We start from the raw sequence: 60,948 nt of genomic DNA, 5'->3' as shown, positions 1-60,948 counted from the left end.
TTGAGTTTTGAAAATCTCTTCTTGGAGTTAGAATATAAATGTCTGGGATAGAATCGATGATCTACCCCGAAAAATAGCTCATCAAAAGTTGAAACTAATTCCTACGACATTTACATAATTCACTTTTCTATAATTCACTTTTCTAGGGCCATAATTGAATCTAAACACAAATAGTAGGTATAATATTAAAATCGAACACATCCAAATAAGATCTAATTGAGAATGAATACATTCAAGTAAGAATAATTGAAAAATATAATATAATTTGTTAGTATAATTGATAAGAGGATAACATTGAATCATTTTTATAAATGTTAGAGATACAAATAGAACGATTTAAACGTTAGAGACGTAAATAAGACTTACCCCAAGAACAAAAACAATACTTTACTCTATATAATAACTAATTTTACTTGATTTTAATATGCAAATAACATTTTTTTTTTTTACAAAAAGATATATACGAAAAGCGGGGTTTGTGGGTATATATATACCCAAAACTAATGAGCATGATGCATTATTAGGAGGAATGTTATATATATATATAACATACAGAACATTCTTTACCGGGAATTAGCGTCTCGAAATTCATTAGTGATTATTCGAAACTGTTGCCATACATCCTAGGCAGTCCACAATTTAACGCTCTGAAACACTCTCCAGTCCTCTAATCAAGACCATCGATGAAATAAGGACTTTACAAAAGAAAAATTTTGCTTCAAGTAAAGCATAAATATAACGAGTATTTAACCACACACCAGACACATGTTTATTACAGCAAAGAGCCGCAAGACTCGAGAGTTGATGACAGCAAATGATTACATTCACCTATAGTTGCGATATACAGGACTATACATGCAGCTCTCAGCATACTTCACAAGATCCGCAGGGCGAGGAAGACGCGTAGCCAAGCCTGCATGCAACCAGAATTGGAGGAAATTATTGTTTTGAGTGTGAAACAAAATGCAAGAGGGACTAAAGAGTTAAGAGTTAAGACTAATGAGCACGCACCTAGTTCATATGCCTTAGCAGCAACATTTGCAGCTATGTTAGCAGAAATCTTTCTGATATCAGTGAATGGTGGGTAAATCAAGCCCTTATTGTAGTTCTCATCTGTCACTTGTTTAGCCAACGCTTCAGCTGCACAATACATCACAACAATGTAAACATTGTTGCTATAATATATATATGGAAGAGGCTAGAAACAATTTTTTCATTCACTTACAGGCTGCCAGAAGCATATCATCATGCACTCGAATTGTTCCTGAGATTACTAAACCCAAACCAAAGCCTGGGAAAATATAAGCATTGTTGGCCTGCCCAGGCACGTAAACTTTTCCCTTGTATTCTACAGGATCAAATGGACTCCCGCTAGCAAATATTGCACGACCCTTTGAGGGGTGAAAAAAAGGGTAGGAGTTTCAATCATCATTTTCATAACAAAAAGTAATGGAAAAAAAGATGCTTAATCAGGTTAAGAGAAGAGATATAGTTATGGTTTAGTATTTTACCTCACTCCACTGATAAGCCTCTTCAGCTGTACACTCAGACTGAGATGTTGGATTGGAAAGAGCCATAATGAGAGGTTTCTGCAGGTGATGACATGCCACAGATATAGTCCAAATATATTTACAATTGCAAATCTAAATACCCAAAATAAGACAATGTGAGATAAGATTTACTTCATTGTTTGCAGTCATAGCCTGAACTACTTCCTTTGTAAATGTTCTTCCCACTCCTGATGATCCAATCAAAACTGTTGGCTTGATTACCTGAAATTATAAGTTAAGTAACCATTAAAACTAATCTGAAGAGTGAAGACAACCTATTGCAAATCATAAATGGTCATATTTTCCCACCTTAACAGCATCTAGGAGATTGTTAAGAGGTTCATGGTCATGGGCCCAAGGTTTCTTGAAGTGTTGAAGCGAATTCTTACGTGAACTAACAATCAGACCCTGCATGAAAATAAACAAATACTTGAAGCCAAATAAATGAAAGCAACAAAACTAAATTTCAATGAGGACTTAAAAAAATACTACTTTTGAGTCTACAAGCCATATCTTCTTGCGGCTCTCCTCGATCGGTGCCTTCGTCTATAGCAGAAACAATTTAAAAAAGAAAAAAGAAAAACATCACCAACTGTAACTCAGAAATCAGAATGAACTCAAGCGAGCAAGGCTACTAATATCCAAAAAAATAGCTGAATCACCTGCTTCGACATCTCAAGAGCTATTAGCTCTGCTATACCAGTTCCGGCCTGATAGCATGATAGAGAAGAAATAACACAACCTAACTTGTTAAGTAATATTTGTGAAGTACATATGGAAAAATAAAAAGAACTCAAAATTTCCCAAACCAAAGTAATAAAAATTAGTGTAGATATTAAGTCAGAAAAACTGATGCTTTACTTCTCCAGCACCAAGGAAGAGGAATGTGTGATCAGCCAGAATGCCACCAACAAGCTTTAGAGCTGCTACAACTCCAGCCAGAACAACAGACGCAGTCCCCTAAGATAAGAAGATATTAGTTTTAAAAAAAAAAAAAGATTTTGTGGAATATATTACCTGAATATCATCATTGAATACTAGATGAGTTGTGCCGTATTTTGCAAGTAACTCGAAAGCATTGTGATTCGCAAAATCCTCAAACTGCAGAAGCCATTTGAAAGAATCAGACAAAATGATGGAGCAAATTAATATAGATTCACCTCATAAACCAGACATTAAATTTGTAAACACCTGTACAAGAACTTTTTCGCCGTAATTTTGCTTCACTGCACACATGAACTCGTGTAGAAGATCATAATATTCCTATGAGAAAACTTTAGCCTCAGAATCGGTTTGAGAGGTGCATAATGTCATATAAAATAATTAATCAAGTCATATATATTATACATACCTTCCCAGTTGCCCTCTTTTGCCTAAGTCCAATGTAGAACTCATCATTCAGTAATTTCTCATTATTGGTTCCCACATCAATTGTAACAGGTAAACACTAGCCACACAAAGAGGAAGAAAATTAGAAAAACAAGTAATTATAGGGCACATAATCTTGAAAATGAGAAAACCAATCATGGAAAAAATGCTTACAGCTGAAGGACGAACTCCGCCTAGAGCAGTGTACAAAGCCAATTTACCAACAGGAATTCCCATCCCCTGAACCACATTAAAAATTGTTAGTTATAGAAAGGCTATCTCTGTATATTGATTGTAAATAAATTAAAAATTTTGATTCCCCTGCAGAAATACCTGACATCCAAGATCTCCAAGTCCCAAAATTCGCTCGCCGTCCGTAACCACAATTACTTGAATACTCCTCTCGGGCCAGTTTTTCAAGACCTCAAGTATTTTCCCCCTGCAAAAGGCCAACCATTGCTATGTAATTTAGCCCAAAACTGCATGCAAACAGAGGAGGAGAAAAATGAAATACATACTTCTCTTTCAAACTGATGTAAAGACCCTGAGGACGCCTGAAGATACTCCCATATTTCTGGCAAGCCTCACCAACCGTAGGAGTGTATACAACCGGAAGCAATTCCTCAACATTGTCGATTAGAAGCTTGTAAAACAGCCTTTCATTTCTCTCCTGTACACCAAAACAGCCTTTCATATAAGACAAGGAATGTGCTAGTTTTGCACGAGTAGATTTTTCATGCCCTCAAAGAGTTCAAGACAAATGTGATGCTGTTTAAATATAAGTATGATGAGTTGAAATGCATGCCTGAAGGTCCATCATTGCCATGTACTTTTGCAAGGGAACCTGATACTCTCGGATGCTTTTCATCAGCTTCTTCTCCTGTGGACCACACAAGGAAATCATCAGGACCAAACAGAAAAATACAAATATATGAAAATAGTTTGAAAATGCCAAATAACCTGAAGTTGCTGAGTGATAACAGTGGGAGGGAGGAGGCCACACAAGTAATGCGCATCCCTCTCTTTCTCGGTGAAAGCAAGCCCTTTGTTGTACTGTGGATCCCTCAGCAAAGAGTACCCACTGCCACCATATCACAATTTTACACCATACCTATTAATGATCCCTTTCCCGAAAGTAGAAAAATTAATCTAGTATAAAATAAAAAGTTGGTTACTTCCACTTCTTAATGTGAACTATTAGATGATTCAGTCAAATATGTTAAATCATGTTCACAATACCATCTTAGAAAACCAATACAACTATACAAGACGAAGTTACGTAAGCGTTGAGTCAATTATTGTTAGAGAGAGTATGATGATGATGACCAAAATCAAAGATTAGCAGAACTAATTGAATGCATGAAGTGCATGTGAAGTGAAGCTGGTTTGTGAGTGGTTGACCTGGCAACAGAGAAAGTCCAGGGGGTGACAAGTTGGTCCTCGGTGGCGCGATCCTCGCCGTAGACGTCCTCGACGCCGCCGCTGACGGTGGATCTCGGGCTGAGGTCGAGGACGGACTCGCCATCTCTGAGGGGCTTGAGTATGCTCTCCATGTCTTCTTGTTCTTCTTGTTCTTGTTCTGCAGTTACTACTCTGTGTGACTGTAAAATCTTCCTCTTTGAGGTTCCAAAGAAGCCACAAATCCTGGATTTGATGGAGAAGCCCTGTCTCTGCTACAAAACAAAGCAAAGCAAAGCACGCAATTATTAATAAAGCCGCCAAAGTCAAAGGGAGAGACAGATTATTATGGATATTATTTTTCCAAAGTGGTGGGTGCATGCGTTTGTCGTTTTCTAATTCTAATATTTCTTTCAAAACAGAGTGAAGTGCTTCTCTTTCTGATCTCTCGTGTTATTGGACACGTCGATGAGGGCGTGCTGATTTTTGTAATCACAGCATTAAAATTATAAATAACAAAATATATTCCTATGAGGTGGTGTTAGGGAGAGATAAATACCGTTATGGGGGGGATGTTGAATGAAGTCATTAATTGAAATGAATTTGAAAATGATAAGAGAAACAAGTAGAAGTAGTTGATTGAAAAGACAGACTAGGAGATCAATTTGTCTGAGAGAAGAGGACAGCGTGGTGTTGTAGGTGGCGGTCTCTCCTTTCATTTCTCAGTTGGGGAACTTTTGTTGTCGCTTATTCCTTTCTTGTACCTGTAACGTGGTGGTCCATTAAGAAATATATATGCCATTTTTATTTGAATCTAATCAAATATTTGTATAATGTATATAATATATTATTTATTTAGTTTAATATAAATTAAAAAATAAATATTTAAAATAAAATATTACTAATTTCTTAAATACAATACATTTATATTATCTAAAATAACTATTCGAATATCAAAAATAATAAACATTTAATATCTTACTAAATTAAACATTTTTAAATTTGTATTATATACATTATATAAATACTCCATTATCTCTATACTTCTTCAGAAAATTGTGTGTCGCATGAGGTGTTATTGTTGAGTCGTCAAATTATTATTTGATTGATTTAAGAATTATAAAAAAATATTCCATTCTTGGCCGTTTCAATTGTTAGTCTAATAATATATTGAAGCATCTTGCCAACAATGAATAATAACATATCATTATTCAATGTAATCATTCAATTATATTATTAAAGAGCATCTATTATCATGCAACGACATGGATACAATGTATAAAGGAAAACTTTATTGTTTTAGCTTTTTTTTATTAAATTCTGTTTTTATATATCCGTAAAAAAATTATTAGTTTTAACATTTGAATTAAAAATCACTATCCCACTATTAATTTTACATTATTACAAGTACAATATAATTAATTATAAATGTTACAGTACTTATGATATTGTGCCTAATTTATTAAATAGAATAAATAAAAAATATTTAATAAATTTTAAATATTTTATTTTTATTTTATATATTTTATTTTTTATTTATAAAAGTAAATTAATTAATTTAAGCATCATAATAAAAAACACCATAAAATTTACCATAATTAATAACATGTGCATATTAATTTTCTATAACAATAAATATGATATAATTACAGAAATAAAATTGCACGGATTTTATCACAATCGAAAATGAGCTATAAATGACGCTAAAAAAATAGTCTCTTAACAAGTTTAATATATTCGAATATGAGATAATTAAAAAAGTTATAAATAATTTTAATAAAATTTATAAATTTTAAAATGAATAATTATATATTTTTAACAAAAATAAAATAAATAAATATAAATAAATTATGCATGTAAAATATAGAGCATATAACGTTTAAAAATACAATAAAGAATAGATATCTATTGTAGATCATTATTCTTAAATAGAATGACATATTCAAATATTTGTTTTTAAAAAATATTTAAAAAAAAAACAGAATAAAATTTATAATTCAGTGACTAAACAATACATTTATAATCCATATGAGACCATATAAACATTATCATTAAAAATAGTTTTATTTAAAAAATAATAATTTTATATGAATAAGTGAATTAATACGAGAGTTTTCATACAAAAATTAAATTAAAGATCCACACTTGGGCGGCTCCATCTCTGTGGGTAACCTTTTCTTCTTGTGTGTTCAAATAGAATAACAAATCTAATGTGTGATTTATACGTTAGGCTAACAATATTCCTGCTAGCTGAGGTCTGAGTCAGATGCATCTAAGTTAACGTCATAATCACCATTAACTACAATTTTCTAATACGAGCCTCCCAAACTAATTCAAAACATCTAATTTCAAATATAACAAATTTTTCGGTCTTTCAAACATATGAGGTATCAAATCAAATCAAATAATACTTTCTCATCTACATCCTTTTCAATCATATTTTATCAATCTTAAGGCATTTCAACCATATTTCATAATTTTAAAATAAATGAGTACTAACAAATAATTCAATACTACTTCAAAAATACATATTCGAATAAAATCAAATATTTTAAAATAATATAAAACTTTATCAAACATACATATATTTTCATAAAAATATATAGTCTTATGTGCATATTAAAATGAGCTTAAAAAGGATAAATATTTAATTCTAACAAATCGATTATTCAAGCCAATTTAAAATTCTTTGACAGTAACCTTTGTAAGTATAATTATAAGTTCAAAGCACCGTATATCAAAATAATTATAGATGCAAAGCCAAAAAATTATAAATATAAAGTCTACTCACAATTTGGTCCCAAGGGACCAAAAAAATCGAATCTGAAGTGCCAAGTTAAAGGGTGAAGAAGGTCGATGTATAATAAAATGAAAGGACACTTTTGGACCAAGACAGCAGAAAGTTGCGGCTGAACAACAGGAGTTTTATGCAGTGGCGTCGAAGCAATTATGCGGCATTTTGAAACGGCAAAGGCAGCGATTCTAGCAACCTCAACGGCAAGCTCCAGCGACAACGACGGTAGCAGCAGCGGCAGCACCCACCGCCATCGCTTCATTTCCCCTCTCTCTCTCTCTCTCTCTCTCTCTCTCTCTCTCTCTCTCTCTCTCTCTCTCTCTCTCTCTCTCTCTCTCTCTCTCTCTCTCTCTCTCTCTCTCTCTCTCTCTCTCTCTCTCTCTCTCTCTCTCTCTCTCTCTCTCTCTCTCTCTCTCTCTCTCTCTCTCTCTCTCTCTCTCTCTCTCTCTCTCTCTCTCTCTCTCTCTCTCTCTCTCTCTCTCTCTCTCTCTCTCTCTCTCTCTCTCTCTCTCTCTCTCTCTCTCCCCTTCTCTTCTTCTCCTTCTCCTTTAGCAACTCCCCTTTCTCTTTTTTTTTTTTTTTTCCCGTTCCTTCTCTCTCTTTTTCTGAAATATGTATGTCAGGAGGAGAGTGTGAGTTTAATTTGAGGATTAGGATTAAAATTTGGTAAAAAGAATAAGAATAGAATAGGTATTTTGATAAAAATAAAGGGTAAAATAATAATAATTTAAAATTAATTATATTTCATTAAAATTATTTTAAGAACACTGTTTATTCATAAATTCACTAATTAATTTTAAAATAAGTACTCTAATTTAAAATTAAAGATAATTTAATTAATTTTTCTTTTAGCTCATAAAAATTAATTTAAAGACTCCAATTTAAAATTAAATTGTATAATATTTTCATTGTTTTTGAACTCCTAAAATTTTAAATTTTAAATAAAAAATATCATAAAAGTTGATTTAATTACTACTAATAAAAAAATTTTTAAAAATAAAATCTTAAACAAAAATAATGATTCATAAATAAGTCATTATTTACTTTGCAAAAAAACTCGGATGTTATAGATTTTATCTATGTAAAAGTTCATATCTATTGTTTTTACCATTAATGAATGGTATCCTTTTTATTTTATTCTATTATCACATAAGTTTTTTTTGTCAAATTATAACTTTTACAAAATTTTAAATTTATTTTTATCTTTACTAGCATTATCTCCTAATTAGTAATAAATTCAATATCATTATTAGTTATTTTATAAGGAAAAAAATTGTCATGTTATTTATTTGTTATTAATTATATATATTAAAATATTATTCTATTCTTATAAATTTTACATTATAGATAAAATAATCTATATATTATATTTTTATATAAATTTTTAAAATAAAATTTTAAGTTGTGAAATCAATTGATATTCAACGATATGTCACCAAAAAAAATTGATATTCAACGATATTAAGAGAAATTATTAAGAAAGTACCCGAATTTATCAAAACCAAATAGAAAAAGATTGACTTTTTTTATACTTTATCAAAAAAATATTCTTAAACAATATATATATATATATATCGATTATATTATGTATACACTAAAATCAGTTATCAAAATTAGTCACCAATATAAAATATATATTAGAATTTAAATAAATATTAAAAATAAATTAAATCATACATATATTTATATATAAATAAATTGGTGGTTAATTTTAATATATGAATAGTATTTTTGTGTATATATAAGGAGAGAGATTAATAAAATTAGATTTTATTATACTATAGAATTTATTGTGATATAATTTTTTGTTTTAAGAGTAAAAAAAACTGTTTAAACAAATACTTCAATATATATAAGATATAGATTGATAGAATTAGTTTTCATTATGTTATTATTATTGTATTATATTATTATTATATTTATTTTGAGAGCTATATAGATTATTTTATAACTAACTATAAAACTTAAATAGTCACCAAAAAATATACTAAGTGACCAAAAAAAATTTTAAACTCAATTTTTTTAAATATTGTTTTAGTTATCTAACATATTTATAAAAGAAGATTATAGCAATAGTTTTTTGTGCATTATGCAGGTTTAAATTTAATGTGTTCTAAAGTCTCCATCATAGAAAAAGTTTTGCTAAGCATAACAAGTTTCCAAGCACAAAGGAAAGTATCATTTCTTTCTCGCCAAACCACTTCTCCTCGGGAGATGACGGATGAGGCAACGAGGGAGTATCATGAATTCATGATCATCAATTCATTAACACACATTTCTCAAATGATCTCATAATGTTGCACGTAGTACTAATAATTTAGGGATGTTTACTAGGCAAGCTAGCAAGTAGGCCTCAAAGTGAGACAAACTAGAAGTTAAACCAAAGAAGAGGTTAGAAAAATGGTTATGGGTATGAACTCTTTTAAGGTCCCAAGTGCCGATGGTTTTCAGGCTTTTTTCTTCAAGGAATATTGGGAAGTGGTTGGTACAGAGGTATGAAAACTTGTTAAGAATGTTTTCGTTGGGTTTGATCTAGATATTGCTCTGTTTGACACTTTGGTGGTGTTGATTCCTAAAGTTGATAACCCGTCTCGCATGAAAGAGTTTCGTCCTATCAGCCTCTATAATGTCATCTACAAGATTATAACTAAGGTGGTTGTGGAGAGGTTACGACCTTTTCTACAAGATATCATTGGCCCTCTGCAGGGAGGGTTTATTCCTGGAAGGGGTGCCCCAAACAATATCATTGTAGTCTAGAAAGTTCTCCATTTTATGAAGAAAATCAAATCAAAGAAAGATGTTCTTGCTTTTAAAATTGACCTAGAAAAGACTTATGACAGGGTGAGTTGGAAGTTTTTGGAGCAATCTCTCCTAATGTTTGGCTTTCCAGGTACTATTGTTTTTCTTATTATGAAATGTGTAAAGTCTTCCTCCCTTTCTCTAATGTGGAATGGTAACTGGTTGGATGGTTTTCAGCTAAAGAGGGATTTGAGGCAAGGAGACCCTATGTCTCCTTATTTATTTGTTATTTGTATGGAGATGTTGAGTTGCCTTATTGCTAGGCAAATGGAGGTTGGTAGATGGAAACCAGTGACTGTGTCTAGGGGAGGTCCTGTAATCTATCATCTCCTTTTTGAAGACGACCTTATCCTTTTTTGTAAAGCGAAAAAATCTCAAGTACTTCATGTTTTGGACACTATGGCCACCTTTTGCAGAGCATCTGGTATGAAGGTGAATTTTGACAAATCTCGTGCTATCTGTTCTATGAATGTTTCTAGACAACGCAGGATCTCTTCACTGGTATTTCTTCTACCCGCTTTGCTAATTCTTTGGGAAAATACCTTGGTGTCCCCCTCAAGCATGGCATAGTTACTAAAGCTGATTTTAATGATGTGGTTGATAAGCTTACTAATAGGCTAGCATCTTGGAAATGTCGCTTCCTTAATAAAGCTGATCAGATTTGCCTTGCTAAATCAGTTTTATCTTCTATACCTATTTATAGGATGCAAGTAAGCCTTTTTCCAACAGGTGTGCTCTCTAACATTGATAAGTTTACTAGAAGTTTCATTTGGTGTGGTAGTCATAATCATCGTGGTCTTTATTTAGCATATTGGAGAGTTTTGATGACTCCAAAAAAGTTTGGAGGTCTTGCTTTGCGGGAGTCGCGGTTGGTCAAATTTTCTTTATTAGAAAAGCTAGTTTGGCAAATTTTGATGAATCAAGAGAAACTGTGGGTCAAGATTATGCTTTAGAAATACCTCAAGAATAGAAACCTATTTGCAGTTAAAGCAATGGGTTCTTCATCATATATATGGAAGTCTATTGTGCACAGAGCTTTCGTATTAAATGAAGGGTTTGTTTGGGAAGTGGGAGCTCTTTCTAAAAATTTATGGTTTGAATCTTGGTTGCACTCTGGGCCAGTAGGAGCGAGGGTTGAATTTCTTGATATCTGTGAGGCTGCTTTGACCATTGAAAATGTTTAACGGGATGGAGTTTGGCATTTAGAGAGGATTTACTCTTTTATTTCTAGGGACTTAAGGGAAGACATTCTTAGTTTAGTACATATTTCGACTTCTGGTCGTGATTTGGGTTGGAGTTGGGAGCACACTCTTTACTTTGCTAAACAAGGATATTTATGGTTAATTCAGAATAAGTTGAATTGAGATACGAATATCAATTGGCTTTGCCTTTGGAAGGCGCGGATCTCTGAAAAGTTGAGGCTCCTAGTGTGGCTTTGACCAACTCAATATCTACGTTTTCGGCGACATCTCTCCTCCTCATCCTTATGTACACGTTGCAATCAACTTCCGGAGACAATTCTTCATTGTTTTTGGGATTGTGAAGTGGTGCGATCAGTTTGGGTTTCTCTAAGTTTTTCTGATGTGTGTTTCTTTGGCTCTCACGAGGTGCAATGATTGGTTCAAGCATGGCCTCCTCAATGAAGGTTGCTCCAAATTTGCAGTTATAATATAGTCAATTTGGCAAGACAGAAATATGGATAATTTTCAGGGAGTTTTTAGATCTCTTGGGTCAATTGCATACAAGGCTCGCAGGTGGATGGTGGATTTTGAATATACAACTCAGAATCGAGTGTGTTGCGTCTAGGGATTAAAACCTTTGTCTTGGTCTCCGCTAGAATCTGGTGCTTGAAAGTTAAATTGTGATGGGAGTGTGAACTTGGGGGATGATTGTGCTGGTTTTGGGTGGGTAATTCACGATAGTTTCAGTCAATGGGTAATGGGATGCTCAGAAAATTCCTTTGGATCTAGTGTCATCAAGATGGAGTTATGGAGTATATGAAAAGGTTTGACTTGGGTTTGGGAGGTGGGTCTTAAGCTTGTTGTCTGTGAGACAGATTGCGCAGCAGCTTTTGAACTAGTGACTGGTTGGCAAGTTCCACTCTAGCATCTTGAAAAAGAAGTGATACAACTGATCTTTGAGTTGAAGTTAAGAAGGGATTGGGATATTCGTTTTGAGCTTATCCCGAGAGAAGTTAATGTTGTGGCAGATCGGTTGGCAAAGATAAGATCTGGAGGTAGCGGAGCTGATGAGGTTCACCTTTGGCACCAGCCGCCAGAGGTGGTTTGTCCTCTCTTGCTGTTAAGAACCTGATTTCTTTTCTTTTTTGCTTTTTTGTTTTTTCTCTTTGGCACCAGCCACCTTATGAACTAATGAGCTGAATTTATTTAAGTTCAAACTCGACTCATTTAATTTATGAGTTCAATATCAGGCTCAAACTCGGCTCACCAATTAACAAATTTAACTTATTGAGTTATTAACGAGTTGAGTATAAACTGACTTATGAGCTGACTTGAATCACTTCCAATCCTAATAACAAGTATTCAATCTCGAATGAATTGGTCACCATCACTGCCACATGGATCTCGTCTCTAGGACAAACAAGACTGACAAATAAACTCTTAAAGTATTTACATTATTTAGTTAATTAAAATAAAATTCATAAATTATATATTATCAAATCAGAAAAGATATTAAAAAACATAAAAAATAATTCAAAAATACATGTTATAGATTTATATAAAAGATATTTTATTTAAGAGTGATATTTTAAATCAGCCTTTCGATCAGTGGCGGAACTTGAAACAAAATTTTGGGGGGCCAAATAGAAAATAATTGTCAAAATATTTTTTTTATGGACCTCATTTAAGATAAGCTCGTCTAATCTCATTTCTCTGGTTTGGGTGATAGTGCCAAATTTAAAGCCATTTTTCAAGATCTCGGTCCAAAAAGTTAAAGTTAAAGTCATCAGAGATAACTTTTTGAACTTTTAAAGGTTATATCTCACTTTCTTCGTGATTCATTAAAGTAGAAGAACTATCTACATGTGTTGATATTGTAAAAGTTATATGTTCTCCTTCTTAAATATTAGTCTTCTTCTTAAAAAATGTATCAATTCTTTGATTTTTCATTATTATTTTATATAAAAATTTGAATATATATCTTGTAAAATATATAAAGAAGAAGTTAGAAGGACAAATATTAAAATTTATAATATTTATTGAATTTTTTTATCAATTTATACAAATACAATAATATTAATACTTATTGAATATTCTATTATTTTTTATCATATAAAAAATTAAATTAAATAAATAAAAGATATCTAATTTTTTATATTTGAACCTAAAGATAGAGAGAGTGTTGTTTATTGAACTTATTAGATATTTTAAGTCATAGTAAAGTATTTAAGTCAATTGAACTATTTTTTATCTTTTAAAAAAGTACTACTAAATTTTTTATAAAAAGTTTGGGGGGGCCATGGCCACCCCTTGTCTGAACTAAGCTCCACCACTGCTTTCGATTATATGGAGGACTGATCTGAATTTTAAAAATTCTTAAGTATTATGGTTGTATTAACTAATGATAAAAATTAATTTATCTAATTTTTTACGATATTTGATATGAAAATTAGTTTGTCTAATAAAATAAAATATTAAAAATTAGTTTGGTTATTAAAATTTAGAATTGAACTGTTCGACTAAAATATTCTAAGGGTTTAATTTGGAGTATTACTATATATTTATTCTACAAATTTTAAAAAAAAATTTGTTAAAATATTAATACAGAGCATTCATCACAGCGCCTTAGCAATCTATTTTGGTCTTGGAAATTAGAAGGAAAGGAAGAATAGTATCACGGAAGCAGAAGTAAGCATAGATTGTCCCGTTGCAATAGTTAACTGTTAACGTCATCCAGTCAGCGACAAGACTTTGACCTATTAGCATTAAGCATTAAATCAAAACACGCCAGAGTTATATAAATAGCTGCTATGTACAAATTACAATAGAATTTTGTACATGCAGCTGTAGTAATGTAATATATATGTATTATAGTCTAAAGGATTGAAAAAGTTAAAGAAAAGAATGGGATATCACAAGAATGAATTTCTGTACCTAAATCATGTTTTTACGATTTTGGTGAAAAAATAAAGCAAGAGATGATGCCATCCCACATTGAGAAAACTCGAGCATGCAGCAGTAACGATTACATGCATTTGCAGGGTAATCTTGAAATGTTAACACCAGATGTAGGGCCTTGAATTTTTTTTCCCATCATAAGATTAGTCACGGTAATTCGGGTCAGAGAGTCCCAAAGATTTTGCAACCTCTCTAGCATCCAAATTGTGAGCTTGCTCCTACACAAGGGGAAAAAATAATATACCCGTAGTTAACGGAATTCGATACAAGTAAGTTATTTCGTTAAATTAATGTAGTGTTGTTTAGATCATTGGATTTCAAGATTCTATATTGCAAAATTGCAATTAGCATATGTATTTCTTCTACCTGAAGGCAATGCAAGAGATACATCAAGAAGAGATGTACAAACACCTGCTTGCAAGTTCCCATGGTCAGCAAACAACTCAAAATCCTTTTACGGTTATTTCATCTCAGATATTGGACTTTTAAATGCCCAACGAACTGATCTCACCAGATAGAAAAATAGACCAACTCGAGCCGTTGGATAACGCCAGAGAAATCTTGTGGCCCTTACGGCTCCTGAATCTAATAGTTTCACCGCTTTCTGCAACTGGATGAAGTATTACAAACTAGTGAAACTAATGCTAAAAAAGAAAAAGCATTACCCCCATTATTATAGTGACTGAATACCTTTTTTGTTACCAACATAATACCTGAATGCTTGCCCCAACCAAATGGCGATTATGCAAAGGAAGTGGCCTGCAATTCCGTATATGGAAATGAAAACAAGAATAACAGAATAAGTGATTGTCAATGATTTAGTTTTTTAGGTTCAACTATAATTAATGTAGTAATGATCAAAATGAAGCTTGTGCTAAGTTCCATCAAAACGCGTGCATCATAGACAAAAATGAGAGAAGCTATCGTAAAGAGAGGAAACATACTCGAGGGTTTTCATTTCAGTATCTTCTTCCCAAGATGAAGATGGTCGACGAGAAATTCTATTTTTTTCAGTCTCAGCCTATTCAAAAGGAAAATGATGTTAACTCAATCAATGATGGAGTTCACTCAACCATTAATCCAGTTGCTAAAGGATCCCACGCACAAATGCCAAACCTGTGCTTCTTGTAGACGCTTATATTCTTTCTGCAATTGAAACTCAGCGGCAGCTTTTTCGCTGCTCATGGCTTCTAATTGTGTCTGTTTATAGTACTGAAACGAAGCGATGTATGCGAATAACACAAATTAGTTGAGAGTAAACCATCAAAAATGCATCCGAATTATTTTCGTCCAAACATATTTTTAAATTTTGTTATCGATAAAAATACTTTTAAATAATTTTAAAATGTGACAAAAATATCCGGCCGTATTTAGAGATATGTTTGAGAAAAAACGTAACGCAATTCACTTGTCAATGTCAGAATCTCATATGCCACATAGAAAGCTTTGTTTGTTACGTCACTTTTTTTTATTAATATAGAACATTTTAGTTCACCAATATGCATTTGTGTTATATTTTTAAATAATTTAAGGATATTTTTATTAATAACAAAATTTGGAGGCTTTTTTATCAATGACAAAATAATTTGAGTGTATTTTACTATTTTTTGTGATTTACACATTCCTTGAACATCAAAATTAATTGCACGAAACATAGGTAATGCAAGAATTACCAAAAGGTCCGTAAGTTCGCGATAGCGTTTCTCCAATTCCACATGCTCCTGCTTAGCAATTATTATGATAGTGGTTAAAATACCAACTTTTCAATAACACACACGTTATTGCAATTTTTATTGTTATTAAGAAAAAAAATTCAACATTATTGCAACAGATGGTCATTAAGAAGCCATACTATTGAAATTTTGAAATCTTTTGACAAGATGCAAATAATTTCATTTCAGTACCTGACGGGAGTAATGCTCAGCATCCCTCTTCATGGCTGCCATTTCCACTCTCATCTTTTGCAGCTCAGCCTGAAATTGGAATATAGTAAGTAAAAGAACAATAGAATCAACCTTGACCAGCATTACGTTAGATCATTTTGTCAATTAACATCATTAGAAAGTAAGGTCATGATCACCGGTCACTAAACAGTTCATGGTGCTAAGGCTCACTCAAACAATATTCAGGAGATGACTAAAAACAAAAAAATGAACACTTGCCTCTATTGAAGAAATCTTGTTTTCAGCTTCTCTCTGACTCCTATATGCTCGCTCTGTTTCTTCCTGCCATGCCTGCATCTCAATAATTAACACCATCATTAGAGCATTATTTATTTATGTATTTATTTATTTCAAAATGCGACACTTGCTGATAGACTTTACACCTATAGCTAAAAAAGTTAAGATAAACGTAGTTTTAAACTTCAATCGGAATATGCAAAGAACCAGAAAGAATGCTTCCTTCTTAAATATGTTACACTCATATTCTCACAGTACAATTAAATATAGTGAAAACTCTCCTTTACTCTTGAGACTCTCAGAGAGTATACCTGAATTACTTGATTTGCCTCTTCTGGTGACTTCTTTTGTTCACGGCGCACGCGATCTCCAATATCTTGCAATTCTTGATTTAGGAATGCACACTCAACCTGATAACAGATGATGTCACACTCTTCTTGGTAGAACGTTATTTCAGAATAATAATTAGTCTTCCCATTTAAAATGTGTGTACCTCAAGAAGTACCACCTTCTGCTCCAATTCTGTGGCCTTCAAGGTCCTCTCATCTGCTATTCTCTGCAACAGAAGCAACCAAAAACCAACTAATCAATGCATATGGTCAAGCATGATGTTAAGAAATGATGATTTATACCAAACTGAGGAAGCCCGAATGACATAGTTTTTTTGATAATATTTATACATAATTACAAAATTAAAATGTATGATAGCTTACATTACCTGTATCCTTGCAAGAGCTGTAGCTGCCTCAATAGCTCTCTGCTCCAATTTCACTTCTTTTTCCATAAAAGCCTGTTTTACCAAAGACAAACCAGAAATGGTTATATGTTGGAAGAAGAAAAAATTAATGAGAAACTAACAATTTTGACTGCAGACCATTTTGGTAGCATTATGTGCTGCATGCTCTTCTTCTGCTCTTCGCTCAGCAAATGCTAGTTCCTCTCTTAGAGCCTACAAGAGATTTTAATTTATGAATATCAAACTGCATTAAAATAACAGGAATCTTATATACTGGGGAGAACCTACATGCCTGCATCATTCTTGTCTCTATTTGATCTCGGTTTTTCATCATAGACTCCATGTTTGCCTGGTAGTATGTGAAATGTGTTACCAACAGCTTGGAAAGCTAAACATCAAACTCCAATGCATGAATATACTGGTCAAGTACAACGAAAACGCAAATCGTAGAAGAAATTACAAACAAAACTGAAATATGGTGTTTACTCAATCAAAGATATTTTACCCTAAGTTTTTCCTAGCATCTATCTCACTTAAGGAAAAAATACTCTCTAAATAGACATTAGAGAGGAGTAAATTCTAACCTACAATGTTACAACAAAGATACATGGAGAAATTCACATGTGTAGCTTTTGATAGTTTTCTTATGAATAGGAATTAGATAGGTGAACATGCATTTCTAGAAGCCAGTATCATACATAACCAAAACATTCTTTCAGGGACTAGTGTTAAAGGGCTTAGGTAGTACGAATGAGTTCAGAAAGTATAGAATTCGTTGCCATTGATGTACCACCAAATAATAATAATAAGATGCAAAACCTTAAAATCCTAAATAAGTTCGCCAAAGGAGAAAGTATCCACGAAAGAATCAAAGCAAATAATGCAGACTAAAGCACACGCGCATTCCATAAATTAACTATTCTGAACCTGAAGGGAAGCTATATTTTCTTCTGATAATGCAGCCTGCTTCTTTACTGCATCAATCGAACTAAGAAGTGCCTCAATTTCAGAATTTTTTGCAGCCAAGGCTTCAGCCATGTTTGATTCAACTTTTGCTACTTCCCTTTTATTTTGAGACAAATCCTTCTGTAGCTGTTCTATGTGAACTTCAAATGATTTATTCAGTTCTCTCTGTACATTTAGTATTCGTTTAGCGATATAATTGTGGAATTGTTTCTATGTCAAGATATGATAACACCTGGGAACCCTTACAGTAGTATCAGTAATGGAGTTTCACCTCTGCACTAAGCAGTTTTTCTAACTCTACATTTCCAGATTTGTATTCCTGAAGACTAGATGATAGTCCAGCACAAACCTAACCATAATAAAAATAAATAAAACAAACACATATCAATGAGACATCTCACTGCAAATGAAATTAGGATTAACTCTCTCAAGGATCCAGACCCAATGTACAGGATCTGCCACTAGGATCAGGCTTCTCCCATTTAAAGAGGCTTACGCTGATGAAATAACACTCTTACCCTAGCTAACCTTGCCTCATTGGACTGACCAGTAGATTTTGCTGCTTTGAGTAGTCCTTGAGCCTGATCAAGTTGATCCTGTAGTTTCTTCGGAGAAATGTCAGTTTTATGATTTTCTTGAGTGCTTCTATTGACAAAAGATTCAGCTTTGATATCAGCATCTTGAATTATAGTGTCACCACCACGATTGGAACTTTTGTCATTGGCCACAGATTTAGTTCTCTCTTGATCCATATTCACATCGGAATCCAAATTCTCATTCTTGATAACTTGTTCAGCATTAGTGGGTTTGTCTTCAGTGGAGCCTTCAATTCCTTTGGTATCCGGAGAAGGATACTCCTTAGGCATGTCTAGAGCATTCTCTTTGCCGGGCTCCCCATTAGCGATAACAGTGGTGGTAGCTTCAGGAGCAGTATCAAATGCCTCTACATTGTCTTTGATTGGTTGATTTGTAGGAGTGAAAGCACTCCCATCGTTTTCTACTGCATGATCAGCCGGTGCTTCTGGTGTGTTACCTTTCTCTTTGGTAGTATCAGTATTTGTAGGAGATGAGTTTTTAGATTTTCCCTTTTGAGCCTGAAATTCGCAACATAGTAATTCAACTACCAAGACGAGTGTGATGTGAAACAGAAACATACTATTCAAACAAGACCTGTGCATGGTGATGGAAATACCTTGGATTTTGATTTCCTTCTCTTGCCATGTGATCCTTGCCCAGTAGAAGCTGATTTCCAGAAATGTAACAAGTTGCAAATGATTTTTGGAGATTTTACAGAACATTGGAAATGTAATAATCTAAAAGGAAGAAGGAGACGAAGAAACCTGGAGAATTAAAATTAGATTGTTCATCTGATAAATCAGTGACAACAGATTTCGCTCTTCGATCCACAACTTCAAATAAATCTGATCAATCAAAAACAGGAAAAAGAAAAAAATGTAGTTGAGAGAGTCCCAACAATTGAAGAAAAAATGAAGTCCATATATCCATATTCGCCTGGGCAGTTGTAGCAGTGATGAATTTCAGCAAAAGCTGCAAATACCTTCAGCGGCTTTGAGCCAGTGTGCCATTGCCAGCGTCGATCAATAGAACTGGATTTGAAAGCTGAGAGATGGAATCACTCGGAGAATGGCGATGGCGCCACGCATAATAACGGTTTTCTCTATCGCCTTTCAGTTACGTATTGATTAAGTCATCATCGGCACCCAACACTATTCTGGTTTTTTTTTTTTTTTTTTTTTTTTGTAAAATCACACCCAGATTAATTGGACAATTCTCAATATAATTATACGAACATATAAAATATTTTATATGGTTTGTGCACAAAATTAAGCTCGTCCCAAAAAACAACCAATATTTTCATTTATGAACGCATGTTGTACAATTATTAAACTATATTAATAATAGTTTATTAATACTAAAAAAAAAATCAAAGATTTAGAGCTACTAAACATTTAGTTAATTGAGTAAGTGTGGAATTATCATTATCATGAGTTGTTAGGAAAAAATATTATTACTTAGAAAAAAAAGAATTATTTTAAACAAATAAATATAAGATAATATTATTGTCAATATATGTTATATTATTTATAAGGATAAAGTATATTTTTTGTATTTTTTTTTAATCAAAGAAAAAATTTTATTGAATTGTTGAAATAGATTGTCCAAAATAGGACAACATTAAAAGAAGGTGGTTCCACCAATTACATTGATGGACATGAGATAAAATTAACTTTAAGAAGAAATAAATAAAAAGAAAATAACATTAGGGAAAAAGAAATTAGAAGCGAGGGCCCCTTGTAAATATCTACTTTTAAATACCTTGTAAACTAGAGAATTTGTCTTAGAGAGTAACCACCAACTTTGTTTGCCTAGCATAGCAAGATTGAAAGGTTTGAGATCTTTGAATCCTAGTCCCCCATAACTTTTGTCTCGACATACAGTATCCCAACTCAGCCATTGCAACTTCCTTTCATTACCCCTTTGGCTCCACCAAAACAACATCATCTTCCTTTGAATATTCTCTAGGAGAGATTCTGGCATCTTAAAGCAACTTAATGTGTAAATAGGAATCGCAGTCCCCACTGCCTTAATCAGCACTTCCTTCCCGCTCACTGATAATAGCGATCGTTTTCACAAGCTCAGTTTCTTCACAATCTTATCTTCTATGTATTTAAATGTTTCCCGTTTTGATCATGACATAATTGCAAGTAGACCCAGGTATTTATCTTGGGCTCCAACGTGTGAAACCTGAAGGAGTTGTGCAAGCTCTGCCCGGACCTACTGAGGAGGATTTTGACTGAAAAAGACTGAAGACTTATTCAGGTTAACAATCTGACCGCTTACTCTGCTGTTGTCTTGTAGGATTTGCATTAATATATGGCATGTCTGAACATTTACTTTACTAAAGAGGATGGAGTAGTCTGTGAAAAAGAGATGACTGATTGTAAGGCATCTCCGGTTTAATTTTAAGTCCAGAAAATTGTTGTCTCTGTTCTCCTCTGTGGAGCAGATGAGATAAACCCTCTGCACAGACTAGGAATAGATAGGGGAAAGAGGATCTCCTTGTCGGAGTCCCTTTGTTGGCTTAAACAAGCCGTGAGAGTGTCCTTCTACAGTAACAAAGTAAGAAATCGTAAACCCACACAAAACTCTATTCAACCCGATCATAGGCTTTGCTCATATCAAGTTTAAAAGCTAAGTCATACTCGCCATACTTCTTAGTCTTCAAGTAATGCATGTATTCATGGGCTATTAATATGTTATCACTAATTAACCGCCCTTTGATAAATTCACTTTGGTTCCCACTAATTACTTTATCCATCACTCATTGCATCATATACACCAGAATTTTGGCTATTATTTTGTAAAATACTGTGCTCAAACTGATTGGTCTGATCTACCCCATAGTATCTGCCCCTGGAACCTTTGGAATCAATTTGTATATTTTTTGTTTCTGAAGTCTTGAAGGTTGTAGAAGGCTTAGAGAAGGGGAGGTTGAATCTATGACATTCTTTCTTTTTAAGTTACTAAAATGACCCTTTTAAAACAAACTTGCAATCTGAATCTGTTTTGAACTCAGTAATGGAAAATTTATGAGACAATTTCATTTTGTCTCATGAATATCAGAAAATAGGACAGAGTAGAGAAGAAAAAAGCTGACACCATCATGTATCCTGGTTCGGTTGCCTTGTGCAATGCAACCTACGTCCAGTCTCCACCACAACAGTGGTAAAATTTTCACTATAGTTAAAGTATTACATACACCAATTCCACAGGATTGACACAATCCTTTCACACTCAAGTTCTAACCTAACTTGACTTGGTTATGCTAATACCTAACTCTTCACTCTTAGTGCTAACCCAACTAAGAAAGGGGTACCTCACAGGTACAGGATACAAGACACAGATTCACCCAAAAAAATCTGAAATAACTCTAGGCTTTTCACTCAAGTATTTTTCTCTGCCTCTTTCCACTCTTAGGCTCTTTCAAGAACTCTCTCATTCAGCCTTTTACCTCAAGAAATTACAAAAAGATAAATATTAAAAAGTAAATTACAATCAGTAAAACATGAAGGAGATTAATGCTTCAACAACCTCTTTGCTATGTGATAAACCAGATTTGCTAGCCTCTAATTCAGTTCTTCATTCTGGCGGAATGCTCTTTTTACTAGGAAGCACTGTCCAAGTAGATGAACTTCTTCAAAGAGCTCTTCTCAAAACATACACCTCAAGAACACTGGGTTTCTCTCCTTGGCTTTTGAATGATGAAAAAACTTCTTTTATCTCCTTGCATGTTGCTGATTTACTCTCTCCTAGGTCAACCCTCGAGCCGTGTGCTCCACCAACTCACCACATTACCTTTTCCTGTCAATCCTCAAAATAGGAATTTTGGTTCTGACCTTCTCTTGTTGATCAAAAGCCACAGGATAGCAGAAACAAATGTTTTCAATGGTAAACCACATCTTAGCCATTGAAACACAACTTGGTCCCCAAGACACACTTATAACCGTGAATATATAGCAGTGAGGAACAAAAATCACCTTTTAGCTTCTCACTTCTTGATACAGTTTGATGTGGGTGATTAGACTTCAACCTTTTCGCTTAACCTTCTCTTTCTTGCTTCTTTGGTGAACAACTTAGGGACTAAGCACTCTCTCACTTCTCTGATTTCTTACCAGGAGGGAAAAAGGTGAACATTGCTTTTGGTGAAAGCAAATGGGAGGGAATTGCTTGCTATCAGACTTGAATCGGACATCATTCATGCAGCCCGTCTATTTCTTTGCTTTGATTTCTTTGGGCTTCCTTTGTTTGTACAGCCCATCAGCATGAGTTTTATTTTTATCCTATTGGGCTGCTGCAACAATGAGTTTTGGCCTGCATCACTCAATCAAAATAATCAAAACTAATTGGGTAATTATCCCAATAATCTAATAATTGTCATCATCATTTATGTTAGTTAATTTTTTAACTCAACAAGTTTGTTAAAACTTTTAAAAATATTCCTAAATTTTATTTTATTTCAAGTTTGTTCTAAAAAATTTTTATTTGTATCAAATATACTCTTGATAATTAAATTTTAAAAAAATAGGACTAATTCAATAATAATACAGATAAATATGTTTGATTTGCTTGTGTTAAAAGTTGTTCTTGTGAAGTTATTCCTAAATTGGTCATAATTTTTTTTTTGAAAAATTAGTCGTTTTTGGATAAATTTGATGCAAATCGAAAACTTTTAGAACAAAAAATTGAAACAAAATAAAATTTAAGTGTATTTTTAAAACTTTTAACAAATTTTAAAGACAAAAAATATACTTTATCCTATTTTTAAATGTTAGTTTTAATATTTTAGAAAAAGCTTTTAATTGGCACTAGTAAAAAAGTAGTTTTAATTAAAATTTGAAATATGCCCGAAGTATGGAACATGTTATGTCAAAGATGTAACTGTCAATGGCAACATTAGAACGTCAAGATAGAAAGTGCGGGAACGATTGTGAATGATAGAAATAGAGCATCAAGGGACAAAAAATGCAGGAACAGTTACTAATTCAAGTTTGAAAACTCGCAAAAATATTATAAGAGTAACTTTGAATTGACATTAGTTTAGTTTATAAACAGAAGTTTTGGCAAACAATACAACCAGTTCAATTATTCTTGAAAAACACTTAGAAATTCAAAAATACTCTCAGACTTTCTAGCATCGTGGAGTAAAATTAAAAATTTTAAATAATTTTTTCAAGTCTAAATTTAAACTTGTATTTTATTTTCTACTTTTAATTAAATTTTTTTTCTTTTATTTGTTTATATTTATCTTCATCCTTTCTCTTTAGTTTCTACATTTTATTTTATCTTCAACACTTTGCATGTTTTCTTTTTGTCTTTAAAGTTTATTTCTTTAATTTACAACATTATAATTAAGACACTGAAACATCCACAACAGAAATTATTTTTGTTCTTTGAATTAAGATTATGAAATAAAATTTAAAAATTATTAATTTATTTATTGTTAACAATAAAAAAAATCGAGTAAAACATGAGTGGATATGGAAGTTGACGTGTACCCCATAATACTCGGAAACAAGATCAAAATCAAAACCGACCATAAAATCCAGAAATAAGCAATCAGAGTTGAAACCGCAAACCTGACCAAAACTATTCACAAGTCAAACACTATCTCCTGGCCGTTATCCACAACAACGAAACTCACTACCTAAGCCAATAATATCGGAACAAACAAACAGAAGAGAGCACCTCACTCATCTATAAAATCAAACCAAATAGCCCCGGAGAAAATAGGTCACAGAGCTTAGGCTGGGTTTGGTAAAGTTTTTTGAAGAGGTGCTTGTGCTTTTTAAAAGCACAAGTACCTCATTTTGCGTTTGGTAAATTAAAAAGTCCAAGTGCTTGTACTTACAGCTTTTAAAAGTTAGGGGTGCTTTTGAAAGCACCTAAGAAGAAGCTTTTCAAAGTTGGCTTGTGTTTATCAAAATTAAAAAAAATCTAATATAATAAATATTCAAAATTACCATTATTAATTATTAACACCAGATTTCATTTATTTTCCCACACATATTTCCTGCCATTATATTGCCATTGAAATACTCATATATTTCTAATTTCTCAACCTAACCTTCACAAATTCTAACACAATTTTCATATATTTTTTATTTTCAACCTAATTTTCACAATTTTAACACAAATACATCTCCATCATGTATTAAGTATGAACTTCTATCTATTTATATTATTTTTTGTGCGTTGTTTTTGTATTTTTTAGTAGATGTTTGTCTTTCTCTGTTCTTTAAAACGTGAAGAAGGAGACTGATTTATGGAAACCAATCATAAAATTTTCGTACACCAACTTCATGAACATTTGTCAAAATTATAATAACAACATATATATACATATGTAAATATAGATATATAATTTTACTTGAGATATGTTTTCTATTTTCTATTATTTATAAAAGTGAGTCAATATATATAGATAGGTAATGGACGTATCAGTACTAACATTGGATTACATACAAGTTTTATTATTGACTAATGATAACTCTAGTTATATTAATATAGAGAGTAAATCAAATAAATATTTAATTATTGGTCTCTAAAATTTGAAAAAAAATTATTCTTCGTTATAAATATGTTATTATAATTTTTTTAATTTTTAAAAGTTATTTTACCAAACACAATTATAGTGCTTGTGCTTATGAAAAGCTATTTTTAACATGATTTTACCAAATGCAAGTGCTGCCGCTTTTAAAAAGCTGTCTTTTAAAAGATAGCTTTCATAAGCAACTTTCGAAAAGTAAAAGCTTTACCAAAACAAGCCTTACTCTAATTTATTTCTCTTACTCTCTCATAACTCACATTCTTACTTGAGCGTCGGAGTGCTTTTTGCAGGTGCTCCCGCCGCCGTGTTTCATACTGCCGAGGCCTACCATCACTCTCCTGGCACGACATATAGCTCTCCCTGGAGCTGAGCAGTCGGAGAAGGAGCTGTATACCTCGGCTAAACAGGAACGAAACATTTGGCGCCCACCGTGGGCCCGTTAGAGTTAATCTAACCCCACTATTTCTCCCACATTGCGCTTTGTCTTTTTCTTTTGTGCAGGGGTTCTCAACCTTCCAGCATGGCCGATAACAGAGTTCATCAGCTCACTCAAGCCGAACTTATGGCCTAGATGGCCGAGCTACAAGCAGAAGTTTAAAGGCTTGCCAAGCTTTCCACCCAAAATAGTACTGGTAAAAGAGAGGAAGGTAGCTCCAAAGGCCCAGCCCAAGGCAGCACAGACCCATTAAATATCAACCCACCAAAGGAGAAGCTGACCTTGGACAACCTGTTCTCTGAGGAAATCACCAACTACCAGATGCCAAAAAACTTCATGATGCCTTCCTCGCTCGAGCCATATAAGGAGATTGGTGACCCCCGGGCTCATATTAAAAAGTTTCAATCCATGATGTTTTTTAACAGCGCTAACAATGAGCTTGTTCTTTGCAGAGCTTTTCATACTTACCTTGACGGAGCTGCACTACTTTGGTTTTCTAAACTATCTGCAGGGTCAATTTCTTCATTTGAAGAGCTGGCGAGGTCTTTCATCGACTACTTTGCAACTGTGCAGATATACGTGCACGGATCAGATTACCTCGGTACAATCCGCCAAGGTCCACAAGAAAGCATAAAAGACTACATGACTAGATTCGCTGAACCAACCATAGAGATACCAAATCTGGACCCTGCAGTCCACCTACACACTCTTAAGGCAGGCCTTCGACCCGGTAAGTTCTGGGAAACGATCGCGGTCACCAAGCCAAAGACATTAGAGGAATTCCGAGAAAGGGCGGCTGGACAGATGGAGATCGAAGAGCTCCGTGAAGCCAAAAGAATAGAAAGAAAGCAACCAAGGAAGGAGGAAGACAGAACCATAAGGTTGACAAATAATAAAGAAGCAAGAAAGCCATTCAAGCTCACTCCAAAATCCGACAATTATACCAGATTCAACACAAAGAGAGAAAACATAATCAAAGAAATTCTCAACGCCAAAATTATAAAGCCTCCAGCTCAGGCAGGGAGTTACCAGGATCAACGATTTGTAGACAGAAACAAACATTGTGCCTTTCATCAGAGATATGGGCACACGACTGACGAATGTGTGATACCAAAAGACTTGTTGGAAAGATTAGCTCGGCAAGGCCTCTTGGACGAATACATCGAGGGAAGAAAGCATAAAGAAAATGGTCGGGACCGAGAAGAACGCCAACAAACATCGGGAAGCAAGGAAGACAATAAATGGCCAAACACTACTCCACCAAAGGAAATCATAAACTGCATATCTGGAGGATTCGCCGGGGGAGGTGAAACAATCTCGGCGTGAAAACGAAGCTACCGCGTGATGCTGGCAATCGAAGGAACAGTACCACAAAGCGACAAAGATACATCCGACCTCAAAATCACTTTCATTCAGGCAGATATATCCTCGGCCACTCCGAACTTAGACGATCCAGTAGTAATCTCCATCCAAACAGGCAAACTATTGGTAAGAAAAGTCCTTTTGGACCCAGGTAGTAGTGCAGATGTTCTTTTCTATTATACTTTTCTAAAAATGAAGTTATCCGAAAAACTCATGCAACCCTCATCCGGAGAACTAGTAGGATTCTCTGGAGAAAGGATCCCGATTAAAGGTTACATATGGCTAAAGACAATGATGGGAGACACCCCATTATCACGAACTATAGACATACAATATCTTATAGTTGATTTCCCCAGTCCTTACAATATTATTCTCGGAAGACCTGCTTTGAACATGTTTAGGGCAATAGTATACTAGTATCCACCTTTTATTTATGTGTTAAATTTCAGTGACAGGATGGCAAGATAGCAACACTCCACTCAGAGCGTCAACAAGCTCGGCAATGCTACAATGCAAGCCTAAAGAGATCGGACACAAGACAAAAATATCAACAAAGGCAATTCACAGTACAAACGAAGTATTGTCCCTAGCAGAACTTGACCCTCGAGAGGACACCCAAGAAAGACCTCAACCAGCGGATGAGCTCTAGAAAGTTCCACTGACGTCAAAACCGGAGTAGGTCACATACATCGGCCAAGCACTCCAAGGACAAGAAAGATTGGAGCTCATAAAAGTGTTACAAACCAACGCAGATCTATTTGCTTGAACCCCAGCAGACATGCCAAGTATAGACCCAAACGTTATCTGCCACAAGCTCGCCACTGACAAGACAATCTGACCTATAGCTCAAAAGAAGAGGAATCTCGGAGCAGAAAAGTCAAAAGCAGCCCTGGAAGAAACCAGTAAACTCCTCAGCGCCGACTTCATCAAAGAGATCCGCTTCACCACATGGCTATCAAACGTGGTAATGGTAAGAAAAAATTCAGGTAAATGGCGCATGTGTGTCGACTTTACAGATCTGAACAAGGCATATTGATGCGTGAGCATCTTTCCTATCTTTTCCTAGTGAATTTGCATCTAATTTGTTGAGTTTAATAAAGAATTAATTATCTTTTAGCCAATATGGATGCTACTTTGAGTCTTTTGCAATTTTGTTTATTTTAGGTAGCATTCGACAGAATTTGATAGAGTTTCTGCAGCACAAGAATCAAAGGAGATGGTAGCGAGGAGCGACGCGTACGCGTGACTGACGCGTACGCGTGATTTGGAACTTTCCATGGCGACGCGTGCGCATGACTGACGCATACGTGTGATTTGAAGATTTGCACAGCGACGCGTGCGCGTGATTGACGCGTGCGCGTGACTCGGGAAAAAGACCATCGACGCGTACGCGTGACATGTGCCACGTGCAGAAAATGCAGAAAAACGCTGGGGGCGATTTCTGGGCTGTTTTGACCCAGTTTTCAGCCCAGAAAACACAGATTAGAAGCTGCAGAATGGACAAAACAAGTGGTCCCCATCCATCAATTGAAGACTTGATGATTGTTATAATTAATTTTGATTTAAATTCAAATTTGAATTTGAAAATAGGAAAAGATATTATCTTAATTTTAAAAATTAGATTTTAAATTAATTAGGATTAGTTATAAAAAGGGAGACTTCTTTTCTATTGAGAGGTTCCATTAGGGGGATTCCATTAGGGAATTCTATACAAATTTACATTCTACATTCCATGAGCAACTAAACCTCCACTGTTAAGGTTAAAAGCTCTGTCTATTGTATGGATTGATTCATTTGCTCTTTCTAATTTAATTTATATTTTGATTTATATTTCAATAATTATTTTTGTTCTTTATTTTATGAATTTGGGTGGAACGGAAGTATGACCCTCTTTCTATTTGAGTTCTTGTAAAACTTGGAAAAGCTCTTTACTTGAACAACAGCTTGAAAATATATTATCCTGAATTTCTAATTGTTTGTATTTAATGGGATACGTGACATATAATCCCCTTATTTTTGGATAATTAGGATTCTTGTGGCATATAAATTGGAATTTGATCATCACCTTCTAATTGGATTTAATTGACCAAGGAATTGGCAGTTAATGAATTTTAGAGGAGACTAGGAAGGTCTAAGAAATTAGGGTCTAGTCACATATAGTTTGCCATGAATTAAATCATACATGATTAAAATAGTTGATAAGAAAAGTCAATCCGGAAAATAGACAACTCCGAAGCCTTAACTGTTTTCTCCATATTTTATTCCCAACTTATCTATTTGTCCATCCTTTTGATATTCTGAGTTCGAACTTAAACCTTTTGAACATCTCAAAACCATTTTCTGCTTGCCTAACTAAGCCAATTAATCAATCATTGTTGCTTGATCCATCAATCCTTGTGGGATCGACCCTTACTCACGTAAGGTATTACTTGGTACGACCTGGTGTACTTGCCGGTTAGTTTGTGGGTTATAAATTACTGCATCACATGTCCAAAAGATGCCTACCCTCTACCATGTATTGACAAGCTCGTAGATAATGCATCAGGTTTCAAAAGCTTAAGCTTCATGGATACATACTTTGGTTACAACCAGATCCTCATGCATCCAGAAGACCAAAGCAAGACAGCCTTTATAACTGAACATGGAAATTTTTGTTATAGAGTAATGTCATTTGGTCTAAAAAATGCAGGTGCAATATACCAACAACTAATGGACAAGGTATTCCACCATTAGATAGGTCGGAATATGGAAATTTATGTGGACGATATGGTTGCCAAGACCATACCAGGAAGATCCCACTGTGAAGACCTCAGGGAAATACTTAGGCAGATCTGAGCATACAACATGAGACTCAATCCAGAGAAATGTGCCTTTGGGGTACAAGGAGGCAAGTTTCTCAGATTTATGTTGACTTCACGGGGGATTGAAGCAAACCCTGAAAAATGTGACGCAATATTTAGCATGGCGAGCCCGAAAAAAATGAAAGAGGTACAACAATTAGCAGGAAGAATAGCTGCCCTGTCACGGTTCTTGCTAGCGGTATCGAGCCGATCATACCACTTTTTCCAGACGATATCAAGGAATAAGAAATTCGAGTGGACAAAAGAATGCAAGACGGCATTCGCGGAGCTCAAAACCATCTTATCATCGCCACTAGTGTTACAAAGACCAGAAGTCGGTAAACCTTTATACTTGTATTTATCTGCTTCAAATTATTCTATAAGCTTGGCTCTTGTCACTGAGACAGGAAAAATACAAAAGCCAGTATACTTCGTCAGCAGAGTCATGCAACCAACAGAACAAAGGTATCCGAGAATAAAACACCCGGCCTTAACACTAGTGACAACAACAAGAAGACTCCGGCACTACTTTCAGAGCCACACAATAATTGTAAGGACAAATCAACCATTAAGACAAATATTAACAAAACCAGATCTGGCAGGACGGTTGACCAAATGGTCCATTGAACTTTCTGAGTTCGATATCCAGTTTCAACCCAGGCCGACTCTGAAGTCACAAATCCTAGCAGACTTTGTTTCTGAGCTCACACCTAGCGAGCACCACTACAACAAGACCTAGGAATTACACGTTGATGGGGAATCAAGTCGAGAAGGAAGCGGGGCCGGGATAGTCCTGAAAGAGGGAGACACAGTGATGGCTGAACAATCCCTCCAATGCCATTTCTCGGCAAGCAACAACTATGCCGAGTACGAGGCGCTCCTAGCAGGACTCAAGCTCGCACTCAGCCTCCAAGTACAGAGCCTAACAGTACATTGTGATTCCCTCTTGGTGGTTCAACAAATCCGAGAATTTCAGGTAAAAGATTCTTTGCTAGAGCGATATTGGTTCATAGCAAAGGATCTCATTTCAAAATTCGACACATTCATCATATTACATGTGCATAGAGAGAAGAACATTAGAGCAGACATATTATCTAAACTTGCTGCTACTAGGGCGGATACACAAATATCGACATTATCACAACTTACATTAGAAAATCCTAGCATCGAACTATTATCCATAACAAGCATTAACCATCGCCGCGACTGGAGAACACCTTTTCTTGAATACATTAATGCAGGAGTTGTCACGACCCACAATGAGCCATGACTGGCGCTCAGGAAAATAGTTTTCTAGCAAGCCAAACAGATTTGAATATAAGATAAATAAGAAGGTTACAAATATTTTTAATAAATTTACAATTTCTAGAATCAATAATTTCATATTTTCAACAAAAATAAATAAATAAATAAATATAGATGGATCCTGCCTGTGATATATGGAGCAGATGATGTCTAAGAATTCAACATAGAATAGATACCCATTGCAGATCATTTCTCTTGAATAGAAAGACTCACATAATCATACATTTATTCCTGAAAAAATATTTTTAGAAAAAGGGATGAGTTTTGCAACTCAGTGACTAGACAATACATCTATAATTCACATGAGACCATATAAACATTATTATCAAAATAATTTTAATTAGGAAATAATAATAATAATAATAATAATAATAATAATAATAATAATAATAATAATAATAATAATAATAATAATAATAATAATAATAATAATAATAATAATAATAATAATAATAATAATAATAATAATAATAATAATAATAATAATAATAATAATAATAATAATAATAATAATAATAATAATAATAATAATAATAATAATAATAATAATAATAATAAATAATAATAATAATAATAATAATAATAATAATAATCAAATCAAAAGTTCACACTTGGGTGGCTCTACCTCTAAGGGTAGCCCCTTCCTCTTGTGTGTCCTAACAGAATAACAGATCTAACGTGTGGCCTACACGTTAGGCTAGCAACACCCCTGCTAGCTGGAGTCTGAGTTAGATGCATCTAAGTTAACGTCATAACCGCCGTTAACTACGGTTTTCTAATACGAGCCTCCCAAACCAATTCAAAACATATAATTTCAAATACAACAAATTCTTGATCTTTCAAATATATAAGATATCGAATCAAATCAAATCATATTATACTTTTTCATCAGAAATCTTTCCAATCATAAGAAATTTCAAACATATTTCACAATCTTTAAAGTGAGTACTAACAAATACTTCAACGCTTCAAAAATAGATTTTAATATGAATAAGTGGGTGAAGGATTGAATAAATCACTCAAACCAAGCATAAAATATATCACAAAATATGGGTTTATCAACCTCCCCACACTTAAACAATAGCATGTCCTCATGCTAAATCCAAGATAAAGAGTAAGGTAAGGTTAGAGTGGTGGAATCTCATGCAATGCAATCTATTCTAAATGCAACTATCTAAATGAGTCATGCAATTCTAGTTTTATTCACTCATATATAAAGCTTACATGTAGTTAAATCAATTCACATTCTCAAGGAATCATATACACATAGCCAACCGTAGATAATGTTAAAGCACTTTTACACTTGAGATGGGAAGAAAAAATATTTTATAAACTTGCAGGACAATTAACAAATTAAGCAGAGATATATGTTGATGAGCTATTGAACCCTCACTGAATTTTGTGTTTACTCTCTAGTCACTCAGTGTTTATTGGGTTAATCACTCCATTCTTCTTTTTATCCTTACTTTCTATAACTTTGTTCTTCATCTAACCAATCAACAATTATAAAATATAGACATACAAAAATCATGAGGTCTTTTCAAGGTTGTAATGGGGCCAAGGTAAAGGTAAGGGTATATGTATAAGGCTAAGTGAGCTAATTAAGTGAATCCTTGATTAGTCTAAGATCTCACCTAACATACATATTTTATAAAGCAAGGCTTCTTTACCTATTTTCCCATATTTCTCACTTTTTATGTTACATGCTCATGTTGTAATTTTATCCCATGTGCATCGCTTTGTGCATTTGGGGAATTCTTTTTTTTGTATCCCCTTTATTCAAATACTGAATTATTTATTTATTTATTTTAAATGCACATGGTGATTAATTATTTTAATTTCATATGAGCATGCTTCCCAAAACATTTTTATTCTTTTCAACTTCTCTACCTTTGTTTCTATCATCCATGTTCCCATAAAGTTTCTCCACACTTAAATAATTATACAATTTCTATCTTAAGCTAACCAAGGATTCAACTTGGGATTTTTAATTTATTTTTCTACTTAAGGCTAGTAATGTAGTTATAGAACAAGAGGGGATTAAAAGGCTCAAGGGGGCTAACAAGGATGGCATAAAAGGTAGGCTTTATTTGGGATAAGTAAGTTTTTTTAAAAAAATGGCCTCAATCCTATCTTGGTATGTATCTATATTCTATAACAGGACATATAGATTAAAACAAAGTAAAGAACACCAGAATAAAAAAGAAGGGTGGAACACACAGGAGTAAAATATTATGGTTTAAATGTAACCATACACTTAAGCTCAAAACTCACAGGTTGTATGTTCTCAAACTCATAAATCATATATCACTTAAGTATGTCATGCAAGTAGAAATCAAGAGTTCCCATTATACTCAATGTAAAATATATGTTGGATGGCTTTAAAATTTTAGTGTTCCTCCTTGATGAAATATTGTTTACTAACTAACATGTAATACTATATATACAAGGTGTGTGGATTGTTTATGTTGAGGTCTCTAGCTCCTTTTTATTTTTAATCAAGTCAACTATCATATACTAAAAAGGGTAAACTATACTAATTAATCCACTTAAAATAAAACTAGTAAACTAATGTGCAAATCAAGCTAGAATATCCAAAATAGTATACATATAGCTCAAAGTGCAAAATGCAAAAAGTACAATAAAAAGCAAAAAAAAAAAAAAAAAAGAGAAAAATATGCAAAAATACAAAAAATGAACAAAATAAGAGAGAGTTTGTAGTGGTTCACCCAAATAGAAATATGCCAGAGATGGCAACCTCCCCACACTTAAATAATAGCATCGTCCTCGATGCTCACTCAAACTGGGTGTGAAGGGGTGTCATCACTGGAAGGGTGGATAGCTGGAGTCTCTGTGGTGGTGGTTTGAGGATCTGTCTGCTGCAGAGGAGGTGTTGACTGAATGGAGATCTCGGGATCTACAGCCAGGATCTGATGTGGGACCTCCTGCTGTGGGGCAGCCTGCTCTGTGCCTGCCTGAGCAGTCGCTCTCTGTGGATGGGTCTCCTCCTCGTGCTCATCCGCCTCCTCCTCAGATGGCTCTGATGGTGTGTCAGGCTCGGAGGGGATGTCGCCACTAGATCGAATCAAAAGCTTCAGGTGCTCATAGCGTCGCCGGCTGCGACGCTCAGATCTCTCATACCGGCGCCGGTTGCGGCGCTCCATTCTGTCTAGCTGCTGAAACAGGCGGTGCACTAGGTGATAAACTGGCTCTGAGGCAGGTGGAGGTGCAGTAGTAGTAGCAGGGGTAGCTGGAGTAGCTGTGGAGGAAGAAGGACCAGTAGATGGTGTGGCTATATCACCGGAAGATGAGAGGAATGGAGGTCTGTAGCCCAAAGCTAAAAAATTCCTGCTGTGAGGAATAATCTTCTTGCACTCAGCAGCAGGTGGCCTCTCATCGGCATCCTCCCAAGGCACGTCAGCTCGACGGCCGAGCTGGGTAATCAGATATGGAAAGGGGAGAGTGCCTCGGACGTGGACCCTGGCCATGTAGGACCGGATAAAGCGTGGCAGGTACAGGTCCTTACCCTCCATCACACACCAAAAGAGGGTGATCATAGCGGCTGGTATCTCTGTCTCATGGGTACTTGGCATAATATAGTTGCTCAAGATCTGATGCCATAGCCGAGCCTCATCATTTAAGTAAATCCACTTGATTCCCTTAGGCATGGTGGTATCCTGACCCATTTCCCACGGAACAGTCGGGTCAAGGGCTATCCTTGCTTTGACAGCATCCCAGTCAAACTTCATGAAACGCATGTCCTCCTCAACCTTTTTGTAACCATCAGGCTGATCGGACTTGGGTGGGAGCTACAGAATGTCCTCAATGGCCTCTTCAGTGACCAGTATCTGCTTTCCTCTTAGGTTCACTGCATCTAGGGAAGTTTTGAAGTAATTGTAGTAAAATTTCCTAACCCAAGATGCATTGACCTCTACCAGGTTTCTCTCCAGGAAGAACCGGCCTCTTTCTTTGATCTGATCAGAGGTATATTGCTGGAGTTCTTTTGGGATTTTCAGAGTCCGCTCTAAGTACAGGTTCCTGGAGGTTGCAAACGCCGGATATTTTAAATCGCAGTACTGGTTTGCAAACTTGATGGGATCAGTAGCAGGGAGTAGCTGGTCAGCCTTCTCCTGGGTGGTAAAGTGTTTTTCCCGCCAGGAGGCATCATGCATAAGATCTACGATAGACATAGAAGAATCTCCTCTTTTACGTTTGCCAGTGGTAGCCTTTCCTTTTCCCTTTCTCTGGGAATCAGACATCCTGAAAAATGGAAAACCAGGATATAATAAAAATAGGAAAAACGGGTAGGCAAATAACAAAATAAGCACATAGTGGCAAAGGAGCAGCAGAGTAATGAAAATGAGTCAAATAAATGTGCATTAAGGATTACATAAGAGTGAAAAGTCCTAAAAGAAAAGTCACAATCCAAAATGTATTAGAAGTCATGTTAATTAGAAAAATTATCAGTATGCCATGGTTAGAAGGTTAAAAGAAAGTGAAAAACCAGAAGAGATGTGTTAAAATGTGAGTTTGGTTAGAATTGAAAAAGAGTTCAAGAAATTAGAATTAGTGAGTTAGTGAAAAATGGGTTAAGGTAAGTGGCATAAGGATAAGTTTCTAAGTAACAAACATTCATAATTAGAAGCCATAAGTAACTCATAACCAAACAAGGAAAACAGGTAGATGATGATTTAAATAGATATAGAAATAGCAAAAATCGGAATCAAACATCAAAAATGCAATTTATGAACCATGAGATCGAAGAGAATAAGAATGCGTGCCCGGGCATTCATGGATTGGTTTGGTGAAATCTAATGAAAGTATAGTTGAAAATGCCAAAACCAAGACATGAATGGAAACATTTCACAAAAAATTGGGCAGCATTTTGGCTAAAATTGAACTGTCCCAAAGAATAAACAGTAACAAAATAGGTCATATGAATAAAAAATAAAGCTGCAAATACATATAAGGAGTATGAACATGAAAAAGGCAATGTAAAAAGCAGCATGAAACAAGAAAGCACAGCATATGAACAATAGCAACATCATAGAAACAACAGAATTGCGAAAATCATAAAGCAAGAAACACGAACAGCGCAATTATCAGGCCTAAATCCACTAACCACATCCTAGACTACCTAACAACCTAGAATCCACAACAACATGCATATCTAACTAGCCTAAATATGAACAAAAACAGAAAAATATGAAGTAACTATGAATGGTAAAAGGGTGACGTTTTGCGGAACCTGGTAGGCTAATGAAGGAGATTGGGGCAGAGAGGCGGCTGGGGGTGGCGGTGACGGCGGCTGTCGCGGCAGAGGAGGGAGACACGGCGGCGATGGCGACTGTTCGGGGCAGAGGGGGGTTCGGTAAGGTAATGGGGGTATGGGGGAAGGGTTGGGACGGGGGTTGAGGGTGGTGGTGGTTGGAGGTGGCGCGGATGGTAGCGGCGATCGCGGAGGGGGCAGAGGCGGTGGAGGGAGAAGAGGAGAGAGGAGAAGAAGAAAGAGGGGGAAGGAGGAAGGGGGTCGGCGTGGCGGTTGGGTCTGGGTGGTCGTCGGGGGCGGGGTTGGCCGATGGTGGTGGCTAGGTGGTGATTGGGTGGTGTAGAAGAAGAAAGGGAGGAGAGGGTTTCGGGAGGGGCGGCGCAACTGATAGGATTCGCATGACAGGAGGGTTATAAATTTTAATCCACGCGATTGCGTGGATCACGCGGTCGCGTGGATCACGCGGTCGCGTGGCTGGGGTGAAATGGGGCTGACGCAATCGCATGGCTGACGCGTTCGCATGGGATTGGTAAATAGCGAATGGCGCGATCACGTAGGCGAGGCGATCGCGTCACTGGAGATTGTGCGAAACGCACAATTCCAGCGTCGCTTCAGCGCAACTCTCTGTCTCCTTTGGGGTGGTGTGCTATCCGCGCGAGGCGATCAGGTCGCTTACGCTGTCGCGTCGCTTACGCTGTCGCGTGGGATTAATGTTTGTGCGTGTGACGCGATCGCGTCAGGGACGCGACCGCGTGGTTCATTTTGTGCGAAACGCACAATGGCCACACGATTCCAGCCCAACTTTCTGGGCATTGGATCTTTACGCCGATTTCCAGGTCACGCGACCGCGTGGATGATGCAGACGTGTGGAAGGTGTTCTGTCGCAACTGACGCGATCGCATGATCGATGCGGTCGCGTCGCACACCCCTTTTTTTTTTTGAATAAGATGGAAATGCAGATGCAATGAATGTTATGCAAAATTCCAGGTTCAATCAAAGCTAAAAAACAAACAAGATAGACAAAAATGAAAACTGAAAAAGGGACGATCGTACCATGGTGGGTTGTCTCCCACCTAGCACTTTTAGTTAAAGTCCTTAAGTTGGACATTGGATGAGCTTCCTGTTATGGTGGCTTGTGCTTGAATTCGTCCAGAAATCTCCACCAGTATTTGGAATGTCAATAGCCTCCGGGGTCCCAAACTAGGCATGTAAAGCTTCTGAGTAGCTTCAAACAGATTCTCAGGGTCCCGGGGTGACGAATGTCGGAATATACTCCAGGATCCCAAACTTTTCTTCTACACCCGTCCTTGTCTTGATCTGTATTTTTCCAGTCGGGTGATAAGTAATCTGAATTCTCACTGCAGTAATCAAACAGCTTCCGAGATCCTTTAAATTGAGCTTGACACCAATTTCTGCACCTCAATTTGAAGTGCGAAACCTCATTGGATCTTGCATACCAGCGTTGAGTGCGAGTCATTTCCCTTTTTCTCTTAAAGCCGCAAAGAGCTCTAAGCTGACCATCTGTTTCAAGTAAACCATATTCAAGTGGAAAAGTAAAGATAAAAGCTAAGGATTTTACCCACTTGAAGTCTGTATTGGGTGGTAATGGCCTTGGGACAAGCGTTTCTAGTGGTTCTGCAAGATGTACTCCCTTGTGGTCTTCAGTGAATTCCTCCACTTCCTTGAAAATTTCTTCCATGTCAACCATGTCTTGATCAGAGTCTTCAAATTCTCCCTCATCATCGCTCAAGTCATATTTTGGAGGTCGAGAGAAATCTACCTCAGCATTATCTTCATATTCACTCGGGGAAGATTCTTCTGTCTCAAAGAGTTCACTTGCGGGTGCAAGTTCATCACTAAGAGGACTTGACTTGTGATCATCATCATCAAGGAAACATGTGTCTTGAGTTACTACGTCCAGTTCTTCATAAGATATCTGCATTGGAGGTTGTGCAACATCCTCTTTAGCGTCAGTTGTAACATCCTTGACGGAGTTCTCCACAACTCTGGATTCAGGTGGCGGTTCGGCATCTCCTAAATCTTCAACCAACTCTTCTTCTTTTACAATGACAGCTTCTTCTATTTGTTCCAGTACGAAGTTATGCTCTATGCTGTCTACTGGAGTTTCTTGTGTCTTCTTCACAATACATTCTTCATTAGATTCTCCACATGAAGCCATGGGGGTCTGTTGAGTGGCTGAACGTCTGGAAGATAGTTGATTTATTGCTTGCTCCAGTTGATGAAGGGTTGCATTGAATTGGTTTACTGATTCGTAGAAGCAAACCTGTGATTCTTGGCTTGATGGATATGAACATGGTTTGTAGGAGAGTGGTGGTTCTTGGGAGTAATTGGATTGGCGTTGGGGTGGATAAGGATCATATGGTAGTGAATGGTAAAAAGAAGCTTGTGAGTATGGTGGTTCGAAGTTATGTCGAGAGGATGGTCTCTGAGCATAGGATGGGGCTTGTTGGTAGTTACAAGGTGGTCCATCAAATCTATCAGTTGGGTATGCATTGCAGAATGGTCTTTGTCCATGATATCTAGGATGATGTTGTTGCCTAAAGGGTTGATTGGATCCTTGTGGCTCCGTCCATCTTTGATTGCTTAGACCTTGATGCATAGTCCTGCTATAGCTTCCATTCCATGCAACAAAATTGGAACCAAGCTCAAAGCGAGAGGGGTGAGAATTCATAATAGCTGTCAGAAATAAGAGGGAAGAGAGAAAGCAAATAAGCAAGTAAAAGAAAAAAAATATATATATATTGAAAAATATTTACAATAACCAATAATAAGGCACACGTTTGCAATTCCCCGGCAACGGCGCCATTTTGACGTCAGGATTTTTGCTAGTAAAGAATTTTATAAAATTAGTCGCGTTGTAGATATAGATTCTAAACCAACAGAAATCCTTTCGTGCAAACGTTTTGGTTGTCACAAGTAACAAACCCCTAAATAAATTGATAACCGAAATATTTAAACCTCGGGTCGTCTTCTCAAGGAATTGCAGGGAAGTATGTTCTTATTATTGGTTATGGAGATTGTAAATTTGGGGTTTCAAGAATGAGGAGTGAATATGGCAATTAATTTAAATGTCAATCAAAATAAATAAATACTGTAAAGCAAACTTTTGGCAAGGTATGAGAAATTGGAAGTCCAGACTTAGTTATTCTTATCAATAATAATGAAAGTTGAATCTTAATTCCACTTAGTTAATCCTTGCTAAAGCAAAGGAAAGTCAAGGGACTAATTAGTTTGACCTTCGAATCCTATTTATTTCTTAAGAAAAGATTGGGATTATTGAGGTTCAGTTCAATTAGCAAAGATAACAGTTATCAATTATGTTGAGCTAAGATAACTCCTGAGTTACTGATTTCTTAACCATGACCAAAAGGAAGGAAATTAAATCTACTGGAATAAAAATGTCTTCAGATTGGGAATGATTAATAACATGAGTAAAAGAGAGCAATATTGAACTGAAATATCTCAAGTAACATTAAATAAGAAATCATAACATGAATGTAGCATAAGTCAAATAGGCAACATAACTAATACAAGCAAGCATTAATGGTATCTAAAAATAAGAGATAACTGTCAATTAAAAGAACATTGAACCTGGTAAAAAGATAATCCTTGAAGCAAATAAAATCCTAAATCTAAATCCTAATCCTAAAGAGAGAGAGGAGAGAACCTCTCTCAAAACTAAATCTAAATCATGGAAAGTAACTAAAAAATTGCCAGCCTTCTTCGAATGAATGCATTCCCCCACTTCATAACCTCTGGTCTATGCCTTCTGGACTTGGATTTGGGCCAAAAAGGGCTTCAGAATTTTCTATGAACGTTTTCTGCAATTTCTGGTGCGTGACCTCTGTCACGCGTCCGCGTGGGTCACGCGGTCGCGTCAATTGGAGTTTTCCTTGTCGCGCGGTCGCGTCAGTCATGCGGCCGCGTCGTCCATGCGGCCGCGTCGCTGCCAGTTTCTCCAAAACTCCGTTTTACGCTTTCCTTCCATTTTTGTATGTTTCCTTTTCCATCCTTTAAGTCATTCCTGCCTTAGAAGATCTGAAACTACTCAACACACTAATTACAGCATCGAATGGAAATGAAGGTAATTAAAATAATTAATTCTAAAGCATAGGAAACATGTTTTTCACATACATCACATAATAAGGAAGGGAAAGTAAAACCATGCAATTAATATGAATAAGTGGGTGAAGGATTGAATAAATCACTCAAACCAAGCACAAAATATATCACAAAATATGGGTTTATCAACCTTACACGTAGGGACCAATTCCATTAAGCTCGCCTACCATTTCCATACAACGCCAGACGAGCTTGGGGGCTATGACGTGTACCCCATAATACTCGGAAACAAGATCAAAATCGAAACCGACCATAAAATTCGGAAATAAGCAATCAGAGCTGAAACCGAAAACCTGACCAACACTGTTCACAAGTCAAACACTATCTCCTGGCCGTTATCCACAACAACAGAACTCACTACCTAAGCCAACAATATCGGAACAAACAAACAGAAGAGAGCACCTCACTCATCTATAAAACCACACCAAATAGCCCAGGAGAAAACTGGTCACAGAGCATACTCTAATTTATTTCTCTTACTCTCTCATAACTCACATTCTTACTTGAGCGTCGGAGTGCTTTTTGCAAGTGCTCCCGCCACCGTGTTTTATACCGCCGAGGCCTACCATTACTCTCCTGGCACGACATATAGATCTCTCCGGAGCCGAGCAGTCGAAGAAGGAGCTGTATACCTCGGCTAAACAGGAATGGAACAGAAGTCAACTACAACAAACAATAGTTGAAGTGAACCCATGAGATAGAGTTATACAATTTGTCAACTCACTCATTACAAACCTATCATGTCGTTGTTTCTACTTTCTACTAGTTCAATTGAATGAACAAGCTCTTCATTTGATTTTTTCTTTCATTGAAATAAATATTCTATCTATCTGATACTTATCATCATGCGATTTTGCCCTGCTGCTATGCTAAGTGTTGTTAAAAATTAAATGAAAGTAATACTCTAAATAGATTTCTAAAAAATTCACGATCCGACAATTTATTTTAAAAAAAAATTGACTACTAGAATTTGAGGCCTGACTTTTCATTATATACCAAATACATTCTCAGTCCAGTTTGAATCGGTTAAGGCTGATAACGACATTTTATGTGTCTGTTATAAATAGCTAACGTGTCTGATAAAGTGAGATGTATCATACGTAGGACAGTTTGGTCTTTGGCCATTTCAAAGTGGATAAATTAGTCCCTAGAGTAGCCAACACTCCATCATTGCATCATCTTCCTCCTCTTCTCCTCCTTATTAATCTCCCTCGTCTGGCTCAACATCTTTTCCATTCTCTGCACTTCCAGCAGCACCTTGACATCGCCACCATGGCATGCATCTACCTCAACTTCTCCTTCCTGGACCTCGTAACAAACTCATTCCTCCATCCAATCCATATTTACTTTCGCGCGCAGGGCATCACCTACCTTCTCATACAAGCCTCCCTCATTTACAACCTCCTCTACCTCTCTTTCAATTACATCCTCGTCACGTGTCTCTGCCTCATTGTTTCCGCTGCTTTTAACCTCTCCATCTTCCTCTCCCTCATCGGACGTGTCTGGCTCTCCGATCTCCACCATTCCACGTGCTCATCCAACCCACTTCGTTCATCTACGTGTTCCCTTCCTCTCTTAGGGTTCGTGGTCTCCACTCGGGTGGGAAATGAGCTTGGCACCAACCGCCCCTTCAGGGCTAAGCTCTCTATAGTGGTTTTTGTCTTTCTCGCCGTTATGATGAGTTTTTGGTTGAAGGAGTTGGTCCCCTATTAAAACGTTGTCGTTTTGCTTTTTTGGCTTCCAAACTAGAGATTAATTTGTGCACTTCAAAACGACATCGTTCTGTTCTCATATGATACGACGTGGTTTTGTTTACGTGGCCAGGGACCAAATTGTCCTGCGGATGACACGTCAGCTAGTCAAATGGCCTATAGGACGTCGTCAGTAGTCTTAACCGTTTTAAATTGGGTTGAAAATGTATCTGGCATATCATGAAAAAGGTCAGGCCCAAAATTCTAGTTAAATTTTCTTGAGAACAAATTTGTCGAATCGTAAATTTTTTGGAGACCTATTTAGAGTATTACTCATTAAATTAATAAAAACTTTATACATAGAAAAATAAAAACAATAATATTAAATATCAAAAGTATTATTTATACACTAAAATCAATTACAAAAAATAATTATCATATATTTATATATAAATATATATTATTTAATTTATTTTTAATATATATTTTATATTAGTGATTGATTTTGACAATTAATTTTAAATAATTACTTAAATGAAAATGTCAAAAACATCTTTTCATAATAATCTTGGTTTAAAAAATATAACTTATTTATTTTGTCATATTTTTAACAAAAGGAAAAGTATAGGTAAACAATGAAAATATTAAACAATGTAAACAATAGATATATCGGATGTTCATTTTACTAGTGTACGGATGGTTATTTTAATATTAAAATTTAGAGAATTAAATTGGAGGTGTAGTGTGTTTTTATTTGATTGGTGGTTGTTCATATTGTTCAACAAAATCATTGTCCCCCTAGCATTCCCCCAAACAAAAATAACACTTTTATAGTATATAAAAATCAAGCCTTAAAATCTATCCTCCAATAATTAAAATAAAATGTCTTTATATAAAATCAAATAAAATCTTGGGGTATCAAATAATTTCATGTACACATGCCATAATTGATTTAATATTTAACCTGAACTCGTGCAAAACGCGCGCTCCTGAACTTCAATCTTTAATCTTCTACTATAAACAGAACAAACCATAGCCAAATTCTATAGTAAAATTACCAACATTGCAACAACAATGGGCAAGGAGAACAGCGAACTCCATGTTCTTTTCTTCCCGTTCTTTGCTAACGGTCACATAATCCCATGCGTTGACTTAGCCAGAGTCTTCGCCGCAAGAGGAGTGACATCCACCATAGTCACCACCACACACAACGCACCCTTCGTCTCAAGAACCATCGGAAAATCCCAAATTACCCTCAGAACCATCAAGTTCCCGCCACCGGAGGAAACTGGCTTGCCTGAAGGATGCGAGAATTCAGAGTCGGCATTGGCACCGGATAAGCTCATCAAGTTCATGAAAGCCACCGTGCTCCTTCAACACCCATTTGAGCAAGTGCTGCAAGAACTGCATCCAAACTGTGTTGTTGCAGACATGTTCTTCCCTTGGACCACAGACTCCGCCGCCAAATTCGGGATTCCAAGGATCGTGTTCCATGGGTTGGGCTTCTTCCCCTTGTGCGTTTCCGCTTGCATCAGAACTTACAAGCCACAAGACAAGGTTTCATCCTACACAGAACCTTTCTTGGTTCCCAACCTTCCCGGCGACATAACTCTGACCAAGATGCAGTTGCCACAAGTCCCTCGAGATGACGAGGTCTCTTATTATGCGTCGAATACAACAGTATTAGAATTCAACGTATTAGAATAAATTATCATCTAACGGTTTTAACTATCATCTTGATATGAAAATAACTCTACATAGTTTCTACCTATCTTCACCTTCTTAAATTAGCAAGTTGTTTAATATATTGTATTTAGTATTCAGTACTCAGTAGTTGTATTTGTGCCACATAGGTATTCTGCAAGTTGCTTGATGATTCTAACGAATCGGAGTTGAAGAGCTTCGGTGTGATCGTCAACAGCTTCTACGAACTGGAACCAGTTTACGCCGATCATTACACCAAGGTGCTTGGTAGAAGAGCATGGTCGTTGGGTCCAGTTTCTCTATGCAAGAGGGAGACAGAGGAAAAAGCAAGCAGAGGAAACGAAGCAGGGATCGACAAGCAGGAATGCTTGAAGTGGCTTGAGACAAAGAAACCAAACTCCGTTATTTATGTGTGCTTTGGAAGCATGACAACGTTCCCAGACGCTCAGCTTAAAGAGATTGCTATGGGTCTAGAAGCTTCGAATCATCCATTCATCTGGGTAGTGAGTAAAGGATCAAAAAAGAACCAAGAAGAAGATGAGAAGTTAGAGTGGCTTCCAGAAGGGTTTGAAGAGAGAATGGAAGGGAAGGGGCTGATCATAAGAAGTTGGGCGCCGCAACTGATGATTCTTGAGCACGAAGCAGTTGGCGGGTTTGTTACGCATTGCGGTTGGAATTCGACGCTGGAAGGTGTTTGTGCCGGGGTGCCGATGGTGACGTGGCCGATGTATGCAGAGCAGTTTTATAATGCGATGTTTCTGAGGGACATAGCGAGGATTGGGGTTGGTGTTGGGGTTCAAACGTGGGTAGGGATGATGGGGGGCGAGCCGGTGAAGAAGGAGGTGATAGAGAAGGCGGTGAAGAGGGTAATGGAAGGTGAGGAAGCAGAGAGGATGAGGAGAAGGGCGAAGGAGCTTGGGAAGAAGGCTAAAGAAGCTGTGGAGGAAGGTGGATCGTCTTATTCGCAATTCAACTCTTTGATTGAGGATTTAAGATCGCGTGCCCAATGAGGTAGTCAAATATCTGCAATCATGCATTAAGTCATTTGAGAGATGCAATTGGACTATCCCTGTGGCCTTAAGTTTATCATACATGCTTGTATTGTATTGTATTCACCATTTTGAAATAACAATAATTTTTCTTTTGGCCTTTGTCATATATATTTCTTATCGATTTCAAAAGAAAATAGTTCTAAAATAATTAAATAATTACTGTGGAGAAACAAATCCAATCCTTTCAAATTATACTTATGAATTATTTAATTACTAAATTATATTTTTTTTGTGAATTGAATTATTAGCTCTGTTGAAAAGTTTTAAAACTATTTTTTGGACTTTTGACTTAATAAAAGTCATATTAATGTTGTTTGTGTTATAATATAGATGTCCATTCAGTGTCTACTCAGCATTATCTATTCTTCTATTCAATTACTATTGGGAAGTACAAACATTAAAGAAATAAGCGGTACATGTTTTTCAACATTTGAAAAAGTGGAGCCTTGCACATGTATAAATAAGAGCATATGCTGAGGTTTTTGATACAATAATAATAACAACATTCTCTCTCTTTTATTCTCTCTTTCTTTATTTTACAAGTATTTTAAATACTCATCTCTCTCTTATTCTTTATATATAATATTAGTAAATATATTAATCATCTCTATTATATTGAGATAGTAATTGTGGTGAATATTGTTATTTAATTATACTTCCTTATTTTATATTACCTCTTCCTTATTTATTTATTTATTTTACAACACGTTATCAGCAATAAGCTCTAACGAAGTTTTAGGAAGACTTTAGGTAACAAATTTTTATTATGTTGAAACTCTTTCATCTTGAATATAATGCTCTTGATATATTTGGAAATAATTATTTATCATGGATATAGATGTTGAAATCCATCTTGATTCAATGGATCTTGGAGATACCATTGAGGCTGAAAATAGTACACCCCAGAAGGATAAAACCAAAGTCATGATTTCCTTCATCGTTATCTTGACGTATGATTGAAAAATGAATATCCCACATTAAAAGATCCTGTAGATCTGTGGAAAAATCTTGAAGAAAGATACAATCATGTGATACTTCCTCAAACCCGATATGTTAGAGAAAACTTTCTCAACCTTCCATATCTCGAATGTGCTCCTGCACCAGTAGTATCAAGAAAAATGATTTAAAATTATTCTGAACTAATTTCTTGCCTTCTTGTTGCTGAGCGCAATAATGAGTTACTCGTAAAAAATCATGAAGCGCGCCCAGCTGGCACCATCCCATTTTCTGAAGCAAATGTGGCAAATCCTAACCCTAAAAGAGGTAAATGACAAGAAAATTATGGAAGGAAAGAAAATTATTCCCCCTAAAAAAAATTATGGAAGAAAAGAAAATTATGTTCACAAGAAAAGATCTCACCAGAAGTGGGATAAAGAAAGAAACAATGGGCAAAGTCAATCAATTGAGGATAAATGCTTTCGTTGTGGTGGAAAGGGCCATTGGTCACGTACCTGTCGTACCCCAAGGCACCTAGTTGATCTTTATCAAGCATCTTTGAAAAAGGATAAAAAAGGAAAGAAAATAAATTTTGTTTCAAATGATGAAAATTCCACCACTCATTATGATGTATCTAATTTCTTTATGGATTCTCAAGGAAATATTGGCTATTTGATCAATGATAGAATAGTTTGATATGTGTATATGTTTGTTAAGTATTCATGTGAATAATCTTACTGTGCATGTACTTCTACTCATTTTATTATTATTATCATTTGTCTTTGAAGAAAAATGGCAAGGACATATTTTGAAGATATTTGCCTTGCAGATAGTGGAAGTTCGCACACTATTCTTAAAAGTGATATATATTTTACCCATATTGTGCCAAAAGAAGAATATGTTAATACTATTATTGGCTCGGGCAATGTGATAGAAGGCTCTGGAAGAGCTATAATTTTGTTTCCTGGAGGAACAAAATTTATAATAAATAATGCACTATTATCTACCAAGTCTCGAAGAAACTTGTTGAGCTTTAAAGATAGTCGCCGAAATAGATATCATATTGAGACTTTGAATGAGGAAAATCATGAGTACTTATGTATCACAACTCATGATTCAAATAAGAAAGTTATATTAGAAAAGTTGCCCTCACTTTCATCTGGGTTATATTATACCAAGATTAGTGCAATTGAATCACATGCCATTGTAAACTAGAAGTTTACTAGTCCAAATAATTTCATAACTTGGCACGACCGATTGGGTCATCCGAGAACAATCATGATGAGGAGAATTATTGAAAACTCCCATGGACATTCACTAAAGAACCAGAAGATTCTTAAAACTAGTGAATTTTGTTGTGCTACATGTTCTCAAGGGAAGTTAATTTTAAGGCCATCATTAGTAAAGATTGGATTTGAGTCCCCTGAATTCCTAGAAAGAATTCAAGGTAATACATGTGGACCTATTCATCCACCATGTGGATCTTTTAGATATTTTATGGTCCTGATAGACGCATCTTCGAGATGGTCACATGTGTGCTTATTATCTTATTCGATTAAAAGCACAATTTCCAGAAAATCCAATCAAAACAATTCGCCTTGATAATGCTGGTGAATTTACTTCCCAAGCTTTTGATGCTTATTGTATGGCTAATGAAATAAGTGTTGAACATCCAGTAGCTTCTATTCACACACAAAATGGGTTAGCAGAATCACTTATTAAACGCCTCCAATTGATTGCTAGACCCTTGCTTATGAGAACAGATCTCCCAACCTCGGTTTGGGGCCATGCTATTTTACATGCCGCAACACTTATTCGTTTGAGGCCAACGAATTACCATCAGTTCTCTCCTATGCAATTAGCTTTTGGCCAGCAGTCAAATGTCTCCCCATTTAAGAATATTTGGGTGTGCGATATATGTCCCCATTGCACCATCTAATCGCACCAAAATGGGACCCAAAAAAAATTGGGGATATATGTTGGATATGATTCTCCCTCTATAGTGAAGTAACTTGAGATACAAACGGGAGATGTATTTAAAGCCCGGTTTGCGGATTGTCATTTTGATGAATCAAAATTTCCAATATTAGGGGGGATAGAATAAGCTTCTTGAAAAGGAACTTAATTGGAATGCATCATCGTTGATGCATTTAGATCCTCGATCAAGATAATGTGAACTAGAAGTTCAAAAGATTATACATTTGCAAAGAATAGCAAATGAATTGCCTGATGCATTTTTCGATACAAAGAGGATAACGAAATCTTATATACCAACGAAAAATGTCCCAATTCGAATTGATGTCCCAGTAGGACAAGTAGCCACTGAAGCAAATTCACACCAGAAGCGTGGCAGAGCTGTCGATTCCAAAGATAAAAATCCTCGAAAGAGAAAAGAGGTAAATACTATTCCTGTTAAAAAAGATATAGTAAAGACACCTGCAGTTGTCTGAAATTCTGATATAATTTCAACGCCAGAAGACGTTCAGGTACCTGAAAATTGTGAAAATGACGAGATCTCGATAAATTATGTCTTTACAGGAGAGAAATGGGACCGAAATAAGACAATTGTCAATAAAATATTTTCATATAATGTGGCATTAAATATCATGCATGAAAATAAGGATCTTGAGCCAAGATCAGTCGAAGAATGTCGACAAAGAAATGATTGGCCAAAATGGGAAGAAGTCATGAAGGCTGAATTAAACTCACTTGCAAAACGTGAAGTCTTTGGACCTGTAGTCCGTACACCTGAAGATGTAAAACCTGTTGGATACCGATGAGTATTTGTGAGAAAACGAAATGAGAAAAATAAAGTTGTGTGCTACAAAGCCCGACTTGTGGCACAAGGTTTTTCACAAAGGCCTGGTATAGATTATAAAGAAACGTATTCCCCTGTAGTGGATGCGATAACATTGTGTTATTTGGTCAGTTTATCTGCATATCATAAATTGCATATACATTTAATGGATGTGGTAACAGCCTATTTGTACAGCTCATTAGATCGGGATATCTATATGAAAGTCCTTGAAGGACTAAAGATATCTAAACCATCCAGTGAATATTTGCAAGGGTTATACTCAGTTAAATTGCAAAGATCTTTATATGGTCTAAAGCAATCTGAACGAATGTGGTATAATCGTCTTACTGAGTATCTGGCCAAAAATGGATTCAAGAATGATGATATCTGTCCATGTGTTTTCATAAAGAAATCTGCATCTGGATTCATTATAATTGCTGTGTACATTGATGATTTAAATATCATTGGAACGCTTGAAGAGATTCCAAAAATTATAAAAACTCTAAAAGAAGAGTTTGAGATGAAAGATCTTGGAAAGACTAAATTTTGTCTCGGCCTGCAGATCGAGCATATAAAAAATAGGATCTGTTTATACCTTGGGTCGAGCTGTCTGACCCGGGATGTTCTACTGACAAAGCGACCGACCTCTTCAAGCCAGGATGACCCGACCTCTTCTCAGAGAGCTCGGCCAAGTCACCAGGAAAGCCCAGTAAAGGGCCCAAATAGAGGAACACGCTCCAAATCCCAAGGCAGCCCAAGCCAATAGAGAGAAGGGCGGTTACCTTGAAGATAAGATGACCTCACTTGAAGATAAGATAAAGACAAGATAAGATAACTAACTTATCTTATCTAAGAAGGTCACTCTACGCCATTATAAATACACTGGAGCACCCAGGTATAACTCATACTCTGATTCTACTCAATACCTGTTTAATACCCTTGCTAACTTAAGCATCGGAGTCCCTTGCAGGTACCCACACCCTCCAGAGATGAAGGAATCAGCACGGTCACCAAGTCCAACAAGTCGGACTCCACAGCTCCGACCAGTACAAAAGATCTCGTTCGAGATCGACCTACAGTTTCAGGTAACCCTCGGAACATTGGCGCCGTTGCCGGAGAACCTGGAAGTCATCCCATCACCATGGCGGACGACCATGACAACGACCACACCTCAGATCTAGAGGAAAGAATGCCGCATAAAAATGCGGACACCACACCAAAAGATACTTCCCAAATCAACAACAAGAAGAACTCCCCAAACGAGGGAGCCATGGATGCATTTCAAGACCGGTTAAAACAACTTGAAGAAGAAGCCCTACGCCAACGAGAGGCTGAGAAAGACCTACAAAGGGAAATAAGGCGACGCCGAGAATTGGAGAACAAACTCCTAAAACTTGAAGCCGATGTCAAGACTAAAGCTAGCAGATCCACTCCTGAAGATGGCTCCCGCAAGGAGCAAGACGCATTCACCAAGGAGATCATGAAGACGAAAATCCCAAAGGACTTTAAACTCCCAGACATGACCTTATACGATGGCACTACAGATCCAGGCCAACATCTCAGCAATTTCAGAAGCATAATGTATCTCACCGACGCCTCAGATGCAGTTCGTTGCAAAGCCTTTCCAACTACTTTAACAAAAATAGCAATTAGATGGTTCAACAGCCTCCCTCGTAGGTCCATCTCAAGTTTCGACGACATGGCTAAGAAGTTTCTGGCCAGATTCTCCATCCAAAAGGACAAAGCTAAACATGCTCCGAGCTTATTGGGAATCAGACAAGGAGAACGGAAAATCCTGCGCAACTACATGGAAAGATTCAACAAGACATGCATGGATATACAAAACCTGCCAACAGAAGCCGCTATTATGGGCCTCATTAATGGCTTACGAGAAGGGCCCTTTAGTCAATCTATATCAAAGAAATACCCCACATCTCTGAACGAGGTGCAGGAACGAGCAGAAAAGTACATCAACATGGAGGAAAACTCCCGATTAGGAGAGACCTCGAAGGCCGGATTCACCCCTGGGATAAAGACAAAGATTCCAGAAAGAAGGAAGATCGACATGGAGACAAAATCAAAAAACACCACCAGCTCGGCCACTCAGAGGCAAAAAAAGAGGGGGAAACCAGACCGAATATTATGAATACCATCGGATCCGCGGGCACTCCACCAATGAATGTTTCGACTTAAAAAATGTCATAGAAAAGCTCGTACGAGAAAGAAAGCAAGATCGATATCTGGCCGCCCATAATGATGAACAAAGAAAAAGAAGAAGGGCAGAAGATGTCAGACCAACCGCGCGATCATCTCGAACGCCAGAAAGACATGTCCACATAATACACGGTGGATTTACCGGGGGAGGAATCTCTAAATCATCTCGCAAAAGACATCTCAAAGACGTAGATCACGTCACAGGAAAGAAGGAAGCACCCGACATCCCGGCAATCACTTTTACCAAGGAAGACGCATCCGGCATTGCATCAGGGCATGACGATCCCATGGTCATCACTATTATACTGGCAAACGCAAATCTTCACCGCACGTTGATAGACCAGGGGAGCTCTGCCGATATCTTATCCAAAACAGCTTTCGACCAACTCGGCTTGGAAGAAAAAGAACTTAGAGCATATCCAGATAGCCTGTTCGGGCTAGGAGATACCCCAGTTCAACCGATGGGATACATCTCACTCCACACAACTTTCGGAAAAGGAAGTCAGTCAAAAACAATCAAAATAGATTACATCGTAGTCGACGTAAATTCAGCCTATAATGCCCTAATAGGTCGGACAATGTTAAACCAGCTCGGCGCAATAGTCTTGACTCTGCATCTATGCATGAAGTTCCTAACTGCAGGAGGAATAGCTACGATAAAAGCAGATTAGAAGATGGTGCACCGCTGTTACAACAGAAGTCTAAACCTCAGAGGCAGAGGAGAAGAATTCCACACAATTGAGCTCGGGGGAGTTCAGAGGCAGGAAGAGCTCCGCCCACAACCTGAAGGTGAAATAGAGAAAATCCAGATCGGGGATACCCCAGACCAAACGACCAATATCGGCAAATTCCTAAAAGGAGACATAAAAGAATCACTCATACAGCTTTTACTAGACAACACTGACCTCTTTGCGTGGAAGGCCGCACACATGCCAGGCATAGATCCCAAGCTAATGTGCCACAAGCTAGCAGTCTACTCAGGATCTCGGCCGGTACAACAAAGGTGTAGAAAGCTAGGACCAGAACGCTCCCAAGCAGTGGAAGAACAAGTACAAGCTCTATTGGAGGCAGGTTTCATAAGAGAAGTCAAATACCCGCTATGGCTTGCTAATGTCGTATTGGTAAAAAAGCCAAACAAGAAGTGGCGAATGTGCACTGACTATACCGATCTCAACAAAGCCTGTCCAAAAGATCCTTATCCACTCCCAAGCATCGACGCACTGGTAGATACCTCCTCCAGATATAAATACCTCTCCTTTATGGATGCATCCTCGGGATATAACCAATTCCCAATGTACCCACCCGACCAAGAAAAAACCTCATTCTTAACCCCAAAGGCAAATTATTGCTACATTGTCATGCCCTTTGGTCTTAAAAATGCGGGAGCCACTTACCAAAGATTAATGAACAAGGTTTTTTCGGATCACATCAGAAAGGTCATGGAAGTCTACGTGGACGACATGCTAGTAAAAACTCAAAACGAAGAGATGTTATTATCCGACCTGACACAAGTATATAACACTATAAGATGACATGGCATGCGACTCAATCCCGCAAAATGCACCTTCGCAGTAGAAACTGGTAAATTCTTGGGTTTTATGATCACACAAAGAGGAATCGAGGCAAACCCGGATAAGTGCAGGGCCATACTCGACATGAAAAGTCCGACTTGTGTCAAAGAGGTACAACAGCTCAACGGGAGGTTGGCAGCCTTGTCCAGATTCCTGGTCGGATCAGCAATAAGATCTCTACCCTTCTACGCCACTCTAAGGAAGGGAAAGGAGTTTGAATGGACAGCAAAATGCGAGCAAGCCTTTCAAGACTTCAAAAGATTCCTGGGACGGCCACCTATACTAACTCGGCCACGGGAAGGAGAACCACTCATATTATACCTCGCGGTAGGAAATCGGGCAATAGCCTCAGCACTGGTCCGAGAAGACAACAGCGGGCAACAGCCCATATACTTTATCAGCAAAGCATTACAAGGATCCAAGCTGAACTACCAGAAAATAGAAAAGTTCGCTTACGCTCTCATACTAACATCACGACAACTTCGCCCATACCTCTAGGCTCACACCATTAGAGTTCGGACCAACCAGCCCATAAAAGGGATCTTACAGAAAACAGATTTGGCAGGCAGAATCTTGCAATGGGCAGTCGAGTTGTCCGAATTTGATCTTCAATACGAAGCACGGACGGTCATCAAATCTCAATATCTGGCCGACTTCATTGTGGAATTCACGGACACACCGGAAATCCCACAGAATGGAATCTATATGTGGATGGTTCCTCAAATAAAACGGGAAGTGGCGCGGGTGTGATAATTGAAAGCGATCAGGGAACCCAAATCGAACTCTCCCTCAAATTCGGGTTCCCTGCCTCAAATAATCAAGCGAAATATGAGGCACTACTAGCTGGTTTGAAGCTGGCTAGGGAGGCTGGAGCTCAAAAACTCATCATCTTCAGCGACTCACAGGTAGTTACCTCACAAATAGTAGGAAGCTACCAAGCCAAAGATCCCACTATGAAAAAAATACTTGGACAAAACCAAGGAACAGCTCGGACAATTCAGAGAATATGAGATTCATCACATACCCCGAGAACAGAATGCCCGGGCCGATGCACTCTCAAAACTAGCCAGCACCAAACTAGGGGGAACAATAGAAGCCTCATCCAAGAAATTCTACAGAATCCATCAATCTCAGAAGAAGAAAAAATCCTAGCCATAACAGGTCGCGATCAGGGATGGATGACTCCCATAATTAACTACCTCAAAATAGAAGCACTCCCCACAGAGGAAAAAGAGGCAAAAAGATTAAAACGGGAAGCACAATACTACACTATCATAAACAACACTCTATACAAAAGAGGGATTTCGATACCATTATTAAAATGTGTACCGATTTCCAACACAAAGGCGGTTCTAGAAGAAGTACACAGTGGCATTTGTGGCAATCATCTCGGAGCGCAAGCACTTACCAAGAAAGTACTCCGGGCAGGATTTTATTGGCCAACTCTACAAAAGGAAGCCACAGAGTTTGTAAAGACATGTCCATCATCTCAGAAACATGCCAACTTTCACATCGTCCCGCCAGAGGAACTCATCAGTGTGACCTCACCTTGGCCATTCGCAAAATGGGGACTCGATCTTCTCGGACCATTTCCTCAAGGATCGGGACAAGTCGAATTCCTCATAGTAGGAATAGACTACTTCACAAAATGGATTGAGGCAGAACCCCTAGTTAACGCCACTACTCAAAGAAGTCAAAAGTTTCTATATAGAAACATCATCACAAGGTTTGGAGTTCCAGACTCCATCACTACGGACAATGGTACCCAGTTCACAGATGCAGGCTTCAGAAAGCTAGCGGGCGACTTGAATATAAAACAACAATTCACCTCTGTCGAACACCCCCAAGCCAATGGGCAAGCCGAAGCTGCCAACAAAGTCATATTAGCCGGGTTAAAACGGAGATTACAAGATGCAAAGGGAGCCTGGGCTGAAGAACTCCCGCAAGTCCTATGGGCATATCGGACGACTCCACATTCCACTACAAAGGAGTCACCTTTCCGATTAGCTTACGGAATGGAGGCAATGATCCCAGTGGAGATCGAAGAAGGATCACCCAGAGTGATCCACTATAGCGAAAAAGCCAACTCCCAACTTCAAAGGAAAGAGCTCGACCTACTTCTGGAAATCCGAGAAAGAGCTCGGATAAGGGAAGAGGCGTTGAAATGACGGATGGCCTCCAGATACAATCGAAAGGTAATACAGCGGACCTTTGCTGAGGATGACCTCATCCTAATCCAAAATCACATCGGAACGACTCGACCTGGAGAAGGAAAGCTGGCACCAAACTGGAAAGGACCCTACCGTGTCATAGAAGTGTTGGGAAAGGGCTACTACAGGCTTTCCGAACTCGACGGGCGAGAGCTTCCTAGGTCATGGCACGCCTGCAACCTAAGAAGGTACTATAGCTAGGGATGATAAAGGACCTTGGACAAGGCACACTCTTTTTCCTGAAAAGGTTTTTTAATAAGGCGCCAAGCCAAGACCTACAAATCACCCGACTTAGGAAATTAACCCCCGCATGTATATATATTTGCATCTTCTTTTAATAAAATCTGTTCAGATTTTCTACAAACGCTCAAGCCGCATTATTCCGAAACATTCATCGCCCGATTATAAAGCTACAGATCGACAGAAAGTGAAAATCAAATTCACTGCGCGATCACGATAAAGACCAAAGATGAAATTCATTAAAAGGTCGACCAAACGAGGGTTAAAACCCAAAATCTACAAAATCGGCAAAGATGAAAATGGAATAAAGCAAGAAGTTATAGAAAGTGGTCCATAGAAAGGACCTGACGAGGTCCTAATAAAATGGATTGCTATAAAATAACTTAAAGACTGGCCGACATGAAAAGTCGGACTAGCCACAATAACCGAAGTTATAAGTAAAACCCTGGAAAAAGGTCTGGCCAACCCTATAAAAGAGGATTACTATAACTTAGAAGAGCCCGACATGAGGAAGTCGGACTCCTACGAAAAAGTTACAAAGGTAATCCCTGAAAGAGACCTGAACAAGGTCCAAGAAAGAGGATTACCAAGTAACTCGACAGGGCCCGACATGACGAAGTCGGCCCAAAGTAAAAAGTTACAAAGGTAATCCCTGAAAGAGACCTGAACAAGTCCAAGAAAGAGGATTACCAAGTAACTCGATAGGACCCGACATGACGAAGTCGGCCCAAAGTAAAAAGTTACAAAGGTAATCCCTGAAAGAGACCTGAACAAGGTTCAAGAAAGAGGATTACCAAGTAACTCGACAGGGCCCGACATGACGAAGTCGGCCCAAAAATATAAAGCTACAAAGGTAATCCCTAAAAGAGACCTGAACAAGGTCCAAGAAAGAGGATTACCAAGTAACTCGACAGGATCCAACATGACGAAGTCGGCCCAAAGTACATAAGTAATAAAAGTAATCCCTGAAAGAGATCTAAACAAGGTCCAAGAAAGAGGATTACAAAATAACTTAGGAGGATCCGACATAATAAGGCTGAAAAAGACCTAAAGGAGGTCCAAAAAGGTTACAAACAAACAACTTGGACAAAAAACTGAGTTGAAGAAATCGGCAATCTCAGCATTATAATTCCTAACGAAGACCTGAACAAAGTTCAAATTGTTGGAAGTAGCGTCAAGCAAAGGAATCAAGCCGATCATGTCAGACAAAGTCCTAACACTCTCAAAGCCTATGAAGGTACCAAGGCAAGCGCAGACAGATATGATATGAAAACAAAAGTTATAATAATAGCCAGCTTCAGAGGCCACTAAGTTCAGCCCACAAAGCCTGGAAACTACTTTGTTTATCAAAATAAAGTTGCTAAACTAGCAACTAGAAAAGTGTCAAAACATCATTCACAAAAAGTTTTAAAAGCCCACAAGCCGGGCAATCTACAACGAGCAAGAATAAAATTCAGTTAACATCCGAAGGCTTCTCAGCAGCATCAACTCGGGGTGAAGGAGGACGAGTCTGAAGAGGCACCGCATCCACCGTCCCATCATCCCGGTTCAAGATTTGACAATCCGGTTCCCTCTCTGGGTGATTGATCTCAGCAGTGGAAGTCAGAGAAGTCGGCGCAACAGAAGTCTTGGTAGCGGGCAGTGAAGAACGATCATCATCATCATCATCAGGATCATCATGGACAATCTTACCATCCATAACGATGTTGTCCAGACTAAAAAGGGAAAGATCGAGATCTGGCGCAAGAACTCGAACTTGCTCCTTCAGATTCTCATAAGCAGCAGTAACACTGCCTATAAGATGACTTTGAAGTTCGGTATAATCAGCCCGGACAGATTCCAAACTACCCTTGAGCTCCATCATCTCTCTATAAGTAGTAACATAGCTATCCTTATGTTTTAACGCCGTATCCTTGGCCAATTGCACAGCAGCCGCCAGACCCACAGCCTGAGCCTTTTCCCCCTTCAGCTCCTTTTCCAGCTCGGCCACTTTCACCTCAAGCTCCTCCTTCAAACCCTTAATCCGGTCAAACTCTGATTTTGCCTCCTCCATAAAGGCCTTGGTAGTATGGATAGGAAGATCTTGAGAAGTCCGGTATAAAGCCGCTCCCATGTGTGCCAGTGTAATACCACTTCGAGTAATGAAGTCTAAATGACGAAGAGTGGATACATCGTCAGTGGGCATGACACCATAGGGAGCAATCTGTTGGTCTACAAACCCAACAACATCAAAGTCAGGAGCACCAAGGTTAAAAGGCTCGACAGTCTGAGGTCTTTTCGGAGGAGGGGCGGAGGTACCAACAAAAGTTTGCAATGGATCGACCAAACGAACCTGGGGAGTAGGGATCATCCTCCTCGGACCAGGAGAGCTCGGGACAGACGACTTCGACAAAACCTGGGAGGACCCTTCTCCGACCACCTTGGCCGGGACGTTCTGAGCCGTGGTAGCCTTCTTCGCCTTCTTAAAGGCCTTCAGCGAGTCATTATTCTTCGACATCTCTGAAAAATAAAAAAAATATATACAACAACTTACAAGCCAGAAAAGAAAACAGAAAGCAAAACAAATGGGGACACAGTTTATAATACCCAGCACGGTGCGGATCAAGGATGGATCACCCAGAAATTTCTTGGTTTCAAGATGGGGAGGTTCCCCCCAAATATCCTCCAAAGCAGCAACAAAAGCCTGCTCAACCTCATCTAACATCTCCCAGGTATACCTAGATACAACAACACTCCTCTGCCATTCTAAAGGAAATCGAGGCTCGCCATTCTCATCCAAAAAGAAAGGACGAGCTCCTTCAACAGCTCGGATCTTGAAAAAGTAATTCTTAAAATCCCGAAAAGACTCATCATACATGGAAAAAACCTTATGTCCCTGGGCCGACCTAAAAGAAATCCAAGAAGCTTTCTTTTTGGTAGTTCCAAGCTTGGTCAACACAAACAGATACAGGAAAAGAGTTAAAGAGGGCGTAACGCCGAATTCATGGCAAACCAGCTGAAAAATCTTAACAAAACCCCAAGAATTCAGACGAAGCTGAGATGGGGCTACATTACAAGACCACAACAGGTCGGTCTCAAAGGAAGTAAAAGAAAGGGTAATATTCATCTGGCTAAAGAAGAAATCATATGCATAAAAGAAAGGATGCTCCCCCTGGGTCGGAATAGGAAAGCAGACCCTGTCATCAGAATCGGGTGCCACTAGCTCATAGTTGCGTTCTTGATTCTCACTACTACATATCCGATGGTGTTTTCTAAGCTTCGCACAGAACTCCGAATTAGCTAGAGATACACATAGCAACACAAGGGAGTCCAACCAGTCGGATATCCCCTCAGGAACCTTAGAGGACGCCTCGACAATATTTTTGCGAGATGACATGGCCAACTAATCCTACAAACAAAAGAAAACGGATTACTAACCCAAAAACAAAATCATGCAATATGGAAGCAACTCAGACAACGTGACCTTAAGCACGCAAACAGTAAATGAAAACCCCAAGACGCACAACGAGGTCCAGGGGCATACTTTGGAGGCAATGACAGAGGAAAGTCTCAGAAAAAATCTACAAAAGATAAACTCTCTTCAAACAAACAACGTCCCGAGAAGAAAAAGGTGAAAGTCAAAGAAAAGTCATAAAAAATCATCGTCTCTATCAAAGAAAAACCATCGACTAAGACAAAATCATCAACGGAGCAGACAAAGTTATCAAAGGAGCAACCTTTTCAAAACAGCAGTATGGAAATCAACAACAACATATGAAGCCCTAAAAAGAAGCCCAAACCAGAAAAAAATTACCCAAAGCATACATAAGGACGAAAAAAGACCAGAAAACAGGCATCACAGCAAATAAACCAAGCACAGTAAAAAAGAAAAGGTTCAAGCCTTTCAACGTACAAAATTAGAGCGTCATAAAAGAATCAAATACAAAACAGCAAAAATAAATGGTGAAGAGAAAGCAAAACCAACCTGAAGAAAGGAGAAAGAGCTTTGGAGAAAGACGGAAGCAGAAGCAAATAAATCTTCCCTCGAGCAAAAGCACAAAACACAGCGTCGAAAAAATGAAAAGACAAGCTTCGGGTGAAACAGAAGAATGAAAAAAGAGGGAAGTTACGAAAAAGAGAAAACCGTTTCTTGAGAACAAATTCAAAATAAAGCCAAGAGAAACGGAGCATCAAAAACCAATTAATGAGGGCATTAAAACCCTTGCCCATTCCCAAGGCTAGGACGCTAATACAAAAGCGCGCGCTCTCAGAGGAAGTGAAACGTTCCGCATTCAAAAAAGGGACTCTACAAAGATAAAAATTGACAAAATGCTCGAGTTCGGCTTCACCTGAGAAGGTTCAAAGTCCTAAAAACTAAGAACTCAACCTCTTAATAAAGACCGAGCTCGAGCAATGGCACTGTTCATACCCTAGGTTGAGCTGTCCGACCCGGGATGTTCTACCGACAAAGCGACCGACCTCTTCAAGCCAGGATAACCTGACCTCTTCTCAGAGAGCTCGGCCAAGTCACCAGGAAAGCCCAGTAAAGGGCCCAAATAGAGGAACACGCTCCAAATCCCAAGGCAGCCCAAGCCTACAGAGAGAAGGGCGGTTCCCTTGAAGATAAGATGACCTCACTTGAAGATAAGATAAAGATAAGATAAGATAACTAACTTATCTTATCTAAGAAGGTCACTCTACGCCATTATAAATACACTGGAGCACCCAGGTATAACTCATACTCTGATTCTACTCAATACCTGTTTAATACCCTTGCTAACTTAAGCATCGGAGTCCCTTGGAGGTATCCCCCACCCTCCGGGGACGAAGGAATCAGCACCGTCACCAAGTCCAACAAGTCGGACTCCACAGCTCTGACTAGTACAAAAGATCTCGTCCGAGATCGACCTACAGTTTCAGGTAACCCTCGGAACAGGATCTTTATTCATCAAACAACATACATAGAAAAGATCTTGAAAAGATTTTATATGGATAAATCACATCCATTAAGTACCCCAATGATAGTAAGATCATTGGATGTGGAGAAGGATCAATTCCGTCCTAAAGAAGAAAATGAAGATATCCTTGGTCCTAAAGTACCATATCTTAGTGCCATTGGAGCATTAATGTATCTTGCTAATAATACGCGACCTGACATTTCATTCGTGGTGAATTTACTAGCAAGGTATAGTTCCTCTCCAACAGGAAGACATTGGAGTGGAATCAAACAAATCTTTCGATATCTTCATGGAACGGTTGATATGGGATTGTTTTATCCATATGAATCCAAGTCACAGTTAGTTGGCTATGCTGATATTGGATACTTGTTTAATCCGCACAAAGGGAGATCTCAAACAGGATACCTGTTCACACATGGTGGTACAGCTATATCATGGAGGTCCACGAAACAGACGATTGCTGCAACATCCTCTAATCATGCTGAAATACTAGCGATACATGAAGCTAGTCGCGAGTGTTTTTGGCTGAGGAGTGTGATCCAATATATTCTATCATCATGTGGACTGATTGATCAGAAGATAGCTCCAACTATCCTGTTTGAAGATAATATAGCATGCATTGCTCAACTTAAAGGTGGATACATTAAAGGTGATAGAACAAAGCATATTTCTCCCAAATTCTTCTTCACTCATGATCTTCAGAATCAAGGGACAAGTGATGTCCAACAGATCCGCTCATGTGACAATCTGGCAGATTTGTTTATAAAGTCACTCCCAAAATCTTCTTTTGAAAGATTGGTACATCATATTGGGATGCGCCGATTTCGAGATATTAAATGATGTCGGCAAGAGGGGGAGACTGTACTCTTTTTCCCTTGGTTAGGTTTGTTCCCATTGGGTTTTTCTTGACAAGGTTTTTAATGAGGCAGTCCCTATCACTAAAGGATATTGTACTCTTTTTCCTTCACTAAGGTTTTTTCCCATTGGATTTTTCTTTAGTAAGGTTTTAACGAGGCAATAATCCTAAATGGACATCCAAGGGGGAGTGTTATAATATGGATGTCCATTCAGTGTCTACTCAGCATTATCTATTCTTCTATTCAAGTACTATTGGGAAGTACAAACATTAAAGAAATAAACGGTGCATGTTTTCCAACATTTAAAAAAGTGGAGCCTTGCACA

General features: G+C 37.3%; 7 protein-coding genes and 1 pseudogene across 8 annotated transcripts; 5 read left to right on the top strand and 3 right to left on the bottom strand.

The window, feature by feature from the left end:
• Positions 1 to 562: 562 nt before the first annotated feature.
• LOC107630175 (NADP-dependent malic enzyme) lies at positions 563 to 5,081 on the bottom strand. Of its 2 annotated transcripts, none has more exons than XM_016333240.3 (19): positions 4,876 to 5,081; positions 4,320 to 4,591; positions 3,879 to 3,999; positions 3,724 to 3,798; positions 3,437 to 3,588; positions 3,252 to 3,357; positions 3,093 to 3,158; positions 2,902 to 2,997; positions 2,742 to 2,813; positions 2,568 to 2,651; positions 2,412 to 2,510; positions 2,213 to 2,260; positions 2,043 to 2,096; positions 1,860 to 1,958; positions 1,683 to 1,772; positions 1,512 to 1,589; positions 1,226 to 1,391; positions 1,012 to 1,140; positions 563 to 913 (listed from the first exon to the last, which is right to left on the bottom strand). In XM_016333240.3, exons 1-19 carry the CDS (start codon positions 4,903 to 4,905, stop codon positions 825 to 827), a joined length of 1,926 nt encoding a protein of 641 aa, XP_016188726.2. In that variant the 5' UTR covers positions 4,906 to 5,081; the 3' UTR covers positions 563 to 824. The 2 variants fall into 2 exon arrangements, with proteins under 2 accessions (XP_016188726.2, XP_020974349.1); XM_021118690.2 differs by having other exon boundaries at positions 4,320 to 4,588; positions 4,876 to 5,039.
• A 4,429-nt stretch (positions 5,082 to 9,510) lies between these two features.
• Positions 9,511 to 10,862, top strand: LOC148570291 (uncharacterized). The gene is made up of 4 exons (XM_088506952.1): positions 9,511 to 9,553; positions 9,647 to 9,858; positions 10,087 to 10,224; positions 10,389 to 10,862. The coding sequence occupies exons 1-4, from the start codon at positions 9,511 to 9,513 to the stop codon at positions 10,860 to 10,862; spliced, it is 867 nt and encodes a 288-aa protein (XP_088363078.1).
• Positions 10,863 to 13,862: 3,000 nt separating this feature from the next.
• Positions 13,863 to 19,593, bottom strand: LOC107632869 (golgin candidate 1-like). Its single transcript, XM_021118688.2, has 20 exons — positions 19,489 to 19,593; positions 19,271 to 19,351; positions 19,123 to 19,172; positions 18,449 to 19,024; positions 18,202 to 18,279; positions 17,892 to 18,095; positions 17,257 to 17,313; positions 17,103 to 17,177; positions 16,947 to 17,018; positions 16,722 to 16,784; positions 16,540 to 16,638; positions 16,211 to 16,282; positions 15,953 to 16,021; positions 15,722 to 15,769; positions 15,165 to 15,260; positions 14,993 to 15,069; positions 14,762 to 14,807; positions 14,560 to 14,658; positions 14,415 to 14,459; positions 13,863 to 14,266 (listed from the first exon to the last, which is right to left on the bottom strand). Exons 1-20 carry the CDS (start codon positions 19,514 to 19,516, stop codon positions 14,192 to 14,194), a joined length of 2,010 nt encoding a protein of 669 aa, XP_020974347.1. The 5' UTR covers positions 19,517 to 19,593; the 3' UTR covers positions 13,863 to 14,191.
• Positions 19,594 to 25,816: 6,223 nt separating this feature from the next.
• LOC107632872 (uncharacterized) lies at positions 25,817 to 26,821 on the top strand. The gene has a single exon (XM_016336512.1). It carries the CDS (start codon positions 25,817 to 25,819, stop codon positions 26,819 to 26,821), a length of 1,005 nt encoding a protein of 334 aa, XP_016191998.1.
• A 9,437-nt stretch (positions 26,822 to 36,258) lies between these two features.
• Positions 36,259 to 38,891, bottom strand: LOC148570290 (uncharacterized; annotated as a pseudogene).
• A 4,155-nt stretch (positions 38,892 to 43,046) lies between these two features.
• LOC107630176 (putative UDP-glucosyl transferase 73B6) lies at positions 43,047 to 44,965 on the top strand. Its single transcript, XM_016333241.2, has 2 exons — positions 43,047 to 43,758; positions 43,959 to 44,965. Exons 1-2 carry the CDS (start codon positions 43,180 to 43,182, stop codon positions 44,817 to 44,819), a joined length of 1,440 nt encoding a protein of 479 aa, XP_016188727.2. The 5' UTR covers positions 43,047 to 43,179; the 3' UTR covers positions 44,820 to 44,965.
• A 4,228-nt stretch (positions 44,966 to 49,193) lies between these two features.
• On the top strand, positions 49,194 to 52,825 carry LOC148570288 (uncharacterized). The gene is made up of 2 exons (XM_088510055.1): positions 49,194 to 49,451; positions 49,565 to 52,825. The coding sequence occupies exon 2, from the start codon at positions 49,736 to 49,738 to the stop codon at positions 50,738 to 50,740; it is 1,005 nt and encodes a 334-aa protein (XP_088366181.1). The 5' UTR covers positions 49,194 to 49,451; positions 49,565 to 49,735; the 3' UTR covers positions 50,741 to 52,825.
• LOC148570289 (uncharacterized) lies at positions 51,096 to 51,479 on the top strand. Its single transcript, XM_088506951.1, has one exon. The coding sequence runs from the start codon at positions 51,096 to 51,098 to the stop codon at positions 51,477 to 51,479; it is 384 nt and encodes a 127-aa protein (XP_088363077.1).
• Positions 52,826 to 60,948: the final 8,123 nt, after the last annotated feature.

This window comes from Arachis ipaensis, chromosome B3 (genome assembly GCF_059453495.1).
Source record: "Arachis ipaensis isolate K30076 ecotype BB chromosome B3, ASM5945349v1, whole genome shotgun sequence".
NCBI lineage: Eukaryota > Viridiplantae > Streptophyta > Magnoliopsida > Fabales > Fabaceae > Arachis > Arachis ipaensis.
This window is presented reverse-complemented; position numbering and strand designations above follow the sequence as displayed.

Bases quoted from the DNA above. Each gene is read 5' to 3' on its own strand.
- LOC107630175 (XM_016333240.3), bottom strand. From the start codon at position 4,905: ATGACTTCATTCAACATCCCCCCCATAACG. The intron at 3,358-3,436 runs GTATGTATTTCA...GGCCTTTTGCAG, and splicing joins TACATCAGTTTGAAAGAGAA to GGGGAAAATACTTGAGGTCT. The intron at 2,998-3,092 runs GTAAGCATTTTT...TTGTGTGGCTAG, and splicing joins GCGGAGTTCGTCCTTCAGCT to TGTTTACCTGTTACAATTGA.
- LOC148570291 (XM_088506952.1), top strand. From the start codon at position 9,511: ATGGTTATGGGTATGAACTCTTTTAAGGTCCCAAGTGCCGATG. The intron at 9,554-9,646 runs GTTTTCAGGCTT...GGTTTGATCTAG, and splicing joins TAAGGTCCCAAGTGCCGATG to ATATTGCTCTGTTTGACACT. The intron at 10,225-10,388 runs GTAATCTATCAT...GAATGTTTCTAG, and splicing joins CTGTGTCTAGGGGAGGTCCT to ACAACGCAGGATCTCTTCAC.
- LOC107632869 (XM_021118688.2), bottom strand. From the start codon at position 19,516: ATGGCACACTGGCTCAAAGCCGCTGAAG. The intron at 19,025-19,122 runs GTATTTCCATCA...TGCGAATTTCAG, and splicing joins GAAGGAAATCAAAATCCAAG to GCTCAAAAGGGAAAATCTAA. The intron at 14,659-14,761 runs GTATTATGTTGG...TACTTCATCCAG, and splicing joins TGGTTGGGGCAAGCATTCAG to TTGCAGAAAGCGGTGAAACT.
- LOC107632872 (XM_016336512.1), top strand. From the start codon at position 25,817: ATGCCAAAAAACTTCATGATGCCTTCCTCGCTCGAGCCATATAAGGAG.
- LOC107630176 (XM_016333241.2), top strand. From the start codon at position 43,180: ATGGGCAAGGAGAACAGCGAACTCCATGTTCTTTTCTTCCCGTTCTTT. The intron at 43,759-43,958 runs GTCTCTTATTAT...TGTGCCACATAG, and splicing joins AAGTCCCTCGAGATGACGAG to GTATTCTGCAAGTTGCTTGA.
- LOC148570288 (XM_088510055.1), top strand. From the start codon at position 49,736: ATGGCGGACGACCATGACAACGACCACACCTCAGATCTAGAGGAAAGA.
- LOC148570289 (XM_088506951.1), top strand. From the start codon at position 51,096: ATGGTCATCACTATTATACTGGCAAACGCAAATCTTCACCGCACGTTG.